Below are 72,089 nucleotides of genomic sequence, written 5' to 3' on the forward strand. Positions count from 1 at the left end.
GGTACCCCTGTGGCTGACTTCGTATACTTCTGTAAGAGACATGGACGGACCCCTTTGACCTGACTTTGTTCATGTCTGGAAGAGGTGTGGAGGTACCCCTGTGGCTGACTTCGTATACTTCTGTAAGAGACATGGACGGACCCCTTTGACCTGACTTTGTTCATGTCTGGAAAAGATGTGAAGGTACCCCTGTGGCTGACTTCGTATACTTCTGTAAGAGACATGGACGGACCCCTTTGACCTGACTTTGTTCACGTCTGGAAAAGATGTGAAGGTACCCCTGTGGCCTGACTTTGTTTGACCCATAATAGATAACAGTAATGTTGATTCTGTTGGCCTTGTCCAACCCACATTACTTAACCAGTGAGAACTCGAATATACTAGGCCAGTTCTGCCAACCACCTCACTTGATAGACAAGCAGCCCAAAACTGATGCAAGGGTTATTTATAATGTCCTGTTGGTGGCCATATAAAGGCTAATGGAGGTCATATACAGGTTATTGGAGACCATCTGCATGCTACTGGGCCGCCTCCGTAGGCCATTGGAAGCCCCTGAAAGTTACATACAAGCCGGCACAGTAAGTTATGGCAACTTGAGGCTATGATTCTTAAAGATCTACACGTTTTTACTGTTTTCTCAGTGATTGTTAATAATTATTGCCTGGGAAAATATGCGAGGTGTTTACTTTAAATTTTATTAATGCGATTATGGAAGTATTTGCTGCCCACCCTTTCTGACTGTATCCCACACACACTCTCTTTCTCTTTCTCTCTCCCTTCAGTGCCTTTGGAATTAGAGGTGGGGTTTGTTAGATACAAATGTCTCCCATGAAATACAAGGCTTCTGCAGTCTGAACAATGGCGGCTCCCCTTTCAGCAGCCATCGCCTCTCGCCCATTCTCGGGTCCCTCAGTCGATTCCATTTCCAGAGTAGAGCTGCGCAGGCGATGCCCTCCTCTGGCCCTCAATTTGGTCCGGCCTGGTTCAGGTTTTCCTTCTGCTGCTGGAGGTAGGTTTCCAGGCGGCACACGTGAAGTGGGAGTGGCCTGAGGAGGGAGAAATGAACACTTGTAAATATAGTGACTCTCCAATGGGGTGATTTATTGTATAGGTAATGACAGTAGCAATACCCAGGCAAAACAACACTTGGAAGACGCGCCTTTGTGGTGAATACATAAAAGAAACAGAAACCAATAACATACAAAGCCGTAACAAATTGCGAAAAACATTGACAAAATATCTGATTACATAAAACGGGTTTAGGGAAAAATTTAAACAATAAAAGCGCAGTTCTGTCCTCTTTGTTCCTTTCTTCTCCTACCCACAACACCTCCACCACCGATGTACAGTCCTTTGTTCCTGCACTGACAATTGAAAAAAATATATATATACATGTGTGTGTGTGCGCGTGTGTGTGTGTGTGTATATACAAATATATATACACCCACACGCATGCACACACACACATATACATATATATTTGTGTGTGTGTGTGTGTGTTTGTGTACAAACATACACACATATTGTAATGTATTCTTAATTTGCTACACAAATCCTGCTATGAGCTAATCCTTTATTCTGAATCTGGAGATTTTAAGTTTCAGAAATTCTTCAGTTTGCAGGCCAGAAAATCTCCTAAATTACCCAAAACTCAGAGATGTTTTACTTAGGGAATGCTTAATATTGTCACCTAGTGTGCAGTATCCGACAAGATCGTTTGAAGAATAAAAGAATACATGTATTTCTCATTCAACTGGTGTGAGGGATTTCGTTTAACCGTTGAGGGAACATCTGCGAATACAACAAACTGAAATAATGGTGTCCTAAAATTGAGTAGCATAGGGCTATAAATCGAACAAGTTGTTAACTTATTCTACTTCACCGTATTGTTTCTGACTTCACGTACTGGTTAGGAAGCCTTGGTTGGTGACATCCAAAGCAGATGGATGAAGATTTTGTGTGATGGTCTAAGCTTCCTATAAAACATATATAACAAAACTTGCATTCATAGGAATGACTCTCTCAAAACGTTTTTTGAATGCTCTTGATTTACCCGTATTTCTGTGCACTGAGCAAGATTAGATGTGACAGGCTCATGCGGATACAGCTCTGTCGGAAAAAAGGAATCTTGCAGTAGGGAAGATTTACTGCAGGATGCCAGTTAATATTAGTTAGCTCCTGTGGCGTGGCCTTGGGGTCATGGGCCCTAGTATAAGCAATGAAGCTAGGCCCCTTAGCCTGTATTAAAATACTGCTGTAAATGAGGTGCAGTGCATCCATGTCACCTCTTGACCCCGGTGTCACTGGACCGGCTCCAGTAATGTAATTTGTCTCCAAGTTCCTCAGTCTACTTGTTTTTCCTTGTCGTTTCCCTATCTCCACCCCGCTTTTCGCTCATCTTCTTCCTCCATTTAATGCTCTTCTCTCAATTGCCTTCCACAGTCACTATCTTCCCCCTCTTCTGTTTCTCGCTCATCCTCTTCTTCCTCTCTCTCTTTTTTTACTTCTGGTTCTTTTTTCTTCCTTTTCCCTTGCCCACTTTGCTCATCCTTACCGCCTTTCTCTTTTTCGCTCCACCTTAGTTCCGTCTCCCACTCTGTCACCTTTTCTGGCCCTTCTCCCCATTTACCCACCCTCTCCATTTTTCCATACTTTTCCTCTCTCTTCTTTATTGTTCCCTTATCTTCTACTCACTCTGTACCCATGACCCTAAAACATAAACACAGCCAAGCCCTTGATCTGAACTGTATCTAAAAAAAAAAAAGAATACACATCCTCTGAAATAACATAAGCGGGTGCAGGGCAGGCTGGGTTCCCTCCCTCCGCTGGGCACCGGTGCATTGCACTGGTTGGACCAATGGTCACTACAGCCCTGGCTAACACCCTCTGTACCTGTATGTCTCCCTGTGGACAGTGGAGAAGTCCTGGTCCCCAAATAGCTCAATAGAATCATGTTCTGGCTTGCAGTTCTTCACCCTCTCCCCCTTCTTGGGTTGATAGGTGCTCTTCGTGGTGGTTTCTTGCTGAAGCTTCGGCTGTAAGAGGTGATTAGATTGTGTTAATAGGAGCAGGACTGATCCACACAGTGCCAAAAAGTAGCAGAAGAAGAGCCATGCATGTGCAATATCTACTAGGCTCACTCTACGGAGAGCCTAATCCAAGAGAAACCTTCAGTGCAACGCTACTATCTCACTGAGGCGCATAGGTGATGGCTGAAGTGGAACCATTCTAGTTGATGGAAATTGCGCTACCTGCTTGTACACCAAAAGGCAATTCTCAAGGGGACATGTCAGGAGAATCGCCAAGAGATACCCATAGAGATACTTCAACCACAGCAGTCACATTTTAAAAAGATAAGTGTAAAACAACGCATCCACTGTACTATAAGGATGAACTAGGGGGGGCATCAGGAATCTCCCTCAGAGCACAAACACATCACAGAGGGGAAGTATAAGATACCTGAACCAGACCACTCAGAGTATGAATATATAGAGAGGCGAAACAATGCAACCTGAGTGTCCACTTCAGGAACAGGGGAAGCCTGCAACAATAGCAACACAACATGATGATGGACGGAATGATGAACATTGTCAAACATTCACCCCAGTCACAGATCTGGGTTAAGTCTCACCATGCCACCCCAGTTTGAACCCAGCCGTATTCAAATCAGTCTTGACCCTGCTCCCCATGGGAACAGTCCAGCCTAAACTGTCAGCCCAGGTGCTCCCTGGACAGTAAAACAAGCAACCTGGTACCGGTTTTGGGGTGTCACCCCTCATTAGCCAGGCTAGCTTGAAACCAGTGGCATAGCGAGCACGGGACCCATGTCTAGGCATACCCTTCCCACGTAGGGCGACTATGGCAACACAAAGAGATGATGAATGAATGCTGTACATTGCCAAACATTCACACCCAGTCACCTGCAACAACTCAACCCACATCACTCACACAGCGAACAAGAAAAATATGAAACAAGCTAATCAGAGCAAGAACCAGTGGGTTTCAAAATGTCACAATGTCTAGGCATACCCTTCCCACGTAGGGCGACTATGGCAACACAAAGAGTTGATGAATGAATGCTGTACATTGCCAAACATTCACACCCAGTCACCTGCAACAACTCAACCCACATCACTCACACAGCGAACAAGAAAAGTATGAAACAAGCTAATCAGAGCAAGAACCAGTGGGTTTCAAAATGTCACAACGGCGAGTCCTCTGACTTTACAGAATCGAGCAGTCTGACCTGAAAGCAAATATATTATCACATCACTGAGATGGGTATTATTACATCACACAACAACTGTTTCTACTTTCTGTGTAAACCACTTCCTTGTAAATTTATTGAGGTCCCCAGAAAGCTTAATATTGAAGTTGAAATGTAAAATATCAAATCAGTTCTTTCCAATGACACATACGTTCACTTAGGCAACAATAACCACACGTTAGCACTAGTGCCCACAGGTCAGTGTGTTGGCTTCATTCTCTTTATCCTTTCCTTTGGACCCTGCCAGCTGCCATTGCAAGCATCCTCACCAGCGGGCGGAGAGATATTCCATCTTGGCCATCCCCATATCGGATCCGGGGCTGAGCCCCCCAGTCTTGGAAGAAGAACTTGCTGGCGGTGGCATCATCAAACTTAGCGTTGATAGTCTTGAGGGTGGTTGGTGGGCGCTTGATAGGCTCTAAGAACACCTTGTTTGGGGGTGGAGGGGGATAGGAGAGCTGAAGAGGAAGAGGCAGGCAAGAGTCATCAATGCAGGAAAAAATGCAGGATTTTAACCAACTCCAAGGTTATAAGAAACAGTGCCACCCACAGTATCTTTGCTTGGACACAACCTATAGCACAATGTGTTTGACTGTGTATTGCTAGTCATGCGCCATTGTGTTTGTATCACGTGTGTAGTGTTTTTGTCTGTAAATGTACATATTTGCCTATGTATGTGTGGGTGTGTATGAGAGAGCAAGAAAGAGAGCCTGCATATGTTTTAATTCTCAATATGCAGGGGCGGCTCTTCCGCTAAGGTCGAGAAGCACCGCCCCACTGCTCTCAAAGCAGAGCAGTAAAAATAAAATGATAATAACGTTGTTATTATCATTTTATTTTTTGTAGCAGGTGGGCTGGGTTAGGGAGGGGCAGATGGCACAGGGGGAGGAGTGGTTTGCACACTCCCTAAGTGCACATGACTGTTTGGCCAGCCCTCTTGAACCGACCAAACAGTCATGCGCACTTTGCATGTTCCCCACCAGGCTGTATTGCACAGCCTGGTGAGGAAAATGCAAAGCCTCCCTGTCCCCGTCTGAACGCCAAACCACGGCGCTCAGACCAATCACAACGCTGCATTGCAGTGATGTGATTGGCTCAGGGAAGCCCGGTAGGAGGGTACTTCCTTCTGCTGGGACTGCAGGAAGGAGGAAGCTGAAAAAGACGGAGGAGCGACAGAGGAGAGACAGAGGCCGCCGAAAATTTAAGTGGTATTTTTTAAAATGTTCTCCCTCCGCCCCTCCAAAGCCGTTTCCTGCGGGTCACTACAGTCTATATGTTCGTGCATGTGTGTGTATTTATCTGGGTGTTTGAATGTTTTGCATATTTGCATTTATTTATGTTCATTTCGGTGACGTGAAGGGAAATGGTGTTATCGTATAAGCTATTTGTGAGTTAGCATTATTGATGAGGCTTGCCATTTTGGGTGGTAGTGCTCTTGGTTGAGTTTGTTATGATTGCGAAGTAGCACAAGTAGCACACTTGGTCATGGTTTTTGTGGTTGTGGGACAGACTTATTGCTGAGTATCGTGGGGGTTGTGTCTGGAAGTATAGTGCTGTTGATGAAGTTGTGCTTGCTTAGAGTCTGTTTTGTTGGTGGCAGCTGCATAGTTGAAAAGGTAGTATTGCTTAGTTTAGTTATATTTTGAAGGTGCTTATTTATTTGTTGTGTTTGTGGTTGCAACATTGGTTATTAACATGGAAAGTGTTACTGTTGAGCAGTGAAATATTTGGGAGGCAGCATTATTGGTCGAGATTGTTGTGGTTGAGGATTTGTGCTACTGTTTAATTAAGTTATTAGATGATGGTTATCTTATTGAAAGTTGCTTGATGTTTGGTATGGCAGCATCACTGGAGGTGATTGAAACACATTGAATGGTACTTCCTTACCTTGGTCACTGTGTCCCCTTCAAACTTAACTCCCTTTTGGTTGTTCATGGTTGTCAGCTCCTCCTTCATACGGATAAGATCAGGACGAGGGTACTTGGTAGTGTCCCATCCATGGTACGTCTCATTCTGTACCGTCTGGTAATCATTGCTGAACATAACAAAGAAATAGAGTATATTCACTCTTCTTACCTAGTGTGAGGATGAGAATTTCCCAGAATCACACATGAGCACAACTAGCACAGGGGAGTCCCTTCCAAGTTTCCCATACTGTGGAGGCTTATTTCATTATCATTGCTATGGGTCTTCATTGACTACTCAGCAAGAGAACTATGCACAATACAGTAGCCTATTGATGGCGGTACAGCGTTATGCTTAGTTGTACATTCTCATCTGTTGGCTTGTCTATTAAAATGAGATACCGATTGCTCCCCACTACTGGAAAACCTACACAAACTATTCCTATGCCCCTGCCACCCTTTGGGTAACAGGAGCCAGCCTGGCTGTGAAATGGTCCTCTTCAAAGGCAGGCTCAGACCATATCTTGCTTTTACATAAACATAACAATTTCCAGGGTTCCTGACTGTTCTTTTTATGATCACTTGGCACCAGCTTCTTTAGCTTCACCTCACAGTTCTTTGATGAGTGTAGGTTGATGTTCCTGTATTTAACTTTTAATCTAGAAATCCTCCAGTGAGCGATCCCGCAGGGAGCCAGCTGCCCCAGAGGGCCTTCTGCTCTCTAGGAAGATGGTGCTCTGGTCTTTGAAAATTAAACTAGAATCACTGCAGGTTGCATGACCACTGCAAAGCCAGTTTTGGTGCCAACCATAGCTCAGACAGAGACACACAACCTTTCCAAAAGTACTCTTAACAGCATTTATATAAAAAGTCTGAGTTTGTCAACTATTTTTTAGTGTATTCTTCAGCAATTTTTACATATAAGGCTCACTTTTGCTAATAGTAAGCTGGTTTAGACTATGCAATAAAGACCACTTTTAATTTATTTTACTGCAGAGGCATGTGAACTATATGTTGACATGTGTCACATTTAAAGATTATGTACCTTGGCCTTGTTGACTCCAGGGTAAGCTTTGTGGATGACTTGATTATTGTTGGGAGTAGGCTTTTGAGCAAGTCCAACAAGTTTATTTTGAAATGTGCTTGCTGCTGATTTTTGTACAGCTGTGCTGGAAGTCCTGATGTCATGTTGTAACGTATAATTTGTGTGGCGGAAAGTCATACTAAGGTCCACATGTAACATTTCACTTTTGTCATTTGTGCAGTTTTTCTCGTTTTCGCTGTGGCTTAACCTAGAAGTAAAATAAGTCAGTTGGGGTTACCCAATTACTAGTCATGTTTTGGCTGTCAGACTAGATGCACTGGGTGCTGATGAGTTGTCTTCCAGTGCCCGAAGTCCAAATAATTCAGCAAATCTAATACAATTGAGCAGTTCTGGGAGACCACTTGAAAAAGTTACGTTTTATCCAACATTTATGCCACTCAACTCAAACAATTCTCCATCTTCTTAGTGAACCTTGAACAGAAAAGCTTTGTGAAAAGGAAATTTGCATTCTCAAGTTTGAAACAGATGAATAATATACACAAATGCATATTGCAAATCATCGGGAAAAAGTCCCTATGAACAAGGACCTCAGAAATGGAGCAGGTCTTTGATCCCCAAGAATAGTCTTACTTGTTCTGTGCCCTAGAAAATGGGTATTAGAGAAATATTGTCTATTTAAAGTGTTCTGCAGGTCCTTGCTGAAAAAGCCTAAACTAATTTGCGTAAAATGATAGCAAACCTGTGTTTTATGTAGGGGTGTGCAAAACTTTAAAGACAAAGCTGAGCCACTCAGAGTGACTGGCCCATGTCTGTAACTATTGTGATTTTCCTGCTCACACACCCTTCAGGAGCTCCCTTTTTTCATGGCCGAAGTAAAGAACAGTATTGTGAAGCCCGTCCCTATGTGCAGTGGTTCTGCTTGCCTATTCTGGGTGTATTGTTTGTATAGGAATCAGAGCTTCCTTTTCACAACCTAGGGCCTTATTACAGATGGTGCCCCGGGGGCACAACAGGCGATTGCGCCTGCTTGCGCGCCACCTTGGCACTTAGGTATTATAGAAGGGGATGCAGACGCTTGTGCGTCCCCTTCTATAATATCGATAGCGCTGGCGAGTGCGCTATCAACAGAGGGTGTTCCCTCATTTGCAAATGAGGGAATTCCCTTGACTCTGCGCCCACACCATATTAAAGACGCGTGCTCAGAGTCAAAGAAGCCCTCAGGAGGTGCACTGACAGTGCACCATTTAAGAGGTGGCACACTGTCAGTGCTCTTCCTGACAGCAGCCCTCTGCAGGGGTAAATGGGGTCTCATGGACCCCCCAGGCATCCCCTTGCAGGCAGGTGCAGTCACTGACTGCACCCGCCTGCAAGTGGATCTCTAAACCCCTCTGAAAGTACAGGCGGATGCCGCCTGCACTGTGAAAACATGAAGCAGCTGCCCACAGGGCAGCGCATACACCATAATGGGACGCATTATCACTGTTTGCGCCCGGCGCACCTTTTGAAAGGTGCGACGGGCGCAAACAGTGATAATGTGTAATATGGCCCTTGGTGTGAAGTGAAAGAGGAAGTCAATGCATGGTAGGAGTGGACGCAGAAAGCAGCTTCTTCTTTGAGATGGCCTACTAAGAGAAGATGATACTGTGTATGCTTGGTGTAGCAACTTTGTACGCAGGAACAGAGTAGGCTGTGGTGCAAAGAGGGAGCTAATTGTTGAAACTGGTGATGTTGTAGAGGAAAATGTATTGAGACTAGAGTTAGAGGAAGACATCTGTGTGATTAGGGCAGGAGATACTTTGGTAGCTTGGCACAAAACCAAGAAAAGTCCCAAACCAGAAAAATAGCTTATGATATAATAAACATTCTGACACCCAAATAACAATCAGTAGAACTGAAGATACTACATTTTAAAGATTTAGACAAAAGTAGCTCTAAAAGGCCCAAAGCACCATCTAAGTGAATCAGATTGCGTTGCACCATGACAAAGTTACAAATTTAGGCTGACTGCGATGCTGCACAGGCCACAAACAGAAGCAAATTTGGCCCTCTAAGAGTTGTACCTTATATCCTTAATGCACGGTCTGCACAGCATTGGCCTGCGCGTCGTTTAGCATTGGTTCCGATGAAGCTGTATGGCCAGGCTTTGTGGGACTTTGCGTCTGTTCCAATGAAACTGTCAGGTAGGCCAGGAGGAGTTCTCTTTGAAGCTAGCCAAGGGTCCAGGAACTGGACATGAGAAGGTACCTCTTGGGACCAGGAACTCCTGCTGAGCTCAGACAGGTCAGCTGGGCAGTTGCAAGGAGGCCTCTGGAGCTTGTTGTGTCCTTGTAGCTCAGAGGAGGTCAGCCACCTGTGCCTTGGAGTCGCTCTGTCTGGGATTAAGGAGGCATGTCCAGTCTTTCTTCTCAGAGAGCAGATCAGTCCTCAAGCAGCATTTCAGTCCTCTGACTATGGCAGCAGGGCAGTCATTCTTCTGTAGTATGTACCGGTCTAGGAGTGTACCAAGGAGTTGGTCTGAAGGTCCTATTTTTGTATCTGGTGCTAGTTTTTGGAAGAAACTTCTGGAGTTTTCCCCTCACAGACAGTTGTGGAATTTCATTCCTCAATGCCCTGGTCCCAGGATGTATGGGGTGACAAAAGCTAGTGTGAAGTTCTTTGTGAGTGCAAGAGGCAGCCCCTGTTGAAGTGCAAGTGTGATACGTAACAGCTCTGCCCTCATGAATCTTATCAGGGTGGCCCTTCCTGACAACATCCAGTCTCCATTGTGACACTGTCTGGAAATGAAACACAAAGGCCAACTACCAAGGACACATAGTTGTGTGACCCAGGAAACAGGCTGCAGGCACCAAATGAGAGGACATTAAAATGGCAACTTTCTAAAAGCGGCATTTCAGAATTGTGACTTAAAATCTGACTTTACTATTAAAGAGGGCTTTACATTGCAATTCATTTGAGAGTAAACATGACATTCCGACCTGCTCTCAATTAAAAATGATCACTTATTAAATGTAATATAGTAAAACAAATGTAAGTGCTTTTCACTATCATGACATGTAAAACCTAAAAAAACATGGCGTACTTTTTAAATACATTGCACCGTGTCCTATGCGCTGATTAGGGCCTACCTTAGAGGTGACTTATATATATTGAAAATGAAGGTTTAAGCCTGGCAAAAGGTTTATTTTACTAGGTCGAAATGGCACTTTAAAAGTGCACTAGAGGCTGAACTGGGGCATGTTTAAAGGGCTACTTTAGTGGATGGCACAATAAGTGCTGCAGGTTGACTAGTAGCGCTTCATTTACAGCCTTTGTGTACACGTGGTACCACTTCACTAGAGACTTATAAGTAAATTAAATATACCAATTGGGTATAAGACAATTTTACCATCCTTAAAGGAACGAGCACATGCACTTCAGCCTGGTTAGCAGTGGTAATTTGCCCAGTGTCCTAAAAGCGAAGAAAAATTAATTCAGAAAACAGATGGGATGAAGGAAAATAAAAGTTTGGGAGGTGACTCTACAGAGAGGGCCGAGTTCAACACCAAGTAATTAAGAAGCATTGCGCTAGGAGCCTTCCCAGGCAGTGGTGTTTAAGTGCCAATCGATACAATTCACTTGTAATGCTGCGAACTGGATATCTGTCATATTTGTGACTGAGTAACCTGTTGGTCGAACTGTAAACCTTGCCCTAAAATCTTATTAATAGAAATCTATGGTTAGTTTTCATCCCGCCCCTGTGACACAGATCCATAGTACATCTGTGCGTGAGCAACAGACATTTTGCGTGCATTAGAGGGCAGCCGCGGTCGGTAGTAGGAGTAACTGCAGGGCGGTGACGTGGGGAGGGGCAGGGTGGGGGGTAGTAAACTATGGATTACGGAGGTTTACAGGTAAGTTAACATATAAATTAATAAAAACTACCCCCCACCCTGCCCCTCCCCACGTCACCGCCCTGCAGTTACTCCTACTACCGACCGCAGCTGTTAGAGGGCAATAAAAGGTACGTAATTACCTAATTTATGGACTTCCAATTTATTACTGCATCTGTCCTGTAAGCTCTCACATTTTCATCTCTGATAAACCCACACTTCAAGTTGTACACTAAATACTGGAAATGTGACCCTTACATAGATCCTTTCTGTACACTGCTGCTCATTTTAGCTACACCACTTGCAGATAATGAAGACCAAGCAGGATACAATAGCTACATTGTTTAGCTGATTTAAGGTTGGTTTAAGTTCTTAGTCTTAGAATGAAGAATTCAGTTTAGTGCCAGCATCGAGTGTAGCATAGAGCAAAATACTGAGATGCCACAGAGGTGGAGGAAAGTGAATAAGTTATTCTGTACGTATTAGTGGAAAGTGGGGCAATTCAGAGTGGGTTAGCTTGTGAGATGCAGTTCTGTGCTTTGTGAACATCCCTACCAGCTACTCACCTGAAACTCTGATCTATGGCTAGGTTGTCCAGCGGTGGGTAGGCAGGATGAGTCCGCATGGGCAGTGACCTGTATCCTGTGAAGTCGCTCTGGTACTTGGTCACAATCTCCACATGAGGACGCTTCAGAGCGGCATTGTCTGGTTGGGGTTGTGGCGGTCGGCGGCCTGGTGGTTTTCCCAGTGGCTGAAGGTGGTATGTGCTCTGATTGGTTGTTGTCATGTCATGGTGACCTGGCAAGAAATAGACAACTTTGTAAGGCTGACCAAATGCAAGCTTTCTTGTGTGGTAGGTCTGTCTCAATGTAACTAGAGCTTTGGTCAGCCAGCATCAAAGCTTACATGCTACAACAGCTCCATTAGATGCATCTGTGCCTTGTGCAATGCTTTTCTTTATACTTGATATCAAGCTCTGTCTTTGCTCTAACACAAGGAGTATTTGTCTACATCTGCCCCGGGCTTCATTAGGATATGACTTAGATAACAGGAATAACTGATGTTGAACTAACTGCCAATTGCTGTTAAACCAATCTATATCAGACAGTGTTGATGCTAAGGATGGGTGTGAGAATTTTAGATAGATCTGGCTTGGGAACACATCTAATTTGAAAACATCTTTGTCACACCACTGGATTTTGCCTGTGTTTTTTTCATCTTTTTTTCTAATGCATTGTCCTTTTTTTAACCATTTGGGTGGGCCCAGATTCACTAGGTCATGCAAAGTGATGCAGAAGAACCCATGGTATTTACTTTCAGAGCAAAACGTTTTTTGTCCATGAAGGGTGCCTGTGCATCAAGGGGGGGTAAAGAGGGCGTTACTTGGGTACATCGTTGGTAACACCTATAGATTTTGTTGCAGAGCCCAATCTATCAAACAGCCAGTTCAGACTTTGCATCAAAAGAAATGCATCCTTGAAGCAGGTGTTAACTAGAGTACATTTTTCATATCTCACAAAAAGTCATGGATTGAATGTGTGCTGAAGTGCACAGCACACACCCAGTGCGTGGGATCGTTCTGAAATGTGTCTAGGCATAGGGACCTGCACTGGAACGGTATGCTTCCAATACAAATCCTATGGTAGACAGCACAATCTCGCCTCTGCACCATGGTGCACAAGGCAGGCTAGTAAGAGTGCCTTGGCAGGGGTGACAGCAGCAGCAGGCCAGTCTTAGTATTTATGGCTCGGCTGTGTTTTCACCAGAGGTTAATTTGTAAAAAACATAAGTGCTGGGGCTCTCCTCAGGAGGCAGCATCCACCAGACCATTTCTCCAGTTAGCGCCGCCTAAAACAGAACCAACTACTAACCATGAAAGTGGGGAGAGGATGTGGCATAATGGCCAGAGCTGCCGATTTCGGAGCTGGGGAACCAGGCTCGAGTCTTGACATCAGCTCAACATCCTGTGATTCTGGGCAAATGAATGTGTTCTGAACTGGTGCTCATGAAAAGCGCCCGTGTTGATGATTAAGTGCTAGTTCTGAGCACTGGAAACCAACGGCTCAAACTAAGCACTGGTTTCCACCCTTGAGTAATGGATTGCAGCAAATTTGGTTGCTGCACTGCATTACAGGAAATCTGCCCATGGTGCTGGATGTCAGTAAAAGATTTATGTTGCACTGTGATCTGAGCACTGAATTATTGGTTGTTGAAATTTCTAATTTCACATTACATATTTGTTCTTTTCAAAACTGTGAGTACTCTTTATTTTATACATTTTTTTTAATAGTGTAGGGAAGAGAGATAAATAATTGAAACTAAAAGTATTCCAAGACAAGAGAGAGAATGAAAAAAGATGGAAAGGAGGTTTGAAGTGACTAGGAGCAAAAACACACATTCCCTCTAGTACCTTCAATGGTGATATTTGACTGGACGTTCTTTATCAGTTCCGGTTTGGACAGGTTTTTCTCCACAAAGTGCTCTTGTGTAATTGTTTTCATCTCGCGACCTTGGCCTGGGAACAGAATGGACCCTGTTGGGAAAAGACATAAAAGTGTGTGGCTATTATTTCCATAGGAGGATATTATTGTCCAGTGGAGACATCATTCCTGCATGCAAAGGATCACAAGCAATGCCTGCCTTAGGTTCTACCACTTTCTCTAGGTCTCACACCGTCACATGCATGACATGAGCACTAAAGCATACCTGCAACAGTTGGCAGCTCTCCATACCGGGCCTGGCGCCCCCCTTTCCAGTCCTTGAAGAAGTCCTTGCTGGTTGTGTGGTCATCGAATCGGTCTTGACTGGGGTGCAGATTACTGGGTGGCCGTCGGACGGTGGTCACTACCGGCTCCTTGGGCGGGAAGTGCATATTGTAGACAGTCTTGTTCTGTAGTGGTTCTTGTGGAGACTCATAGTATTCTTTCTTCGAAGAAAAAAAGTATGCCAAGTGGCTATTAGCTTGGGATGTATGACGTTACAACGCATGCTTTTACACCGCATGCCGTTACAACGCATTTTTTACACCGCAAGATCTGTTACAACGCCAGCCTTTACAACGCATGCTTTTACAACGACGTACACTAGATGGAGTGCTGACATTAGAAATGTATAATTTACTATTCTAACTCCAGTCCACGTTGCAGTAGGGAAGGTGTTTGGATAGTAAAACTACACTATTTCTAATGTTAGCACGCCATCTAGTGCATTTCGTTGTAATAGCATGCGTTGTAATGGCATGCGTTGTAACAGATTTCGCGTTGTAATAGTTTCGTTGTAATGGTAGTGCGGTGTAAAAGTTGCGTTGTAAAGGTTGTTCACCATTAGCTTGGCATAAGCATTTCATCAAGGTGGTATGTCCCTGTTTAAAAGCCAAAGGGACGCTAAAATGTACAAGACCTCCCAACTCCTGTTTAGAAGACTACTTCCCAGTTACTCCCCAATAATTGGGTTGGAATAGAAAGATACAGGAAAGGCTGTTTTTGACGAGGAACTTAACATTAGACAAAGCTGTGAAGATTATGTGACAAATAGTAGAAACATCACCGGGCATTGAGGAATTATCAGTTGGAGGGAATGGTGGCACTGGAATCACCACAGTTAAAAAGAAAGTAAATGTACACATCAGAGAGAGTACAATAAAAAAATAGTGAGTATAGTGTCAAAGATATCACATGTTTTACTTGTGGTCTTAGAGGACATATCACTATGGAATGGAACGGTCCAGGAATATGTCATACACGTGGACATTGCAAGGATGTGCAAAGAGAAGAATGGGAAAGCAAACATCAGAGGAATTAATTCAGTAGAAAAGGAAGTTAATAATGAAAACGATGTGTTCCTGGTACAAGTATGTGGAGTAGAAAAAGAAACAGATGCCCTATTTTGTGACATGTTGGTGGGAGGAAGAAATATAAGAATGATGGTGTATTCTGGTTCAAGACACTAAAAGGTGAATACATGAAACATATATAAAGATAAAGAGTTACAAAAACCTGACATAAGTCTACTGGCGTACGAAATGAAACATATTGAAGTTGTGGTTGTTATATTGCTATCCTTGAGTTTAAGGGAAGATCTGTGTAAGCAAGTGTGTATGGATTTAAGGATGGAGGTTGCCTCTTGGGATAGCCACAACAAAGAGCTCTGAACATCACATGAGTTCCCAACTGTCCAGATTATGTGTTATGCAGGGGCCGAAAGAGTCAACAAGTTAGGAAAAATAGAAAAGGGTTGGGTAAAGAAGGAAAAAGGAAAAACAATATTATCTTTCGTATGTGAAAAGAAAGGTTTTCCAATGTATTTGGAGATAAGTGTTTAAAATCAGGGTTTGAACGTATTGTAATTTCGAAGTAAGCGGCAACGCCGAAGGTGTACAAAGTGCAGTTAGTGCCAACGATGTTCAAGGAAGAACTGATACTTGAATTAAGCAGAACGTATGATGAAGTAATAAATAAAAGAACAAAAGTATCAGAGGTTTAGCCCAGAAGGCCAATGTAAAAATGCATGTGCGCACATTTATACAATCTTGGGCCGTATTGCGCATTGTCATTGTTTGCACCGGGTGCACCGTTCAAACGGTGCGCCCAGTGCAAACAATGACAATGCGCCCTATTACGATGTATGCGCTGCCCCCAGGGCAGCCGCGAACCCGTGCTGCCCCGGGGACAGCGCAATCATGTGAAAGCACAGAGCGACTGCTGGCAGCCGCTCCGTGTTTTCACAGTGCAGACGGCAACCCGTCTGCACTTTTAAAGGGGATTACAGGCGGGTGCAGTCAGTGACTGTACCCGGCTTGCAAGGGGATGTCTGGGGGGTCCATAGGACCCCCTTTCTCCCCTCCAGCGGGCTGCTGTCAGGGGGTACTCTCACACTGCGCCACCTAGAAGATGGTGCACTGTGAGTGCGCCCCCAGAGAGCTTCTTTGCCTCTGCGCCCACGTCTGTAATATGGCCCGGGCACAGAGGCAAAGGAATCCCATCATTTGCATAGGGTACGCTGCTATGCAAAAGAGGGAACACCTCCTGAAGGTAGCGCTGGTGCATTTAGTGCGCTAGTGCTATTGGTATTACTGAAGGGGACACACAAGCGTCTGCACCCCCTTCAGTAATACCAAACTGCCCCAGGGGTGCGAAATGCGGGTGCAACTGTCCGTTGAGCCCCCCAGGCACTTCTTGTAATACGGCCCCTGAATGGCAGCATTTAGGTTGATAGGCACCCACTGCTTAACATAAATGAGATTCTAGACACGCTGAAGGGAGCTTCCATTTATTCCACCATCAATGTGTATTCACTGTATCACCAGATTGTGCTCCATACAGATTCAAAGCCGTTAAAAATAATTCATAACCTTGCATGGCATATTTATATTCTGTTACTTGCCCTTTAGACTAGTGTCAGCACTGGCAGTATTCTACAGTGCAAAGCATCAGCCTCTTAAGGGGATTGAAAATATAGAATATGTTCAAGATGACATAATGGTGTATGGTTAGAACTGGGAAGATCACTATGAAGTTGTGGAAAACGTTTAAAGATTATTTGAAAAATGTGGGATGACCATAAGAGGAGAAAAGTTCAGTGTGGGAACTCAACGTGTAGACTATGTGGAGCTTTACATTGACGGTAAGGGTGTGAAGCCTGAATATGTAGAAAAAAGGATGCACATTTCGCCTGGATATCTTTTGCGGCAAAGAGGTTATGAAGACATAAGCACAAACTGATCAAATATCAAAAAGGGCTCAACATTTAAGCAGATACCCCCAGCACTTAAGGTGTTAAATATTTTCTCAAAGCATGTCAAAGCCAATTTTGAAAAAAGAAATCTGTGATGATATTCGTCTTGAAAACATCAATTAAACAGTTTAAGAGGAACAGGTATTCTACCAACGTGTTTTTCAATTAAATCAAATAAAACAGTAAAAGTTTGGGTAAGTGGGGGGTTTAGGGTTGAGGTTCCTTGCACTCCTGCCCAGAATCTCAGGTTATTTTGAGAAAAGAAAGTCTTAGATGATAGTTGTATTCTATAGCTGGTCTGCGTGTTCCAACAACTCCACCTTACCGGAACATATGGCTGAGTCCTCTCCCCCAGTTCCCTGGGGACAAACTCTGCCCGCTGAGTGGTGTTGAACATCATCTCTGGGCGCTTAGGATGAGGAGGGGTACGAAGAGGCCTCTTACTGCTTCGGGGCTGAGCATCTGTGAAAAGAGAAGTAAAGTTGGAAAGGTAGTACCCACTGAAAGGGATGAGCTTAGTGAGACCCAACTGGGACTCTTGAACATGTCATGTGCCTGAGGTACCAATCTGTCTAAATTTTAAAGAGGAATAAAAAGAAATAGAGGGGGTGGGATAATTTTCCCTGAACTCTAACATCAATGTAGAGTCCTCTTTAACACTAAGGGCCTCATTACGAGTTTGGCGGATGGGTTACTCCATCACAAACGTGACAGAGATCCGGTCTGCTGTATTACAAGTCCCATTATATTCTATGGAACTCCTAATAAAACGTGACGTAGTAGCACATCCCACAAACTCCTAATCAGGCCCTGACTCTTTATCCAAGCAGCTACAATTTGCTCTGTGCGGCAGAGGCATCAGGTGACACCTGGCAAGGGATGGCCTTGGCCCAAGCTATTAGGCACTAAAATGTCTCTACGAAGTAATAAATGTTTCTTCAGCTGATAATTCTTGACCACATAGCAAGGTCACAGGTATAGGTACCAAAGTGATATGTGTAGAAATGTCACATAGATTTGCAAAGCATGGTAAATTATGTGGTATTTCGACTGTAGATAACAAATATATATAATAATGGACACAAAACTGTGTTTTAATGCAGGAGATATACCCTGACAATAGTGAAACTGACTGCATTGGTGGCAAAACCACCCAACCCCCACGCTGTGATTTACTCACTTGGCGGGTTAATGAAAGTAGACTTGTAGTGAGAGATCCGGCACTCCTCTGGCCCGGTGCGCCTCTGCACTGTTGTTTGCTTTGTGCAGTTCTTGTGGTGCTTGTGACGCCTGAAAGAAACAAAAGACAAAGCTAAATCATACTAACTACAAACATATAAATCTCACTCACCACATTCCCACAAAACAACCCCCAATGTCTAGTGTGAGACACAAATATGCTCAGCGTTTATTGTGGGTTACTCGCCATGAAAGATGGCTTCTGCCTGCCCAGGGAGCGTTGAGAGAATACCACAATCATGCTGTTAGCCATTTTGTTTCCTAGAATGTGATACCTTAAACAAGGAATACTGGTGCAAGTTTTCTGTGAAGACTTTGGCCTTATTTAGAGTATGGAGAACCGGGTACTCTGCCACAAACGTAGAGGAGTAGTCAGTCTGCCAAATTGCTGGTCTACTCACACCATTTCGAGTCAGGCGAACCACCATGTGTCTGCTTGCGGAACCCCTGCTTGGTACATCGGTGAAACACCGTAACTCAATACCAACACTCACATTTGGCCTACATTTTAAGTACCTCAGACCATCCACCTTATTTAGGTGTGACATCCTGACTTACTTTTGTTCCTGTTTCACCTTTGAAACACTCCCAGGGTCTTTACTTTTTTGTTTTTCAAAAACCAACTCCTGACTTAGGAGTTTGTTTTTGTAAAACAAAGTTTGTAGGGAGACTATATGAAACATGGTAGCCACTCAACAAAGCTAGAGTGCCTCCAGGAGAGATACCATGAAGCAGCTCCTGTGAAGGTGCAGAGACCTCTGCAAGGGAAGCAGAGATTTCTAAATATAGAGGGTGGCCATCTGCCAGGGTGGGGGAGGTTATGATCTCTACCACCCTGGTGGAATAGCAGACCACCCATCTAACTTTAAATAAGCCACTTTCTACTCTCCTAACCTACTCCTCTGTTCTCATGTTTTGATTTTAAATAGTACGTTCTACTATTGAAGTCGTGTAGCTGTAACTGGTTGGCTAATATTAACTTTAGACTAAGAACTACAAATTGCACTTGGCACTCTGAGGTGGAGCTTACGGAATCAACAACAAATATATGTATTTATATAAATATATATACACACACACACACATTTGGTGACCTCCATATTAAGCAAACAGATGAAGAAAATGTTATTTCACTTGTTAAGCCAAGATCCCATTTTAGGATGTTAATTACTGGGTACTTCAACACACTTCACCTAAAAGACGAACTTCATATGTTGTGAGAAACTGAGCACACAGGAACGTGAAGTTGGATTACTTGTGACATCTCCCAACTAAGCACGGGAAACCTTTGAGGTCAACATGACGCAAGCAGGAGCAGCACAATAAAAATACTTGGCCTCACATGCCTCTAGCCCTCACCCACACCACTGAGTTCGCCCATTACTCCAGACTGCCATCATTTCCTGTCCCACATACAACAGTAAACATCTTAGCAGACATCATGACACCTGCGCAGCACAGTCCAGATAAGCCAGCATTTGGGTCTCAGGGATCTGCTGCCACACCCAATACCTTCAGTTAATCCACATAAGCACACAATTCTGCCAGGCAATGCACAATCCAAATAACCCAGTTAACACGTAATCATCTCAGCTAGTCATCTGGCCACACTCAACAAACTTATAATGCATCTAATTTTCAATAACAACATACCAACTACCTGTAAATATGTATAACCCATAACACAACAAAAAATAACAGAAGATCCGATCTTTTTTGCTCTTTTGTCATCCAGCTATCAACAACCAACAGTGAAGTATCAAGGATCTTCAAAACTCTACAATCACTCACTTTGGTTGGGCATTTCCCATCAATCTAAAGTGGTCATATCACTCAACCGTAAACTAACAGCAGACCTTTTTCCATCACATACTCATTGCATTTCCTACCATCCCTTCTTCTTTAAGACACTTTTACATTAAGACCCATTCAATTTTCATTCCTCTGTTGTCCAGTTTCCAGCAACACCACCCTCACACAAGAATCTTCCTCGCCTCATCTCAATCTCCATTCCCCTACGCCACATAGCATCATTCACACCAGTCGGCCTCCCCTCCATACATTCATCTTCTAACTCCAGGGGCCTCACCAGCGCTGGACTGCTTCTTTTCATAAGTTTCAATTCGCTCATTCACCGTCTCCTGGGCACTTTGCCCTCCTCCACCCTACACACGCCTACTAGAGGGAACCCCGCCATGCTCATCCTATGCTGTACACTACCTATCTCTGAGGCATAACCTCTTCCTTCAGCTCCTTCAAACTCCTGCACACCAATTGCACACAGATCTTGCCCCCCTTCCCATCCGTAACCCTCCTCTTTCTGACAAGAGCGATATTCTGTCTCTCAAGCTACCCTCTTCAGAGGCTGACATTATTTACTTTCCCACACGCTCCGTCCCTGTCACCCTAACCACCCCTGACTCCTTCCCTAGCACAGTAAAAACCTCTTTATCTGCATCCGATTCAGCATATCACTGCTAAAGTAGAGGCTCTGGGTCCAGGAGTCTACCAATCAGAAACGTTGACCCCGCCCTCTTGCTTACCAGTGAATCCTTGATTGACACCTGGTTATGAGCAATCAGGTTCCTTGACCATTGAAGGATCATCCAAGCTGCCTGCAGCTGCTCCTACAGTAAAGCTGTTCTCTCTTGCAGGAAATCATGAATTTACCACACACTGCAACTTCTGTGGTTGTGGGGGTGAGAGGACTGATTTGAGGGCCCATTTGGTGTCTGGGGTGACTGTCAAGTGTGGGTGTATAGCGCTGGTGTCCTCGTACAATTATTACCCCAAATTGTAAACCAGGCACCCGACTCTCAACTTAGCGTTAACAGAGCAGTCAGGCTCCTCAGGGAGGTGATGTCAGTTGGAAACTTATAACTCAGTAACACACATAACAATCACCAAACCACTGTCCGGTCTGAGCTTTGTCTTTCAAAAAGGAAACAAAGTTAAATACTGCACATAAAGTTACCAATATGCACACTGTATACATTTGGCAAAACAGTATACGAAAGTGTAATCAATTTCTTGGTGGGAATAACAGTTACAAACCACTTCTCCAGGGGGAACTTGCAGATAACCAGAGTGTAAATTACGTATCTTCAAGAAATGTCCTATCTGTTCTGGCAGTTTAAATGGCACCATGTGACAGTTTCCTTGCCTACTGTCCCCAACGTATACAACTAGCAATACCCCTAATTGGGACTAGAGCAATAACATGAAGTGTTCAACACAGTTAGGCCTACAGACTTCAACTGTAATCAAAATCAGTATGAAAGAACTGTGCACTCACATTCGCTAAACCAGACATACAACTTTAACCTGAGCACTCTGCCTACAAAGACCTTAGCGAAGGTTTAGGCAGTGGCGCAGCGTGTGTGTGTATGGGGGGTCCACAGGGGCAAAATTCTAAGGGGCGCAACATTTTAAAAGAAAGTATTGCGCCCCCTAACCCGTGGATGGACCATTAGCACTTCCTGAGCTAACAGTCCACGGGTTGGGGGGCACAATACTTACTTTTAAAGTTGTACCCCGGGCGCTGGCAACCCACGCAAGCCGCTGGCTCCAGGTACACTTAATGCATTTAAACATTAACAATGAGTCCCTCACCTGACAGACGTAGCAAACAGTACTAGTACACAATTGTGTTGACTGGTTGCCTAGCAGCTCCCTTGTCCTGAAACACAGAAGATCAGATGCTCCCAGGGACTTCACTGAATCCCAGTCCCAGCAAGTGATGTAAAACAGGTGCCCTCCTTCTCCTGGGCGTCTGTGTTGTCCCTTCTGGGAGACTTAGGGTTTGAAAATGTCTGCATGCTTTGTGGGCAATGTGAGATGCGCCTATGTATCTTTGTGCCCACCCCAGCAGTTTCCAGTGGGTGCCCTGGTCCCTCAAATGAAAACGTTTTTTTTTTTTTTTTAAACTGCTGGATATAGTTACAAATTTCCCAAATCGCCCACTTCAGAGGTCCTTATTTTCTGTTCCGATAATCATGACCAACTGTTTCCTGCTCCTCCAGATCGTAGACAAAGACACTTTCAGCAGTTCCAAAGGGCCATATTCCAGTCCTAGTTGGTCAGTTTCCCATTGGATGATTTTCTGCATCCTCCTCCTAGTGGTGACCTCCAGCCACCAGCACCAACTTCCTATCCCTCAGACTTGGTCGATCTTAGTTCTTTGCCCTACTTGCACAGCTGCGTTTTTCTTTCCTAGAGATTGTCCTCCTGCGTGGGGGCACTTCCAGCACCCCTCTAATAGCGAGTGGGGCCCTAACTTCAAGTCAGATGCTGTTTCCCCAGAAGAGTTAGAACACAAGTTCCTTGCTGAGCTCCCTCATTATTAGGGAGCAGAGGTGAAGGAGTCTTAAAGCAGGCTCTCCTCTGACGAAGCCAGACAAGCAGCTCCCTTTTCTCCAGCAGGCTGCTTCTCCCTCTCAAACCAGGACACAGCTCTCCTTGCAATGGTGTTGCTCAGGATTTCCCCACATGGTAAGGACGTTGGCAATCAGGAATTCTGTCTCTGGAACTCAGGAATGTCTTGTCCACGCTGCTGTGTGGGTCTTGGCACTGGTGATTCGGAAACCTGGCACACTGACACGAGCTTCGACCCAGAGATCATCCTACATGAGCAGACGTGGAGGCAGATTTCAGAAATGCATATTTAGAGGGGGTTTCAGATCGCTCCAGGTAGTCCCTAATATTTTGTTTATTAGACTGGTCTTTGTCTCTCAAGCTTGGCGGCAAGAGAGGCCAGGCTAGGCGGACCTTGATAGGGAAATCTGAGACAAAGGCACAAAAACCACATAGGCCGCCTCACTCAGCTATTACATAAAAGAGTTTACAGTGAGACTCCCTCTGGGAAAGATTGAAGCAGAAAGGGGATGGGAACTGTTTTTTACACTTCAAAGGAGCCTTAGACTCCCTTCTTCCTTTCATTGTAGATTGGTCCGCTTTAAATGGCCTCAGAATTGGTGTTACAATGTTCATTCCGATCTGAAACTCCATCTTTGTCCTCCATCTTGTGTACCACACACAGGAGATACAAAATGGATTCCTGTCACTATATAGTAGAGCACAAAAAGCACTTTCTCACTCATCCTTAATTTCACGCAGCATGACAGTACTCACACACTCTGGGCCTCATTTATAACAAAATGACGCCAAGCGGCGCTGCAAGCCATTTTGCTGCTACGAGCTGCGTCATTTTAAAAGCGGGGGAATGCATCATATTTACAACAATATGACGCATCCCTGTGCTTTCCACTGCGCTGGAGCACACTTAACTGCCATGCACCAACGCATGCACCCTTGCACCATGGTGCAAGGGTGCCTGCATTGTGGGGGTGATTGATTTTGTGCAGAAAGGGACATCTTCCTGCACAAAAACAATCATGGATGGGGTTTTCCTCTTTCTATGTGTGCTGCAAAATGCACCATGAATAGAAAGAGGCAAAAACAAGGAGAGATAAAAAGTATTTCTCCACTTTTTTACTCCTTACGCCTTCCCTGGGGAGGCATAGGATTCTGATGCATTCCCATGTTTATGAAATGTTGTAAATCTGGGAATGCGGCAGAATCCATGTGTTGCATGGGAACACCCACAGCAACACCCATGGCACATTCCTTTCACGCCAAGTAATGCATATAAAGAGGCCGTGTTTTCAAGGCCATGAAAAGCCATGCAGGGTGGCTTTGCGTGGCCTTGTAATTAAGGGCCAACACACTGCACCGCCGGTGCATTAAAAAAAAGTGCTGCACCGGCGGCACAAGGGGCTTGTAAAGAAGCCCCTCTGTATCCAAGTCCCTTCCAACCATCCACCAGCATCCTGCCCTAGCTGCTGACAGGAAGTGGGCTGTATAATACAGACAGGTACCATAGGGTGCAGCTAATGATCCAAATTAAAGGCAGTGGGCTGTATACTCAAGACAGTTACCATAGGTTGCAGCTCATAATCCAATTTTAAGTCCCTGTGAGTTCGATGTTTGGGACAGGTAAACAGCAACACACTAAGAAGGATGCTATCGTGACGATGTGGCTCAGACAAGGAATAGACCACTTTTTCACATGATTGTGCCCTGAGGAAGTCTAATTTAGGTGAAACGCGTTGGCTGAGTTTATTGAAAAGAAATGGAATACAGAAAGAGAAAACTACAAGCAGTGACTGACTCATCTTGCTTGCTCTGCTCTTGTGTCCAAATTGTTGTCTACTACATTTTTATTTCTGTTGCTTCACGATCTATGTTTTAAAGTGTCAAATGTATGGCCAATCTGTGGCTGGTCATTTTGGGGTGGGCAACTTGGCTTAATAATTGATGTTTGTTACAGGTCGTTGGGCTATATGCCCCCTGGCTGCCAATATTTGTTTCAGATTGCATTAGTTCATTTCATTCTACATTACCCATTTCTTTCTCTTCAGTAGTCCCTGCACTTCTAGCTTTCTCTGTAAATGTATTATTTCCACCTTACCATTTCCTGCACTTTCTGCTCTCTCAATAAGCCCCTTTTTTGTCTGCAGTTCCTGCACTCTCTGCTTCCTCATGTAGAATTAGTCCTTGCATTTGCCCAGTTCTCATTTATCCTCTTCTTTCTTGTCCGCAGTTTGCCCTGCATTGCTCATAACCCACTTGTCTGTACCTGGCAGTTTCTTCACTCCATGGTGACCACGTATTTCTTGTCTTAGGTTCCTACACTTTTAGTAAGTCATTCTTCTCACCACATCGTGCACTCCTTCTTCCTCCTCTGTCTTTTCTGCGTTCCCTTGTGCCTCCTTCGTACTTCCTTCGCTACCTGCCTGCTCTATTGACTCCTCTCCCACGTACGTCCCCTGCTCAGCTGCTCCTGCACTCCCTGCTTCCCCTGATTGGTTGTTCCTGCGCATTGTACTTTCTCTGTTCTGGTGTCCAGTGCTTCTGCGGCATCCTCTACACTTTCTGCATGCACCACGCTGGCGCACGAGCTACTTTAGGGTGTTTAAACCCCCCTTTCTCCATGGTTACTCTTCGTCCATTTGCTGAACAATGCGGCTTTCCGAGGCCCCCTCAGGGGGCCACTGAAGAGGGCAGCCCTCTATTGCCAACGGGGCACCCCACACCCCCCTTATGGGCAGGGACGGTGAGTGCGAACACCCCCCCTCTCCCCCAGCAGGCACCAACGGGTGTTGCATGCCTGGCAGCCACCTTAGGTGCCACTGTGAGAGGGGGGGTTTAGCACAGATCCGGGGGGGGGGTACGGTCCGTGCTTTCTGGCCCAGCACCTGGCATGCCATGCAGCCTGCTCCAGACCGGGGTTGCCCAGAGGGGTTCCCTGGTAGGCCAGGGGCGTGCACCACAGCAGTGCTACACACTCCAAGCCAATCCTCGTACTAGGCAGGCCACCGCCCGGCATTAGCTGGTGGCAGCTGGAGCACTCTTCGCTGTGCCCAGTCTGGGCTCCAAACTGGGGCCGGGTGGGCTCCAAACTGGGGCCGGGTGGAGGAGGCCAGCAGCTGCTGCTACCCCTGGCTGGTCCGATGCAGGCTTGTTTCGGGGCCGGTCAAAAGAAAGCTTTTGGCCTCTCTGTGGCAGCAATACGCTTCGGGAGGAGGCTAGTGATCACGCCCTAGGAGTGGTGGCTAGGTGATCCTTGCATGGCAGCAATACAATATGCAGGAGAGTTTAACTTGCTTCGGGAAGTGGCTAGTGATCACGCCCTTGGAGTGGTGGCTAGGTGATCCTTGCATGCCTGGCGGATGTCCCGGGCATCACGCCGCCTGGTCGGACCCAGGAGCTCTTCGTTGGTGTGAGTCCCTGCAGATAGACCACCCCTCCGTCGGTGTGTGGTGCCTGGGAGGGAGGGGCAAGGCTCCAGTTGTAGGCACACCCCCTTTGGGGCATGTATCGCGGTCATGGGGGGGAGGCGCAAATGGCATAGGGGGCTCACTGTTCCGGACCACATTGTTCCCCGCGACACGCTTTTCTGCACGCCAAGCCCGCTGGCGTGGAGCACGGGCAGTGGATGTGGGTGCGTTGAGTGCAGGCTGGGCCTTATGACTGGGACAAACTGGTAGTCAGGCATTTGGTAAAATAGTCATGGCTAAGGGGTCAGTGAGTGCCGCTCGCCCCGAGCGGTGTGCATGAGCTGGCGCGTACCTGAATTTAAACCACAAGATGCTGCGGTCCGCAGCGTGTGAGCATGTGTGGGGACTTTCGTCCATTTACACAGGATACAGGTAGTGTGCCCGTACCAATGAAAGGGGGCACATTTCAGTAGGGTTTTCCCCAGTCTGGGGGTTGAGATTGCTCGGGTCCCGATTTGAGTGGCAGCAGTTGAGGGCTGGGAGATGCGGCCGCCGGAGTGTGTCTTTCTCCTGGTTGCAGGGGCAAGAGAGCTGCATGTCTGGGCCCACGGCCTGGTTATGCACGGGCCCGACTGGTTTTGTTCAATGCCTTGTGCGACTGCTAGCGGGTAACCTGATACTTAGTAAAGGGATGCTGGAAAGCAGTGGTAAATTATCACAGAGTATCATGTAAGATATTCCTAGACATCAATTGACTTCTTCTTTCACAAACACTGTTCAGAGGGATAGAGATGATGAGGCCCGTGCTACGGCCATACCACCCTGAATGTGCCCGATCACGGAAGCTAAGCAGGGTCGCGCCTGGTTAGTACTTGGATGGGAGACCACATGGGAATACCAGGTGCTGTAGGCATTTCCAAAGGGGTTTTTTCCTTGCTATTCATTTTGCCCTGTTAATTGTAAACTTTGTAGTATCTGGTTGGCATAACAGGTGGCTGTTCATAGCCTTTGAATGATCAGGATAACAACTGGAGGCTCACGTACTAACACACATATTGGCTGTCCAGGTATTCCACAGAGTGCAATGAGGTGCTTACGCCATCGGGATGCACTGTCCCGCTGTTTTGTTGTTTCTCCTTTCTCGATAGAGTAATCTGAGCCCTTGCCCCGCTGCGTTGAACCCCTTCTCACATGCTAATTTGTGTAGCGCAGAAATGCAGGATGGCTTCTTGGCACTGTGCTGGTGACTCACAAGCTCTTCGAGGGTTCAAGTATCAGCACAGATTGTGTGGCTTGACGGGCCACTAGGCTATCTCATGTAGCTGCTCTCGGGCGGCGGGTGACGCGGTGAGTGATACCCTCCTCCAGTGAGGCAGCAGAACAGCAGCACTATAGGCTGGCAATCCAGGCAGGTTGGCTGAGACGTCAGGTGTGCTAACTGAGCAGTGTCTCCCGTGCTTGATTGGGGCGCCCTTTACTGGGAGTAGTGGGATCTCTGACCACTCAGCTATCCGCGCTGGGGATACGCTGCACAGCACCAGCGAGTGAGTGGTTTACCAGATGGGGTGAGGAGCGAGGGACACAGTGTCTATGGGCGCTCCTGTCTCGAATCACTTGGGAGAATTAGAAGATATGGAAGTCTTTTCAAGAACCGATTGTGTGTTTTCAAAAAGGAAGAACATTTTCACAGCTTAAAGTAGAGATGCAAGAGTTTTCTCAGGTTTGTTGCATGTCTTAATTAAGTGACATGAGCACACTCTTCTCACAGGGCTAAACCTGTTCACGGATGCACCAGACCTTTCTACTCGAACATCAGACCAGAGCATGCCATGCCCCTTGCCTAGTGCTCTGCACCACAAGCGTTATAGTGCTTTCGGAGCCTATTCATTAGTGGATTCCCCTCCCCCCCCCGCCACCCTGATCTTCTGCATAGGGGGCGCCGGCATCTCTGTGAAGGCCTGGGCTCAGACACCTGCATCAAGGTACAGCTGTCGGAACTGACGGGCCAGTGTCCTAACTCCCATAAAGGCATGAAGATGGTTTTAGTGTGGGCTAAAACACAAAACGTGATAGAGGCCTCCCACCTCTTTAAACCGGGCGCTGAAAGGGCCATTCTCTGGAAACCATGTAGAGGCCTGTGCAAAGGTGGTACATACGTTGTTTATAATATTTGTGTTTGCTTGACTGGAGAGGGTTGGGATATTAAACAGGCAATTATATGTATAATCAAGGGTATAATATAAAATATGCCAGTGATTCCGTGATCCGATAATGAAAGAGTTATGCTTTGCTAGTTCGGATCCCTTAAGTCTTCTCACATGATAGAAACGTTGAAGCGGTCGCGCGAATGTTTTGTCAATCAAAAGCCGGGCAAATATTTGGTCTGGTTTGCACTAAACTGATCGAATGGAAAACGCCTTTCAAAAGGGTAAGACCGGGGATGTAGATGCATCTTGTGGTACCTTGGAGCTGGGTGACAATAACCATCCATAGGTGTATGTCTGTTGGAAATAATGTGCCGGTGCCTTGCCAGTTTCTCCATGGCTTGCTTTACTTTCAACCATGCAGAGGATCACCAGCGAAAGGGCAATTAGGGGCTTGAGTAGGTGCACCCTAGTGCCTGCATGAGGACAAGTCAGGAAGAAGATTGTTTAAGCGTGTGTTACACACAGCAAGGGACAGGGGCCTCATAGTCTTTTGAATGTTGAACTGTGACACAGACCCATTTTCCTTGATGCCTACTCACGACGGCCCGATGGGTCTTGGCTAAAATAATCCCTACGGTGGGCCGCTGTAGTTTAAGGTCTATTACACCTGCCTCTGGCTGTAAGTTCATGTCAGGAGGAGTTAAAAGATGTGTCTTTGACAAAGGGTGTCCCAACGGTGATGGGTTTAGGTGTCAACGCCTGAATTTATCTTACAAAGCATTTAACACTTTGGACTTCAGAGGCTAGATCAGTTAGAAGCGGCTGAGCGTGAGGATAGCCGAATTTTGAAGTGTATGCTTGAGAATGTCTGTTATATGCAGGCCCGATAAGTTTTGTTTTGAATATACATTTAGGCCAGCATTGGGCTGAGTTTACTACCACTTGCATTGGGCGTCGCAAACGGAAACTAATTAACAGCGTTTTATAGTCAAGAATTTATTAAGCCTATTCGGTGTTGCAGCCAGCATTTTTTGTGCGCGTGTTTTGGACCACAGACTGCTGTTTTGGGCGGGGCGGACAGTTTACACCGCTGTAGGCACCAGCTGCAACATGGTATTATGACGAGGTCAAGTAGGATCAATGTTTTAATCCTTCCATCTGCTTAACATGAGCACAAGAATCATCCCAAGTTTAGCCGGTGTTTTCTTGGCAAGTCAAGTTGGGCATCGTCCTTTTCATGGAAGTGAATATTGCGAGGCTGATTGATTAAGCGACTGCGTGCTTGGGTGTACGGAAGCTCCAAATCTGACCACCCCTTCCTGGTCCCGGGGGTACTATTTACCCCTGGGACTTTGGTATCGCTCAGATACGTGCAACAAGGGCCCGGTAATGCGCCAGCTTCCCCTAGCATATCAGCGCAAACAGTTTTCAGTGTGTTGCCTCTGTAAGTTATTATCAGTCACAATTCCAATGCTTGCCCCGGTAGTGAGAATTCCACACCTACACCATCCACAGCATTAGAGTACCTCCCCTTCACCAGGCATAGGTGCACGGCCTTGGGTGCCTTTCCTTTTGTGTAGGGATGTTCGGTGTAAACCTCGGTGTTGTGTTTGGTGCCTGGGTGGCGTGCGCTGTAAGAAGTCTGTTTTGTATTATGGCATTGAGCGAAGATTCCACTGCTTGGCCAACAAGGTCCATTGGCTACCAGGAGTTATGCATGTGGCCCTTCTCAATGTCTTATTGATGAATGTGCTACTGATGACAAATGGCAAAATGTTTGTCGGTTCTGGCCGGGGCTCGGCAAGTATGGTTTCATCTTCCTCACCTAATACTTGTGCATTATCGGCCATGAAGCCAAGTATACTTCACGGGGCTCTGCTCACACCAAAGTGGGCCAAGATCACACAAAGCACAGGAGGAGAGTGCGGTGTCAGTCACATATGGCAAATTATGAGAAATATGCCAGAGGTAGCGAATATGACATCACAGACTTGATCAGTGATAATATCATGGTTCATCTTTTGTCCCAATATAGACAAAAGTTTCGGACAGGCTCTGTTTTGCAAACAATAGTTATTTTGTCTCCGCATGTGCCTCTTTCGCAGTACAACAAGGTAAATTTTGTCTCCAACGTGGGGATTGTGTGCCGCTATTCCGTTTCCAAAGGGCTCCCTCTTTCTGGTTTCGGCACCTGGCTTATGTGCAGGTGACCAGTCTGGCTGTTGCGGAAGTTGATTAGTGTAATGGTCCCAATCGTGGTTGAGCTTGCCACTCATTGAAGGAAGACACTTAATGCAATGTTCAACACGTTAAGGTGACAGTCCCACCAGTTCAGAATGGATGCATTTTCAATATGCTATGCAGCGAAGCCAGAATTGTGGCTTCAGTTATCTTATGCAACTAACTAGCATTGTTAAAGCCTATGGTACTGGCGTGTTGTGGGTGTACGGTGGTTTTGTAGTATATATCGAGAGGCAATGTCAGAAGCCACAAAATACCAGTCTGCCTTTGCCACCGGTTACCAGCCCAATGGTGGGAAAGTATAATTTTACACTTACTCAGGAAATTTCAACGCAAAGAGAGGCACTGCGAAATGCTGAGACTGCATTGTGCAATTGGCTACAAAAGCCTTCATGGGGAACACCTGCGGGCACCATATAGAATCAGGTACCATGTACACTGGGTGGGCATTCCTCTGCAGCCAAGGGAGGTATCAGGTCGCTTCAGTTAAGACATATTCACCTGCGCTTTAGCCAGGGAAGCAGGCGGGTGGTGGTAGTTGTCATCTAACAAGTGTGCAGTGGTACAGAAAAGTTTGGTAAACAATGTGTTAGAGCCATATTGCGACAGGGTATTATAGATCTTTTGGCATCCCAATATTCAGGAAAGGGCAGGTTTTTGCACAGAATGTTCCCCCTGGTTCCCACAGACTTGTCTGCTCCCTGGTTATCCTTCTATGGGCTACAACCTGAGACTGGATGGGGCATCTTCTGTTACCGGCGTCCCAAATACGTTGATAGTCAATGCTGGGGTAGATGTACCTTGAAGGGCATGATTACTTCTTGGCCTGTCCCAGATTTTGGGGTCAAACTGGGTTGGAGTATTAAGTCCACAGTCCTTAGGAATCATCCAGCATTCCTTCAATCCAAGTAAGGGCAGTTAGCGATACATCAGCGAGTGGGTAACATACACCGGTTATCAGCGCCATCATGCCCCGGGGGGCACGCACGCTTCACAAAAACACAGAGCTGCAACCAGTAGGGTACCAAGTGGCAAAAACCAGTAACTAGGTTGAATTTATGTGTGTCTCTGGCCTTACAGCTGTGTGGAGCCGGTCTCACTGAGAGGTACGCCCAGGTGAAAATTGTGTGCATCTTAAGGTCCTCATGACCAATGCGGTTTGTGGTATCCCACCAAGCTGATTGTTTAAGGTCATCCTGGGCTGCATTTAAACAGCCCAGTACGAGGCCCTTGTGGGTCAGTGGCATGAATGACTAAATCCCAGGTGGCAGCAAGGGAAGGCAAGGCATATTAAATTGAAATTTAACGGAGCAGGTAATTTCCCACCGCTGGGGCTGTGCAGGGTGGGGTGAACCCCCCCACCCCGCCCACCACCTGTGAGTATTCTAGGAGGGGGGTAAAATAGGACTTAGTCTATCCTTAATGTTAGACACCACATTATAGACTGTGGGCACTGCTGCCCATAAGGGATACATGGCAAGGGCAGGAGGGCACCCTTGCTCATTTTCACATACTTCTAGTTATGAACACTCCTGTGCGTCATGATTTAGCAAGCATAGGGACTGTTCAAAGGTTAAGTATAATCCTTCTCGCCATAATAGCCAAAGTAGGCAGGCGGGTTGGGAGAGCGGTCACCTAGCAAGTGGGCGGCTGTCCCATAGATGGAGCACGCAGAGGTTCAGGCACACACGGAGCTTGAAGGACGGCAGCTAGGTGAGATCAGCAAATAGATGGGGCAATGTGAGCCATGGTGTATGCAATCGTCCCGCCCAGATTTGGCACGGGGCTGAGTCATGTGATGCAGTGGAACTTTCCCGCACGGGGTGAATAGTTCTTGGCACAACTTCACGAGCCAAAAGGGCCTTTTGTTTCATCAGACACTAGCTGATCCAGGCTAACGTCTAGGGCTATTGGGATATAGATGGGGCATCTATAACCAGTAGGGATGTTCTCTTTCATCTAGATTTGCAGGAGGTTCTAGGCAGGAGAGTTTGCGGGTGAGACGATAGCTGTTTTGGTGGGGGGCTCTGGCGGCGAAGGTGGCCACCTTCAGAGTTGTGGCAGAGTTACAGGGCGATCTGGAAGCAAATGGGTACAGAAGGGTACCCCTGCGTGGCACCATAGGGGGTGCCAGAGCCAAAACCCAGGAGCCTCATGGGAGGTTCCTGGAAAACCGTGTCGGTGCCTCGTTAGTCCTTTGGGCGGTTGTGGGCCTGAACAACCGGGGGCTTGCCTTGCTACGCTCCACCCTGAAAGGGGCGTGAGTAATAAGGGACCATGTGGCATGTGATCCGGGAAGAGGATCACCAGAAGGGGCAGCACAGATGGGGTTCGCCCCAGTGCTGCTTGGCTCATCAGGCGGGCAGGCGGCCCAGATGTTTGCCTGCCCTTGGATCGCCCGTAAGATAACCCACCATATTACATAACGGTGTCTGTAATACACCTGCAGCATTTTTACCCAAACAAAAAATGTGTGGTGCGTTTATTTATTAGCATGCATGCTATGTGTGGTGGGGTGGGTAGTGTTGCCACTGGTGGTGCTATGCGGCTGCCCGGGGCCCCCGCAGGGGGCCACTGAAGAGGGCAGCCCTCTAGTGCCACCGGGGCACCCCACGCCCCCCTTATGGGCAGGGACTCAGGGAGGAGTCCTCCCCCCCCAGCCTTGTTGTGGCGCACAAGGCGAGCATCACTTCCGGGGCGCGTGGACAGGGGGAGGTGTATATATGCCTCCCTCACCATCTGGACGTCCTCTTTGCGCGCCCGACACGCCGTCTCCCACCCTACCGCTTACCCGGCGTGGTTTGTGGCAGGCAGGAGGCAGAGAATGTTGTAATGTTGTCCTTTTTCATTGCAGGCGGAGTTACAGGGTGATCTGGAAGCAAATCGGTACAGAAGGGTACCCCTGCGTGGCACCATAGGGGGTGCCAGAGGCAAAGCCCAGGAGCCTCATGGGAGGTTCCTGGAAAACCGTGTTGGCGTCCCGTTAGTCCTTCGGGCGGTTGTGGGCCTGAACAACCGGGGGCTTGCCTTGCTACACTCCGCCCTGAAAGGGGCTTGAGTAATAAGGGACCATGTGTCACATGATCCAGGAAGAGGATCACCAGAAGGGGCAGCACAGATGGGGTTCGCCCCAGTGCTGCTTGGATCATCAGGCGGGCAGGCGGCCCAGATGTTTGCCTGCCCTTGGATCGCCCGTAAGATAACCCACCATATTACATAACGGTGTCTTTAATAAACCTGCAGCAGTTTTACCCAAACAAAAAATGTGTGGTGCATTTATTTATTAGCATGGATGCTATGTGAGGTGGGGTGGGTAGTGTTGCCACTGGTGGTGCTATGCGGCTGCCCGAGGCCCCCGCAGGGGGCCACTGAAGAGGGCAGCCCTCTAGTGCCTCCGGGGCACCCCACGCCCCACTTATGGGCAGGGACTCAGGGAGGAGTCCTCCCCCCCCAGCCTTGTTGTGGCGCGCAAGGCGAGCGTCACTTCCGGGGCGCGAGGACAGGGGGAGGTGTATATATGCCTCCCTCACCATATGGACGTCCTCTTTGCGTGCCCGACACGCCGTCTCCCACCCTACCGCTTACCTGGCGTGGTTTGTGGCAGGCAGGAGGCAGAGAATGTTGGAATGTTGTCCTTTTTCGTTGCAGGCGGAGTTACAGGGCGATCTGGAAGCAAATGGGTACAGAAGGGTACCCCTGCGTGGCACCATAGGGGGTGCCAGAGCCAAAGCCCAGGAGCCTCATGGGAGGTTCCTGGAAAACCGTGTTGGTGCCCGTTAGTCCTTCGGGCGGTTGTGGGCCTGAACAACCGGGGGCTTGCCTTGCTACACTCCGCCCTGAAAGGGGCGTGAGTAATAAGGGACCATGTGTCATGTGATCCGGGAAGAGGATCACCAGAAGGGGCAGCACAGATGGGGTTCGCCCCAGTGCTGCTTGGATCATCAGGAGGACAGGCGGCCCAGATGTTTGCCTGCCCTTGGATCGCCCGTAAGATAACCCACCATATTACATAACGGTGTCTGTAATAAACCTGCAGCAGTTTTACCCAAACAAAAAATGTGTGGTGCGTTTATTTATTAGCATGCATGCTATGTGTGGTGGGGTGAGTAGTGTTGCCACTGGTGGTGCTATGCGGCTACCCGAGGCCCCCGCAGGGGGCCACTGAAGAGGGCAGCCCTCTAGTGCCACCGGGGCACCCCACGCCCCCCTTATGGGCAGGGACTCAGGGAGGAGTCCTCCCCCCCCAGCCTTGTTGTGGCGCGCAAGGTGAGCGTCACTTCCGGGGCGCGAGGACAGGGGGAGGTGTATATATGCCTCCCTCACCATCTGGACGTCCTCTTTGGGCGCCCGACACGCCGTCTCCCACCCTACCGCTTACCCGGCGTGGTTTGTGGCAGGCAGGAGGCAGAGAATGTTGTAATGTTGTCCTTTTTCGTTGCAGGCGGAGTTACAGGGTGATCTCGAAGTAAATCGGTACAAAAGGGTACCCCTGCGTGGCACCATACGGGGTGCCAGAGGCAAAGCCCAGGAGCCTCATGGGAGGTTCCTGAAAAACCGTGTTGGCGTCCCGTTAGTCCTTTGGGCGGTTGTGGGCCTGAACAACCGGGGGCTTGCCTTGCTACACTCCGCCCTGAAAGGGGCTTGAGTAATAAGGGACCATGTGTCACGTGATCCAGGAAGAGGATCACCAGAAGGGGTCGCCCCAGTGCTGCTTGGATCATCAGGCGGACAGGCGGCCCAGATGTTTTCCAGCCCTTAGATCGCCTGTAAGATAACCCACCATATTACATAACGGTGTCTGTAAAAAACCTGCAGCAGTTTTACCCAAACAAAAAATGTGTGGTGCGTTTATTTATTAGCATGCATGCTATGTGTGGTGGGGTGGGTAGTGTTGCCACTGGTGGTGCTATGCGGCTGCCCGAGGCCCCCGCAGGGGGCCACTGAAGAGGGCAGCCCTCTAGTGCCACCGGGGCACCCCACGCCCCCCTTATGGGCAGGGACTCAGGGAGGAGTCCTCCCCCCCCAGCCTTGTTGTGGCGCACAAGGCGAGCGTCACTTCCGGGGCGCGTGGACAGGGGGAGGTGTATATATGCCTCCCTCACTATCTGGACGTCCTCTTTGCGCGCCCGACACGCCGTCTCCCACCCTACCGCTTACCCGGCGTGGTTTGTGGCAGGCAGGAGGCAGAGAATGTTGTAATGTTGTCCTTCTTCATTGCAGGCGGAGTTACAGAGTGATCTGGAAGCAAATGGGTACAGAAGGGTACCCCTGCGTGGCACCATAGGGGGTGCCAGAGGCAAAGCCCAGGAGCCTCATGGGAGGTTCCTGGAAAACCGTGTTGGTGCCCCGTTAGTCCTTCGGGCGGTTGTGGGCCTGAACAACCGGGAGCTTGCCTTGCTACACTCCGCCCTGAAAGGGGCGTGAGTAATAAGGGACAATGTGTCATGTGATCTGGGAAGAGGATCACCAGAAGGGGCAGCACAGATGGGGTTCGCCCCAGTGCTGCTTGGATCATCAGGCGGGCAGGCGGCCCAGATGTTTGCCTGCCCTTGGATCGCCCGTAAGATAACCCACCATATTACATAACGGTGTCTGTAATACACCTGCAGCAGTTTTACCCAAACAAAAAATGTGTGGTGCGTTTATTTATTAGCATGCATGCTATGTGTGGTGGGGTGAGTAGTGTTGCCACTGGTGGTGCTATGACTGCTGCAGCCAAAGAGGTTAGGCAGTGAAGCAGCGACACGGCGAGGAGAGAGGTGGGAAAGGAGGAAAGGGCAACTGACGAGAAGAGGACATCGAAGTTGGGAAGAGTAGTCACACCGGAGGGAAGGGAATGAAAACCAATGAGCTAGCCCCTGAGTAAGAAGGAGATGGGCTTGAGGGGATGGGGCTGCTCTAGAGAGAGCACGGGTGACGGGGAGAGATAAAAGAGCAGAGAGGGACTAAATGGAAACAGACGGAAATAGAGTGAGAGACCCACTGAGACCGATAGGCAGAAGGAAGGAGTGAAAAAACACAAGAGAGAGCGGGGAGACAGAAAATAAAAGAATGAGGCAGAGAGAGACGCGAATGGAGCTGGTACGACCCCTCCCAACCTTACTACTCAAACACCGCAGTGTGATAAACTCATGCACCAGCTCTCAAACTCTCTTTTACAACCCCATTAAACAGCTTCTGAAGGATGAAACTGTTTGCGCTTAAGTGAGGAAGTGAAAACACAATCTTAGCGAGAAAGGATGGGAGAGCAGCACACAAGACTGAGGGGGGACAGTGCACAGGCAGGGAGAGCCTTCACTTCCGTGAGAAGTGAGTGCGCAGTTTCAAGGTGGAAAGATGGAAATGCATGTGGCGAGTACTCACCCACAGTCGCAGAGTTCACAGATACAGGTGAACTCGGTCATCTCCCCTGTGCCCGCCATGATACCTCCAGTCGAGCTCGAAGAGAGAGGGGGGCTTGCCCCGAGGCTGACGTCAGGGCGCTGCTCGCTCTTTAAGTTTCAAGCAAAAACCTCGTAATTCTTGTGGGAAATGGACTAAGAAATTGTAGTGACGCCTGTACTGCCAGGCATCCTTGTCTCTCCCACTCTGGGTTTACCCCCTCTCTATACACCGCTTCTTTAGTGCACCTAAATAGACTTCGGTACTTCCCTCGCCCTTTCTCTCCTCTTCGCTCTCTATGTGGTCCCTTCCGTGCACCACTGCCTCCTCTTTTTACAAACACTCCCGCGCCTATCTGCACACCTGCCCTCCCTCCATGCACATTGCTTTCTAGCAACCGCTCGCCTCACGGTATGCTCCGCCAAGCTATCACCCCTCTCTATGCACCTCCCTTCCCTGTTTATGCCCTTTCACCACCTCCGAAGCCCCTCCACTGCCTCGGTGCACTCTTCCCTCAGTGCACCTATCTGCCCCCTCTCCCGTCTTTAAGCCCCGCCCAATTCCACATGCCCCCTTGCCCCTCTCTATGCCCGCGCACCTCACTTGTTCCTCCCTCCATGCACCTCTCTCCCCCTCAGCACCCCTTCCACCTATGCCTCCTCCCCTCTCTCGGACACTTCTCTCTTCTGTTTTTGAGGACCCGTCCCGGCGCTCTACCCTGCCTCGCTCCCCGTCTCCCCTGGCTCCAAACGGACCCAGACTGGCCTCTGCCAGCCCTGTCGCAGTGTGTAGAGTTGCCATGGCTCTGCGCCTACTTGGGCTCGGCCCTCCCCAAGTGGAGCATGTTGAAGTATTTGAATCTGAAAGGCTGCACCCCTCCCCACAACCCTCCCCCAAGTGACAGCCTAACAACCCCTGGCCTGTGCTAGGCAGCTGGCATTGGACAGGGCCCCAGGCACGCGCTAATAACAGGGCCAGGCTGCGGGGCGCCCTTGGCACTGCACACTGTGTACGCGGCAACCCTGTGCTCAGCAAACACTCACCTGTCGCTATGTCATTACGGCACAGGTGAGGCAAGTCGAGCCAGCCTCGTCCGGGGCTTACCTTTTCCGGACCCGGGTTTACGTTAAAAACTGATTTTCACGTCTTCTTCCCTGGCAGGTCGCAATCTAGTTACAAGTGTCTAAAAGGCAGCGTTTACTTTTCAGCCATATGAACACATCTCATGAATTTGGCGAAACACACGAATGCAAAGTGAACCGGGACATGTCCGGGCTTTTTATGTTGCCAAGAGAATATTTGGAATCTACACTTTGAAGCATGGTGTTGGAAACCACGCCTGAGAATTTCAAAACTTTCCCCCAACAAAATGCTGTATATTTCTATCATGAGGACAAATACAAAAACTGTATTTTTCCCAACTATGAAGCAGGAACAACATTGACATATACACATAATAAACATGAAATATTGCCACCACTTAATAACAATACAAACGTTAAAACATTTAAATATTTTATTAATCCGTACTCTGCATCACGATTGACATACATATTATTAGCTCAAACTCAAGATCCTGTAAATGAATTCTATAATTCTGTACTGTTTTACTTTATACTTCTCGAAAAGAGGCACCAGCCACCTTATGCGAATCTACATTGTTTTAGAACAGACAATCATAAAATGCTTAATAATATCTTTGCCCCCAAAAGTAGTCACAAAGACCATTCTGGACTGGAAACTGCTGGGTAACATTCAGAAAAATAATTACGTGTAGGTAGGTTTCCCAAAGGAAGTGTGGGATATAGAGTGCGGTGGTGGGCTTCCAGGTAAATTGTGCTTAAGTAGGGCTGGCAATTGGCAACCCACATTTTTTTATGCATTAAGTAGCAAGCCATCATGGGCCCATGCTCAATTACATTTAGAAGCTTCCTATCCTTACTGTGCCAATATTTCTCCTTAAGCAATTCAGGCAAATATGATTTTGCTCTGGTGGGTCAAAGTTCTCCAGACTCATTCCCTTCAAGCCAGATTTCAAATGCATAAACCACGGTTTTCTAATAGTGATTTGAAGCTCAGCGACCACAAGCATTTCTTACTATAATCCTCCCCATGCGGATTCTTATGCAGGCTCAGCCAGTAGCGAATAGGATGCAATGCAATTTCGTCAGCAACCGAGTCCATGCTGACCTCGAGGGGAAGTGGAGTTAGGATGGTACGATGACGTAACCTAAGCAGTGTTCTTAGAAAATTCGAGGCATATTTCTGCTTGGAGTAGCGTCACGCTTGCACGATGCAATGTGGTGCAAGCATGACGCAAGTCTTAAATGCGATATATGTTTCCACGCAAGGCCACCTTGGGTAGCCCTGAGTGACTTAAAAAACCTGGAGTAATGCAACACAGTGCAGATCACTGTGTTGCGTTACTCTGCCCTGGGAAGGTGTTCCATGGGTGTTGCGTGGATGTTCCTACGCAACTCCCATGGATTTTGACGCATTCCCAGATTTATCAAAAGTGGTAGACCTGGGAATGTGCCAAAAAGATATGCCTTCTGAGGCGTAACGAGGAGACATTTATTTGTTTTTCCATGTTACTTCCTCTTTCTATGTGTGCTGCATTCTGCAGCACACATAGATAGGGAAAAAACCTTTCAATTGTTTTTGTGCAGGAAGGTGCTCCTTCCTGCACAAAAACAATCCTGCATGCAACCCTGGCACCTTGGATGCCTGCGTCGGCACTAGGGAGCCAAAACAGTGCCAATGCAGGGACAAAGGCAGGAATGCGCTGTGTTATTTTAAATAAAGTGCATTCCTGCCCTTTCGCTGTCACGCAGTGCAGCACAGTGCAGCAATGTAACTTGCTGCGCTGCATGATTTGCCCAGAAATATGCCCCTTACTCTCCACTCTGTCTAGGGAGTTTGTGCTCAGATAGTGCTAAATCTCTGCTCCACTAGTGCAGCCTTCATTTGATACATCTGCAAGAAGGCGGTCATAGGTGAGTCTCCAAGCCTAGCCTTGCATCTTAATCAGGACCACTGGAAATATGCGATTGTGCTGCCGCAGCGTTTTTGCATGATTATGGATTTGCCACATAATCCATCATCTGCTGCATAATTTGCAGATTTTAACAAAAAAAATTGTTTCTAGCTCAAACGGTTCGAAAGTTACTAAAAACAGCAACATGTGTTGTCGCTCAGTGCAAGGCCATTTGCAAAGTTTGACTGGTAAGCTTTCTGTTGCTTATTGCTATGGTGCAACTGAAGCCCAGACAAGTGTAAACGTGTACAAATGATAAAGTAATGAAATAATTCTATCATAAAACGGTCCACATTAAACTTCTACATAATTTGTCCCTGCCCGCCTCATAACTCCAGTGGACCTGATCTTAACACTGCAGCAGCCGCCTGTCTCAGTAGGATGGTGGCTTTCACTCATTGTTTTACCAATTTCTACCTTGAATCCAAATGAATTAATAAATAATCAAAATAGCCCACTCTTTCAGTAGATAAGTATGTTGTGCTCCTGCAGACTCATATAATTGACACTACTGGCCAGGAATGTCAAAAGTTTTCAACCAATGAGCCTTTGGACTCAGAATCATGAATTTTGTTTTAGCAACTTTTATATTTAGATGTTTCATGGTGCAGTAATTAACATACCCCATCAACAGATAATGCATTGACTTTTTTGTTTGGAACAAAAACACCGCATCATCACCAAAAAGTAGGAGGTTGCAACTTTTCATAACAAATTTTTGAGGCATCAATGTTTATGGAAGTAAGAAAAGTGTTTGCATCATTTAAGAAAAATTGTGGTTTTAAGCACAAAACCTTGCCGTATCCCTGTCATGATACAAAATGCCTCTGTGCATTCTCCTTGTTGTTCATAACACAGCCCTGCCGTGGTACCACTGAGTATGCCTTTTAACAGCTGCTAGCCAATACCTTGTGATTTTAGGGTAGGCCACAATTCCTCCCTATCAACTAGACCTATTGCGAATTTGAGATCTATAAAGGTCACATATGATAGAACCTTTTTTCAGTGGAGTGCGTTTTACACAAAAAGCTGAAGTCTCACCTCTGAGGTCTGATCAACAGCGCCGAGACCGCTCCTCCCAAAACTAGTTTGAAGATCGGAGAGAGCATCGTCTGTCTCCAGCCAGTACTGGATATAAACTAATAAAACACGACCCTAGATGTTCCCCGCATCTTTCAATGATGAGGCAAACTTGAATTTATTGGGAACCAATCTAGTACTTTTGTGTACAGAGGAACATTTGTGAAGTTACACTATGGAGCAACTTTACATCCTTCAGCCCTAAAAACTCTTATGAGAACTGGGTGCTGCTGCCTTATTGGCTTCCTGGCACGTTAGAGCTACTTCCGCTTCTGGTACCATGAACACAAGTTTTAGATACCTTACAAAGACTATGGGGTGGCTAGATTATGACCTTTCGTCTACGGCAGTGGTCTTCAAACTTTTTAATGCAGCAACCCCCCAGTGGGGAGAAAAAAATCATCGGGCCCCACTCAGAATTTTTCACAATTATTTTATAAAATTGTCGTTGTTTTAATATGTTTATGCATATTTAAACACTGCGGTTCCATTCCGTTACTGTTTTAAGAATGCAATCAAATACATGATTGCCAAACATACTATTCTGGTCAGGCAGGCCTTACTAACGCGCACAAGTATCCATAGTGAAACTATTACAAGTAGGGGCGGGGGGTTTAGAAGAATATTTGGAGTCCCTTCCCTTTTGACACCTACTCCCAGCTGGGATATAAATAGCAAAAGATGGTAGTGATGGCCCATTACAGAGCCGATTGGCGGCGCTATTTTTTTCATCTTAAAACAAAGCACTGTTATCTGTACAAGGCTTCTTTTTGCCAAACCCTGGTGCCCCCCTTGGGATCCCTTGAGGCCCCCCTAGGGCGGCCCACCTCCAGTTTGAAGACCCCTGGTCTACGGCATTTGCACATTCATGCACTAGTGTGACCCCAGGAGTGCAGCTTGGTCAGTAAGATTGGGGGAGGGGGTGTGAGCTTCAGATTTCCCAACAACCACACTGGCACATCTTGTTAACGTACATTATCTGAGAAGCTGGACACGAGGACGGCTTAAGGAGCAGTGGAAAGGGATATCAGAGCAGATTGTTAGGCTAATTTAAACAAAATATTTTGTAAAATATCCACATTTTTAGAACTTCACAATAGAGAGGAAAGAGAGAGTGTGTGTGTTTTAGTCTATGCGTGCATGTAAAAAAAGAAATCCTCTGTGAAATCCGACAGACACCTCACCATACCCGACTGAAAGCACCTGTTCCCAACAATTCACTACAGCACACAATTTTTAGGGGGATGTAACGCCCCAAACACCCCCCCTGAAGCTACACCCCTTTGTGCCCCAATATGAGCTTCTATCCCATTTTACAATTTATACAATTTTTTTAGAATCTTTCTGCTGCATGGCATACTTCAAATCGCTCATATTCTATACCGCAGTTGGTGTTTATTATTCAATGTTAATTTTATATAATCATTCCTCAGTTTTTTTAATTACCATGTATCATCTGCAGTACGATGCCTCTTTTTCAAGGCTTATGTATATTCCTTCTTCCTTGATGTTGGGACATAAAAGTCCATAGCATGGTGATGCACGAGTAACCGTGCCCTGAATACCTCGCTGCAACAATGTCTGGAACCCTGGTGCTGATTTTATTGTCATGAGTGAACACGGGTCATGAGTGTGCGCACTGACAAAGGCCTGTCTCCTGATTGCAGTCTTGTTGGACCTGGAGGGGCGCCCAAAGGGCTACCCTCATTGTGGTGAAAGGCTGCTGGCTTTTACCAAGAGTTAATTAGCACAAACGTGGTGGTGGCAGCATACTGTGTAGTGATCAGTAGAAGTGAACAGCCCTTTTTACCTGTGTCACTGGAGTGAGGCTCACTCACTCATGTAAAGTTCCTCTGCTGTGTGTTAACTCACCCTTAGCCTACATCAAGTTAGTATGTAGTGCTCCACAGCGCATGTGTGTTTTATTCATTTGCTGGACGTATGTGTGTCTGTGAATGGTACAATACATGGCAGACTCTGGGTTCCATTTTGGGAGAGCCAGGGCTAACTGAAGATGCATGAGGAGGTAAATGAATCCACCCTAGGTGATTTGTGGATTGCTGCATTCCCTGAGCTGCGAGGGACACACTGGAGGAAGAAGAAGATGAAGAGCCAGGCTCTTCAGTACACTTCAAAGGGGGCTCTTTAATTCAGGGACAGTTCACCGGCAAGGGGCCTGGGCACTTCTCTGGAAGGAGATAGGGCTGATAAGAGAATCATAAACGAGTAGGCCTTGAGCCTTGTGTTAACCTTTTGATGCACACATCACTGTACCTGACATTCAGGTGTGAACCTCTAGTCGTTCTTATGACCTGTGTTGTGGGGCTATCAGATGTGGAGTCTCTCTTGCTGTAACAGGCTGCTTTCTGGAGCAATGGCAAGGCAGAGGAGTGGGCACTTCAAAAGGAAGCAGACTCCCAACACAAACTTCAAAGACTCAAACCCTAAATCACATTTGGTGTCTGGAAATGGTCTATAAGAAGAGGAGGTAAAGCCCCCCAAAATTATCAAGCGTGCAGGAGAAGCTCTGCAAGACTACTGCCTGTGACTAGGGCTGGGGCCTTAGGCCTGCCAGACTCCGAGGTGGGTGAGGGGACATCAGCCAGGGATATCCAAGACCACCTGACGCTGCAGCCTGGAGCACCAGTCGCTGCCTACTTGCCAAGACCAGTGTGCCCTGTGAGGTGTGGAGAGGAAAGTGCTGGAGGGAGTGAAGTCCAGTGGGAGATCCTGGGGAGTGGATTCCTGTGGTGAGTTGTGAGGAGAAGGCTACTGTACTGTGGGAAAAGTTAGGTGCATCCAAGAGGAAAAATGACCGAAAAGAATCAGAGGGTACAAGGAGAGTTTAATCCATCTTCACAAGTCTGTCTCCGTTACAAAATGCCCCATTAACCACAATCAGATTAACTGCTCTCTAGAATCATGTATACTAATCCATAACATAATCTTTGAATCTCTCAGGACAGTGATGTTCACGTTTCCTCCTGGAAGAATCACTGTCCCAATTGGAGCAACCAGGATCCTGTTTAGAGGAGACATCATTATGTACATCATCCAAACATATATTTTTGCAAGAATTCTTAGGTGAATGGGAAACGCCGTTCAACAAAAAAATCCTGTTCAAATTCCAAACACTTCCTCCCTCTATTCTAACCGCATTGTTAAACACTTCTATAATTCTCTTTGGGTCTGACCAACATTGAGAACCTTTTGGAATATTTTCTTTTCTTCTCAAATGAACAAGGTCACCAATAACAATTTTTTGTTTGCTTCCAGAACCTCTCTTCTTATCCATGACCTGTTTCATTTTTTTTTGTACACGTTGACCCTTCGTTTAACTACATCATAGTCGATAGCGGTCAATTTATTATCATTCAAATCTTTTTTTAACCACCATGGGACTAAACTAGTACTTGGTTTGCGTCTTCTCAAAAGTTCAAATGGACTAGCCAAGGTGGCTGAATTGGGAGAGGTCCTATATGCTAGTAACATGGATTGCAAAACATTACTCCAATTAAGACCCCCTTTAATGGACAGTTGGATCGCTTCCTTTACGACGCGGTTAAAACGTTCCACTTGACCATTGGCCTCTGGATGGAACACATCTATTCTCCTATGGGTTATGCTACATTTTACAAAGAATGACTCCATCTCCTTACTAATGAATTGAGGTCCATTATCCATAACAATTTCTTGTGGAATTCCTTCTCTGCAAAAGATATTGTCTAGGAACTCAATCACACTTTGTGAGGTGACCTCTTTGACCATCTTCACCTCAGGCCACTTTGAGAAATATCTAACAAAAAAAGGACTGTGAGTCTGAAAAATCAAGTGACCTTAAGAAGAGCTGTACCCCAAATACTATAACAGAATGTTCGTGCCAAAATATCACACTGGATACATATGCATTAAGGATCTATATATGCATAAAAAGGTTCCCATCACCCACTAAAGAGTGGCTCGCTTCATCATTTGGGAAACCAGGGACTTCTCAAAGAACCATCCATCACCAGATGAACATTGGTAGAAGTTCAGAGATTGTCCCAGATGCAACTATAGATGTGTTGCTCCAATGAAAGGAACCGATCTGCAAAATGGTATGGGGTGATGTGTGCAGTGCGAGTGTACTAAATGTGATAGGTAAAATTGGAAAACAAGGCACAAAAAGGTTTTTATTTAAGTGCTGCCTTGATCCCAAATTAAAACAGTGCTGTGACAGTTTTAAACAAATAACTGTGTTGGATCTGGTCTACATGTTTCATCTCATAGGTATTTTGTACCCCAGCTTTCGTCAGGACCACGACAAGCTACTGCATATTAAACGTGAGAAAAAGGTAAATCATACAACCTGAACCTTTACTAGGTCTAGGAGAAATTACCTGTTAAAGTGAAAACAAACACAATGAAAAGTAAGCGGGAAGGTACAGCAATATATTATAGGTCACGAGACGCACAAGAAATATTATTCAATTATGCAAAACACATATTAGTATATGCATCGTATCAAATAATTAAGATGCTCATTGTTTAACACTTACCCGAACAATTCTGGGTATGCGCCTCGCCTCACCTGGCAACTGCTCAGGTTAAAGGAGGCACCGCTCTGAGGAAAATAAGAGGTATAGTCCAGAGTTATAAATTAAACAATACCTCAATGTGAAATACGCTTATCTTAAAAACCAAGGCTAGGAAAACAACGGGGGTCAGCCCACGAGTGGAAGCTATGCCCTATGTGAGCGTAGTGTCCAGGCCGTCATGATGGTGACTTTATGACAATCGCGCTCGCATGGGCAATCATGGACCGTGCTATCAATGGTATCTATGGAAGTAGAAGCACGTAGTTTCTGAACTCAATTGCACATATATAGAGAATTGTCTCTCATAAAATGAAAAGCCAGCTGAGTATTAGAGCAAGTTGGTAATATTAATACAGGGAACCGACATATGTCGAATAAATCAATTGAATGACCAAACCACAGAACTTCGTCAGTGGTAGTGCCCCGTAACCAACTCACACAATAACAACTAAACAGACGAACAAGCATGTTGACTTTGAACTTTTAAAGTTTGGACAGAGGTCGTGAAGGAAATCCCAAGGTGTCCCTCATGACCAATCTCCATGATGGTGTTTCTCAGAGCAAAAGGTGGGATTATTTTGTCCTCTCTCATGACTAACCCATTCTCAATAGCTAATTCATCATGAATCTTAGAGAAACTCATCATATCACCTGACAATTTCCTTAATTCCGGTCACCCTTGCACAATGTATTTCTTAACCGTATTTAATTCAACATCCTTTTCCATTTCAGAAATCCAGATATCCTCACACAAGCTTGGTTTCCCACTGTGTATTAAGTTCACATCATGTGTAGTGAAAGCTACTTCACAATGATCATCCTGTTAATTTTTGTCACTAGCAATAGGTAACCTAGACATACAGTCAGCGTGCATATTCGCCTTCCCTTGAGCATACTCAATACAAAAACAGAAAGATTGTAATCTCGAGGATAATCTGGCTAACCGTGCAGACATAGATCTACCACCTCCAGGAGACATCAAAAATACAAGTGGTTTATGGTCGGTTTTGATAATAAACTCAGTACCCCACAGGAAACTTCTAAAGTGTTCTGCACCCCATATACAAGCAAGTAACTATCTTTGAATAACAGAATAGTTTTTCTCTGCATCTCTTAAGGCTCTAGAAGCGTAAGCTACAATCCATTCATTGCAATTGTCTTTTTGTAGTAAGACACCACCAAGGCCCAAATTGCTGGCATCTACCATAACTATACATGTTTTTCCAGGGACAAATGGTTTTAAACATGGTGCATTAACGATAAATTTCTTCAATTTTTCGAATGCTTCAGTCATATAATTCGACCATATGAACTTAGCATTTTTCTTAAGCAAACACCTGAAAGGGTCAACTTTAGCTGAGTTATTTGGGATAAACTTTGAGTAAAATTCAGTTAACCCAAGGAACGCAACTAACTGTTCTCATGAAGAAGGTAAAGGAGCATTAACAATACTTTCAATGTGTTTTTGTTTTGGTTTAATGCCCTTCCCACTGATTGTGTATCCTAAGTATTCCACTTCCCTTGCTTTTATTTTGCATTTATCCAAGCGAAGGGTGAGGCCCTTCTCAGCTAAAGCTGCAATGACATTATATAAATTGCGGTCATGCTCCTCATCATTCTTTCCGTAAACCAGAATGTCGTCCTGGAACGCAATGGCACCAGATAATCTCTCCAGAGTCTCTTTCATCAATCTCTGGAAAACTGATGCGGCACTGGCCAGGCCAAACGGCATGCGGCAATATCTGAAAAGACCCTCAGGTGTAATGAACGCTGTAAAATTTTTAGAATTTTCGGAAAGAACTACTTGGTGATACGCGCTTGCTAAATCAATGCAAGATAATACTTGAGCATCGGCTAAAGTAGAAACCATTTCATGCAAATTGGGAAGAGGGTGTGCATCAACCCAAATGGCACGATTTAAGCTGCGTAAATCCACACACAGCCTGAGTTCGCCTGAAGATTTTACCGAAATAACTATGGGAGAAACCCACAGGGAGGGCTCTATAGGTTCTATGATGCCCTCTTTGCAAAGATTCTTTAGCATATCTTTTAACTTGTCCCCGTAAGAAAGTGGAACATTCCTTACTTTGTGACGAATGGGAGTGGCATTTTCGTGAAGTTTAATAACGTGCTCAAATCCTTCATATTTCCCTAGATTTCCACTGAAAAACCCTGGAAATTCTCTGATTAATTTGTCAACTGAAATAGGTTTATAATGAGCAAACGACTCAATTGCAAAAACCGGTGGATTGGCTCTGGGATCAAGTCTAATGCCCAATTCATGTTGGTGTGGCCAACCAAGAAGGGATTTCCCTGACTTTGCAACATAAATCTTGCTGAAGGTATGGCGGCCAGAGAATTTTAAATCTGCAGAAAAATAACCTATTAAGTCAATCTTGTACCCAGTGTAGCCCCCAGGAGATACATCAGGGTGAATAAGGGGTCTGTTTGGCCAATTCTCATAGAAAACGTTTGAAGAAATGATGGAATACCAAGCACAAGAGTCTACTAAAAATTTCAAACTGATACCATCAACGTTGATGAAACAGGAAAGAAATTTTGAAACCCCATCATCACTGCAAACATTAATCACAGTGTTGATTTCACTTTCATCATTATCATAGGGAGTGCTATCATCATCTGAACATTGTATATAATAGACCTTCCTCGGAGTAGTTTTACAGCGCTTACTAAAATGGCCTTTCTTATTGCATTTAGAACAAACTCTATCAATAGCAGGACAACCCTTAAAGTTTGCTAAATGACTATTACTTTCACATCTAAAACAGAGTAGAGGTGGATTGCGTCTTTCAATTTTTGTGTTCGAATTCTTGTATTTGCTCTCAGTTTTGTTGGAGTTGTCAATCCTTGGATTAAAAGTATTTTTGTGTTTATAAAGGTCTTTGGACTCTTTGTTGACACTAAACACACCTCATTTTTCATTGCCTCTAATTTTTTTTCCGAATTCCTCAGAATGTTCGTTGGGTTTGGCGATATCGATGGCCGCCTTTAATGATAAATCAGAGGTGGACCACAATTTATCCTGAACTTTTTTGCTATTGGCTCGCATTAGAATTTTGTCTCTCAGTACCTGTTCATATGAGATACGTTCGAAATCACAAGAGGCTTGAAGGGACCTGAGTGCTGAAACATAATCTTCAATCGATTCATCAGGACAGTGTTTGCGTGAGTAAAAAATGAATCTTTCCATGACAACATTTTTTTTTTTCCAAAACGTAGGTTGAGTTGTGAAGAAGCGTACTGGTATACGTTAATTCTCCCAGGATTAACTAAAGCAGGTAATGTTTTAAACTCTTTTAATCCAAATCCTCCTAGACAATGTTTTAACAAAGATAATTTCCTTTCAGCTTCACAATCCTCTCCTTCCAAAACCTCAACATAAGCCAGAAACACAGGTTCCCACACCTCCCATGGCATAGGAGGGTCACCTGATGATGTGAGGAAGGAAGGAGGTGGAACGATACCCGACATGTCACGTAACAAATAAAACTATTAGCAGGTAATGTTACAAATTATTAAAGTATGCTTAAAGGCACACGCACAAAAAGGAAAGAAAAAGAAAAAAAAATGTATTTAGTTCAGTAGTAGTAGTTCAGTAGTTTTTATGTCCTTGTAGGCCTATTGGGACGTAAGGTAAAGTTGAGGAAGGAAGAAAAGAAAAAAAAAAAACAATAAAACAAAATAATAAGTGACAATCAATAAAGTACCTCACAACACGCGGTATGCGTGTTTTTGAAAATTTCCTTCCTCTGTAGTAAGTGCCTCACCACACACGACGATCGTGCGGCATCAGGTATTTAATTTCATAAAGAAAACGTAAGTGCTGCACTTTTAAATCAGCTGTTCGTCGATCTCTGTGATGAAATAACATTAATTCAATATGGAGGCACGTAGGGTCAGAGTGCAGCGTAACGTAGTGATGTTTTGTCTTCCTTTTATGACGTGCGTGTGTGCTCAAAAACTCAGGAGAATGAGATGGGAGGCAAACAGGTTAGAGGATTCTATTTCAAGGTGGTGAGCGAACCGTGATGGAATTTAAAAAATGCACAACAGCGTTCAATACTCACTTATTTAAGAGAAAATATATTATCCTCTGCCATTTCCAATTCCTTATACTCACTGTGTTCTGTAGGAAATATTCATGCGAAGGAGTTCCTTTCTAACCTCGGTAATTTCGCATGAGGTAAGATGCGGTACTCTCGTGGGTAAACGAAGAAGCAAGAAAATTAAAAATCAAACATGTTGGAAATCACTCTGTAGCGTAATTGCTTAGTAGCACAAGAAAAATGTATCCAATCAGTTAAGGTAGTAATAGCCAAAATGCGATAATTCTTTTTCCTGAATTTTCCCCCCAAAAAATCACAAATCTTAAATATGCATGGGCAAATCCGTGCCCGCTCGTCGCCAATGTGGGAAAAGGTAGGTGCATCCAAGAGGAAAAATGACGGAAAAGAATCAGAGGGTACAAGGAGAGTTTAATCCGTCTTCACAAGTCTGACTCTATTACAAAATGCCCCATTAACCGCAATCACATTAACCGCTCTCTAGAATCATACCTTGAAACATAACACTCGGCGTGATCTCCAAGCGCTCGTGGAAACCACGCTCACACAAGTAAAGTATATGCAACATGTACCAATCGGGTCATTGCCTACGTGCAGGTTCAATTTGATGTTCCCGGATGCCAGAACGGGCAGCCTTGTTGGTATCACTGCCATGCCTAGCCCGTGTGTGGAAAGAGATTGGCAATCCTGTATGCCAGAAGGGACTGCCGTGAAGATTACTGCCATGGAGATCTGGCCGTGGCTTGGGTGCGGAATGAAGTCAGTTACTTCATATGCCAGAGGGGGTGCAGTGAAGGTTGCTGCTGTGCAGGATCAGGCCATAGTTCCTGTGTGAAGGGAAGCAAGCGACCTCATATGCCACAGTGGGGCATCGTGAAGATTGCTGCCATGCCGATTGGGCCAGTGCCCATTGCCTATGTGTGAAGTGAGGTCAGTGACCGTGTGTGCCAGGTGGGGTTATTGTAAAGGACAATAATCATACCTGGTACAAACCGTCGCTGAGAAGAGAGGCCCCTGTGGTGACCCATGCAGGCACAAGCCACGACCGAGGATTAGAACTGGAGTGGCAAACTCCCTACCTGTGGGAAAGATCAGAGGAACTTACCAGAGGAAGTGGAGTAGATACTCAGTCACCACCCCTGCAAAGCCATGAGTGCTACACACCAACATCAGCTGCTGCCACTGCCCGCAGAAACTCTGGTTGCACGGTCCTTGCAGGAGCAGGTTAGACTGATCGCTGGGCCGGAAAGCTTGGAGGGGAACCTGTTCTGCCCTATACACTGGAACAATTTCGACTTTGAACGAGAGTTGCAGTGGGACTCCTGAGAGTCTGACTAATACTGCGGCCTAACCTGAATTTCATCTATAGTGAATGGGGAATAATTACTACCGTAGTGAGAAACAAGTGGGACTCAGGGATCTATCTATTGAACACTAGAGCCCGACCCCAGGGGACTGTGTGTATTGTTTGTGTTTGCCTTATTTCATTTTGTCTTTCCATATAAATACTCTTTTTTCATACAAGCAAGTATTTGACTAGTCAATTATTTATTACTGCTGCTGAATGCTCTTTAAGTTGTTAGCCTATGTTCACCCACCTGCATATACCTCCCCCCGAGAAGCCTTGGACTGCTCAACTCCTGCTACTACTGAGAGAAGTGTTGAAGGAGTACTTGGCCCAGTTGCTCCGGACCCATGGTAAGTCAGGCCTGGGGACATCAGGAGTAAAAGGCCTCAAACCCCACACTTAGGCCCAGTAACTCCTGATTGCTCCATGGCCCTCTGAAAACGGGTTCTGCCACTTGACCATCAATTGTCATCAAACCAAATGTATTGCCCTCTATTCATGCTTAATGTGCTGGAATGGACTACATTAAAGTCCTCCAAACTCACCAGCAATGTTTGACAGATTTCTTCAGTTATTCCATGCCTGTTCATTTAGCAATGCACGGGTTTTTGACCGCACAGTGCTGGTGATGCACAACCCTCCTAGCAGATATGCCTTATGTGAAGTTAAGAGGTGTGTGTTCCAATTAGGTGCTGACCGATGTACAATATTAGCTCAGTATTATTGTGGGCCATAACTGTTATATATTCAATTACAAAACTATATACTGCCATGGCGAAACATAGGCCAGCCTCTTAGACATGGGGTGTCTAGTTGGCAGTGGTTTGTACCCTGTCCAAGTAGGGAGCCTCACTCTAGTCAGGGTAAGTGAGTTACACCCTCAGAATAACCCATGCTCACCTCCTTGGTAGCTTGGCAAGAGCAGTTAGGCTTCTGTCGGAGGCAATGTGTAAAGTATTTGTACACACACAGTAGCACAGTAAAGACACTACAACAAGACTCCACACCAGTTAAGAAAAATAGACAATATTTATCTGATTAACATAATACCAAAATGACAAAAATCCTACAAACACAACTCAAGATATGAATTTTCAAGGTTAGATAAAGTTAAAGTTCTTAGAAATCAGTGGTTCCGCTTTACCAGGACAAAGTTCCTCAAATGTGTTAAAAATCAAAGACAATCCGTGGAGCAGGGAAGGTGAGGCGTCAGAAAAGCCGGTGATGTGACAGTTCCTTACTGCTATGCAGGTCGTTGGCCCAGTGACACTCGGGGACAGAGTGTTGCGCAGAGGAGGTGATGTGTCGCTGTAGACAGGGACGCGTCGGTTCCTTAGGGCGGTGCAGAGTCGTTGAGCCGTCTACGTCCGGGAACGACGCATGGCATAGGGGAGGTGATGCATTGTTTGCAGGCATGATACCTTAGTTCCATACTGCGGTGTGGTGTCCATGATGAAATAGGCACCCAGAGATGATGTGTTGATGGTGCGTCGAAAGTCAAGTTGCGCCGCGTTGATTCCACAGCACTAAAGCGGGAACTGTGTCGGAGTCGGAACGGTGTGTCACAGACTTCAGTGATGCATTGCTTGACACTCATACAGTGGCGGTTTGTTGGAGGCACTGCGGCGAAAAGTCAGGGCCTGCGCTGAAAGCCGTGGTCATTGCGTCGAGCGGGGACCACGCTTCAGTGCAGGCAGCAGTAATGCATTCGTTTTATGATGATGTGTCGGGTTGAAATGACTTGGAGTTGATGCATTGATTTTTCTTCTTGTTGCACCAGAATCCCCTTCCAAGGGCCCCGAAGTGTAATTGGCACCACTTGGCAGAGAATGGCTTCCTGCAGAGGAGCCCAGGTGCTGGCAGATGAAGTCTTTGATGGCCCTGAGACTTCCAACAGGATGCAAGCTCAACTCAAGCCCTTGGAGAAACTTGGAAATCAGGATGTAGAAGGAAAAGTCCACACAGTAAAGCAAACAGCAAAGTGTCTGTCCCTCCTGACAACAACACAGCTCTTCTTCCAGGCTGAGTGTCCTCAATCCAGAAGTGTTCTCAGTATATGGTGTCAGAGGTCCAGTACTTATTCCTAACTCTGCCTTTGAAGTTGGCAAACTTCAAAGAAAGGTCTTTGTAGTGCACAAGACCATGCACTTCCCTACCCTGGCTCCAGACACAGTACAGGGGGTGGAGACTTATTTGTGTGGGGATAGGCACAGCCCTATTCAGGTGTCAATGTCAACTCCCCCCACCACTGTGGCTCAGGAACGCTCATCAGCCTGCTGATGGCCCATCAGGATATGCAGGGCACATCGCAGCTCCCTTTGTGTGACAGTCTAGAGTGAATGCACAAGGGCCCAACTGTCACCCTGACCCAGACGTGTATTCAGAAACAGGTAGAGACATGGAATGGTTAATATAGAAAAAAGGTAACTTTCGAAAAGTTGCATTTCACTATCTGCAATTCAAAAACCAAATTCACTAAAAGATGTGTTTTTAAATTGTGAGTCCAGAGACACCAAACTCCAATTTTCTATCAGCTCTCAATTGGAAGATACACTTGCAAGATATTACAAGACAGCTGCAATGCTAACCTTTGGGAGAGACAGGCCTTGCTGTAGTGAAAACGAAATTAGCAGTATTTCACTATCAGGACTTATAAAAAATAACAGTAGACTGTACCCTGTCCATGGGGCTAACTTGGGCCTATAGTAGAGGTGCCGTATATGTAATAAAAAGGAAGGTTTGCGCCTGGCAAGTGGGTGCACTTGCTAGGTCGAAATGGCAGCTTAAACTGCACACAAAGACTGCAGCGGCAGATCTGCGACATGTTTGCAGGGCTATTCATTTTTGTGGCACAATCAGTGCTGCAGGCCCACAAGCCGCATTTGACTTACCTGCCCTAGGCACACCTGGTGAACTGTACTAGGGACTTACTAGTAAATCAAATAGGCCAATTATGGAGAAACCAAACACCACTACATTTTAGACAGTGAGCACTTGCACTTTAGCACTGGCCAGCAGTGATAAAGTACCCAGAAAACAAAACTCTGCACACAGTAAAAAACAGGTCAGATGCAAAAAGACAGGGTAAACCACACCAAAAGATGACAGGTCTAACACATCCCATCTTAGCTCACCTGCATATCAAAAGCAATTTGCTGGTTGAATTGTTCCAATTCATGGGTTGTAATCTGAGGATTGTGCTTGAAGGTGCAACTGTTTTCTGGACACTGTTGCCAGGATGTGTGTGGTGCAGTTATCTAGGATATAGCCAACCATACCACCCATTCCATATGAATGAGCCAGTCACCAAGTATTTAAGTTGTTTGCAGGAAGGGTAATGGTGTCATCATGTTTTAGAAGGAACAAAATACCTTTTACCGTACATTTTACGGATACTTCAAGTCACCTTAGAGTTCCATAACCTCATAAAGGAACTCAGACTTGTTCCTCTATATAACCACAGAACGTCTTGGTGACTTGGAATATCTTTTTAATGTACTGCATTGGGTACCTTATCCCATATCTAATGTAAGGCAAAGGGTTCTGGATTGTACATTTATATAATTTTCGTACATTGTTGTGACAATAATTTAAAAAAAGGTCGAGCTTCTGCTTATTCTGAAACATGGTTGTTTTGGATTCTGTTTGCTGTTTCCATATCAGCTAGAAACCTCACATCACATTATTATTCCTGAAAAGGACTACTTTCAGACTACTTTTATCTGCCAAACTTTGGCCCTGGACATTTTGAAGTTTACTCGTGGCTCTGTTATACAGAAAGTAAAGTGACATATATCATTTTTGTTTTTTCAGCCTGAACAAAAATTCATTTCCTCTGGAATGTAATTAATTTTTGATTTTTAAAATGGAATCCATTGAAAAAAACCTTCTCATTATGGTAATAAAACGAATGATATGTAACTTAATTAAATTCTTCTTCTTTATTCTGAGAGACGTGAAGGGCGAATTGTAGCATGGTGCATCCCTGCTTGGCCACTCACAACTAGTAAACACAATTTCACTTAGTGCTGTTACTCATTATCTACATGGATAACAGACTCCTCCCTTAGGAGCCCCTGCGATGGTATCTCATGAAATCAAAGGCCAAGACAATACGAAAAGCTAAACTACACTATGTAAAGGAAAATCAGAATGGAAACCATGGAGATAATTCATTTTTCATTATTTTGTATCTCACATATTAAGAAATTGCCCAAATGTGTTTTCTTGTTATCCATTCTGAAGGATTTTGGACCATGACAAACGTGGAGCAAGCTTCATGTGAACTACGATTCCTAATGACAAAAAGACTTGAAGCAGAGGCATTTTATGTATTGTCAATAAAACCAAAACGTTGATTTTCTTGGAAAAATCTACTAAATTCCAGTGGTATTTAAATAATGAACCTCTGGATTAGCTCCAGGGTTATGAATATTTGGGATGAAAATTTCACTCCAAAGTGAATTGGTTAACAAATTTCTCTTACTTGAAGTGCTCCCTATTGGGGACAGTCAATGCCATGTGATGGTTCAAAGCCATATATGGGTTTTACTCTCTTGAACCGCTTTCAAGACTAGTTTGTGATATTTTATTGGCCAAACCATGGGCATATTTACAAGCCCCTTGAGCCGCCGGTGTGTCAATATGGTAAAAAGTGACGCGCCAGGGGCTTGTAAATAAGCCCCCATATATGTAGCAGAATAGTTTGCAGTTGACAAAAGATATCTGTGGGGCACTCCTAAAGCCCTGTGTAGAAAAAGATTGTTGGAACTCCCCGTAAATATGATTATTGAAGCTAATCGCTTAAAATGTCATCTTGATGCATGGAACTTGCTCGCTAGTGCTTGAGTAGTCCACTATTTCTAATTGAGCATAATACAAACAAGGGTAAACTGTTGTTTTTAACTAAGGAGGCCCTTTTAGACAGAAAGTGGTTAAGTTACCTGCAATTTTGCATGCACTGATTTCTAGCCACGACACGGATTCCCATTTTCACAAATGTTTTGGCCCTTACGTTTATGTAAACTGAAATGGCTACTAAGAGAAAAGGTGCAAGTCGTAAGTTCTAACCTTGATTTCTCCTATTTAACCACTAATAGCTCTGTTAAACCTTTTCCCAGTGGATAGGTTCAAAGGGCATTAATCCCTATTTCGTTGTGGTCCCTGATATACAGAAAAGAGATGTAATCTTTAGATTACAGAGTGGAATGGATTTTCATGGCTTGTTGAGAACTATCTCTTCAATACTGCATTAAAAAGGCTTTTGTCCACGCAATTCAAACGCCAAACATTCCATGATCCATATTTTGCTTAAATGTCTCTTTTTTAGGTTGAGCATAGGCAGCGCATGTGCTGTCTCTTCGAGACATGCTGTATTCCCTCTGTGGGTTTACAGCCTGCCAATTACCTTATTTATTTGTCCCTTCGATTGCAGTTTAAAAATGATTGCTTGCTAGTGGTTGCTTCCTCTTTGTCCCTCCTTTTTGTGTTTGGTTTACTCCAACAGAGCACCACTCAATTACTGTTAACATTACGCTTCTGCATTTATGTGTTGATTTGGGAGACTCTTTTTTCATTGATTCCTGCTCGTGTCACTGTTTACTCTTTTTCGGTGGTTCAGCTTTGGCGCCCATCACTTAATCTCCCCATCCCCTCCCCATACCGAGATGAAATGTCAGACGCTCACACAAGTAAAGTATATGCAACATGTACCAATCGGGTCATTGCCTACGTGCAGGTTCAATTTGATGTTCCCGGATGCCAGAACGGGCAGCCTTGTTGGTATCACTGCCATGCCATGCCTAGCCCGTGTGTGGAAAGAGATTGGCAATCCTGTATGCCAGAAGGGACTGCCGTGAAGATTACTGCCATGGAGATCTGGCCGTGGCTTGGGTGCGGAGTGAAGTCAGTTACTTCATATGCCAGAGGGGGTGCAGTGAAGGTTGCTGCTGTGCAGGATCAGGCCATAGTTCCTGTGTGAAGGGAAGCAAGCGACCTCATATGCCACAGTGGGGCATCGTGAAGATTGCTGCCATGCCGATTGGGCCAGTGCCCATTGCCTATGTGTGAAGTGAGGTCAGTGACCGTGTGTGCCAGGTGGGGTTATTGTAAAGGACAATAATCATACCTGGTACAAACCGTCGCTGAGAAGAGAGGCCCCTGTGGTGACCCATGCAGGCACAAGCCACGACCGAGGATTAGAACTGGAGTGGCAAACTCCCTACCTGTGGGAAAGATCAGAGGAACTTACCAGAGGAAGTGGCGTAGATACTCAGTCACCACCCCTGCAAAGCCATGAGTGCTACACACCAACATCAGCTGCTGCCACTGCCCGCAGAAACTCTGGTTGCACGGTCCTTGCAGGAGCAGGTTAGACTGATCGCTGGGCCGGAAAGCTTGGAGGGGAACCTGTTCTGCCCTATACACTGGAACAATTTCGACTTTGAACGAGAGTTGCAGTGGGACTCCTGAGAGTCTGACTAATACTGCGGCCTAACCTGAATTTCATCTATAGTGAATGGGGAATAATTACTACCGTAGTGAGAAACAAGTGGGACTCAGGGATCTATCTATTGAACACTAGAGCCCGACCCCAGGGGACTGTGTGTATTGTTTGTGTTTGCCTTATTTCATTTTGTCTTTCCATATAAATACTCTTTTTTCATACAAGCAAGTATTTGACTAGTCAATTATTTATTACTGCTGCTGAATGCTCTTTAAGTTGTTAGCCTATGTTCACCCACCTGCATACACCTCCCCCCGAGAAGCCTTGGACTGCTCAACTCCTGCTACTACTGAGAGAAGTGTTGAAGGAGTACTTGGCCCAGTTGCTCCGGACCCATGGTAAGTCAGGCCTGGGGACATCAGGAGTAAAAGGCCTCAAACCCCACACTTAGGCCCAGTAACTCCTGATTGCTCCATGGCCCTCTGAAAACGGGTTCTGCCACTTGACCATCAATTGTCATCAAACCAAATGTATTGCCCTCTATTCATGCTTAATGTGCTGGAATGGACTACATTAAAGTCCTCCAAACTCACCAGCAATGTTTGACAGATTTCTTCAGTTATTCCATGCCTGTTCATTTAGCAATGCACAGGTTTTTGACCGCACAGTGCTGGTGATGCACAACCCTCCTAGCAGATATGCCTTATGTGAAGTTAAGAGGTGTGTGTTCCAATTAGGTGCTGACCGATGTACAATATTAGCTCAGTATTATTGTGGGCCATAACTGTTATATATTCAATTACAAAACTATATACTGCCATGGCGAAACATAGGCCAGCCTCTTAGACATGGGGTGTGTAGTTGGCAGTGGTTTGTACCCTGTCCAAGTAGGGAGCCTCACTCTAGTCAGGGTAAGTGAGTTACACCCTCAGAATAACCCATGCTCACCTCCTTGGTAGCTTGGCAAGAGCAGTTAGGCTTCTGTCGGAGGCAATGTGTAAAGTATTTGTACACACACAGTAGCACAGTAAAGACACTACAACAAGACTCCACACCAGTTAAGAAAAATAGACAATATTTATCTGATTAACATAATACCAAAATGACAAAAATCCTACAAACACAACTCAAGATATGAATTTTCAAGGTTAGATAAAGTTAAAGTTCTTAGAAATCAGTGGTTCCGCTTTACCAGGACAAAGTTCCTCAAATGTGTTAAAAATCAAAGACAATCCGTGGAGCAGGGAAGGTGAGGCGTCAGAAAAGCCGGTGATGTGACAGTTCCTTACTGCTATGCAGGTCGTTGGCCCAGTGACACTCGGGGACAGAGTGTTGCGCAGAGGAGGTGATGTGTCGCTGTAGACAGGGACGCGTCGGTTCCTTAAGGCGGTGCAGAGTCGTTGAGCCGTCTACGTCCGGGAACGACGCATGGCATAGGGGAGGTGATGCATTGTTTGCAGGCATGATACCTTAGTTCCATACTGCGGTGTGGTGTCCATGATGAAATAGGCACCCAGAGATGATGTGTTGATGGTGCGTCGAAAGTCAAGTTGCGCCGCGTTGATTCCACAGCACTAAAGCGGGAACTGTGTCGGAGTCGGAACGGTGTGTTACAGACTTCAGTGATGCATTGCTTGACACTCATACAGTGGCGGTTTGTTGGAGGCACTGCGGCGAAAAGTCAGGGCCTGCGCTGAAAGCCGTGGTCATTGCGTCGAGCGGGGACCACGCTTCAGTGCAGGCAGCAGTAATGCATTCGTTTTATGATGATGTGTCGGGTTGAAATGACTTGGAGTTGATGCATTGATTTTTCTTCTTGTTGCACCAGAATCCCCTTCCAAGGGCCCCGAAGTGTAATTGGCACCACTTGGCAGAGAATGGCTTCCTGCAGAGGAGCCCAGGTGCTGGCAGATGAAGTCTTTGATGGCCCTGAGACTTCCAACAGGATGCAAGCTCAACTCAAGCCCTTGGAGAAACTTGGAAATCAGGATGTAGAAGGAAAAGTCCACACAGTAAAGCAAACAGCAAAGTGTCTGTCCCTCCTGACAACAACACAGCTCTTCTTCCAGGCTGAGTGTCCTCAATCCAGAAGTGTTCTCAGTATATGGTGTCAGAGGTCCAGTACTTATTCCTAACTCTGCCTTTGAAGCTGGCAAACTTCAAAGAAAGGTCTTTGTAGTGCACAAGACCATGCACTTCCCTACCCTGGCTCCAGACACAGTACAGGGGGTGGAGACTTATTTGTGTGGGGATAGGCACAGCCCTATTCAGGTGTCAATGTCAACTCCCCCCACCACTGTGGCTCAGGAACGCTCATCAGCCTGCTGATGGCCCATCAGGATATGCAGGGCACATCGCAGCTCCCTTTGTGTGACAGTCTAGAGTGAATGCACAAGGGCCCAACTGTCACCCTGACCCAGACGTGTATTCAGAAACAGGTAGAGACATGGAATGGTTAATATAGAAAAAAGGTAACTTTCGAAAAGTTGCATTTCACTATCTGCAATTCAAAAACCAAATTCACTAAAAGATGTGTTTTTAAATTGTGAGTCCAGAGACACCAAACTCCAATTTTCTATCAGCTCTCAATTGGAAGATACACTTGCAAGATATTACAAGACAGCTGCAATGCTAACCTTTGGGAGAGACAGGCCTTGCTGTAGTGAAAACGAAATTAGCAGTATTTCACTATCAGGACTTATAAAAAATAACAGTAGACTGTACCCTGTCCATGGGGCTAACTTGGGCCTATAGTAGAGGTGCCGTATATGTAATAAAAAGGAAGGTTTGCGCCTGGCAAGTGGGTGCACTTGCTAGGTCGAAATGGCAGCTTAAACTGCACACAAAGACTGCAGCGGCAGATCTGCGACATGTTTGCAGGGCTATTCATTTGTGTGGCACAATCAGTGCTGCAGGCCCACAAGCCGCATTTGACTTACCTGCCCTAGGCACACCTGGTGAACTGTACTAGGGACTTACTAGTAAATCAAATAGGCCAATTATGGAGAAACCAAACACCACTACATTTTAGACAGTGAGCACTTGCACTTTAGCACTGGCCAGCAGTGATAAAGTACCCAGAAAACAAAACTCTGCACACAGTAAAAAACAGGTCAGATGCAAAAAGACAGGGTAAACCACACCAAAAGATGACAGGTCTAACACATCCCATCTTAGCTCACCTGCATATCAAAAGCAATTTGCTGGTTGAATTGTTCCAATTCATGGGTTGTAATCTGAGGATTGTGCTTGAAGGTGCAACTGTTTTCTGGACACTGTTGCCAGGATGTGTGTGGTGCAGTTATCTAGGATATAGCCAACCATACCACCCATTCCATATGAAAGAGCCAGTCACCAAGTATTTAAGTTGTTTGCAGGAAGGGTAATGGTGTCATCATGTTTTAGAAGGAACAAAATACCTTTTACCGTACATTTTACGGATACTTCAAGTCACCTTAGAGTTCCATAACCTCATAAAGGAACTCAGACTTGTTCCTCTATATAACCACAGAACGTCTTGGTGACTTGGAATATCTTTTTAATGTACTGCATTGGGTACCTTATCCCATATCTAATGTAAGGCAAAGGGTTCTGGATTGTACATTTATATAATTTTCGTACATTGTTGTGACAATAATTTAAAAAAGGTCGAGCTTCTGCTTATTCTGAAACATGGTTGTTTTGGATTCTGTTTGCTGTTTCCATATCAGCTAGAAACCTCACATCACATTATTATTCCTGAAAAGGACTACTTTCAGACTACTTTTATCTGCCAAACTTTGGCCCTGGACATTTTGAAGTTTACTCGTGGCTCTGTTATACAGAAAGTAAAGTGACATATATCATTTTTGTTTTTTCAGCCTGAACAAAAATTCATTTCCTCTGGAATGTAATTAATTTTTGATTTTTAAAATGGAATCCATTGAAAAAAACCTTCTCATTATGGTAATAAAACTAATGATATGTAACTTAATTAAATTCTTCTTCTTTATTCTGAGAGACGTGAAGGGCGAATTGTAGCATGGTGCATCCCTGCTTGGCCACTCACAACTAGTAAACACAATTTCACTTAGTGCTGTTACTCATTATCTACATGGATAACAGACTCCTCCCTTAGGAGCCCCTGCGATGGTATCTCATGAAATCAAAGGCCAAGACAATACGAAAAGCTAAACTACACTATGTAAAGGAAAATCAGAATGGAAACCATGGAGATAATTCATTTTTCATTATTTTGTATCTCACATATTAAGAAATTGCCCAAATGTGTTTTCTTGTTATCCATTCTGAAGGATTTTGGACCATGACAAACGTGGAGCAAGCTTCATGTGAACTACGATTCCTAATGACAAAAAGACTTGAAGCAGAGGCATTTTATGTATTGTCAATAAAACCAAAACGTTGATTTTCTTGGAAAAATCTACTAAATTCCAGTGGTATTTAAATAATGAACCTCTGGATTAGCTCCAGGGTTATGAATATTTGGGATGAAAATTTCACTCCAAAGTGAATTGGTTAACAAATTTCTCTTACTTGAAGTGCTCCCTATTGGGGACAGTCAATGCCATGTGATGGTTCAAAGCCATATATGGGATTTACTCTCTTGAACCGCTTTCAAGACTAGTTTGTGATATTTTATTGGCCAAACCATGGGCATATTTACAAGCCCCTTGAGCCGCCGGTGTGTCAATATGGTAAAAAGTGACGCGCCAGGGGCTTGTAAATAAGCCCCCATATATGTAGCAGAATAGTTTGCAGTTGACAAAAGATATCTGTGGGGCACTCCTAAAGCCCTGTGTAGAAAAAGATTGTTGGAACTCCCCGTAAATATGATTATTGAAGCTAATCGCTTAAAATGTCATCTTGATGCATGGAACTTGCTCGCTAGTGCTTGAGTAGTCCACTATTTCTAATTGAGCATAATACAAACAAGGGTAAACTGTTGTTTTTAACTAAGGAGGCCCTTTTAGACAGAAAGTGGTTAAGTTACCTGCAATTTTGCATGCACTGATTTCTAGCCACGACACGGATTCCCATTTTCACAAATGTTTTGGCCCTTACGTTTATGTAAACTGAAATGGCTACTAAGAGAAACGGTGCAAGTCGTAAGTTCTAACCTTGATTTCTCCTATTTAACCACTAATAGCTCTGTTAAACCTTTTCCCAGTGGATAGGTTCAAAGGGCATTAATCCCTATTTCGTTGTGGTCCCTGATATACAGAAAAGAGATGTAATCTTTAGATTACAGAGTGGAATGGATTTTTCATGGCTTGTTGAGAACTATCTCTTCAATATTGCATTAAAAAGGCTTATGTCCACGCAATTCATACGCCAAACATTCCATGATCCATATTTTGCTTAAATGTCTCTTTTTTAGGTTGAGCATAGGCAGCGCATGTGCTGTCTCTTCGAGACATGCTGTATTCCCTCTGTGGGTTTACAGCCTGCCAATTACCTTATTTATTTGTCCCTTGATTGCAGTTTAAAGTTTAAAAAATGATTGCTTGCTAGTGGTTGCTTCCTCTTTGTCCCTCCTTTTTGTGTTTGGTTTATTCCAACAGAGCACCACTCAATTACTGTTAACATTACGCTTCTGCATTTATGTGTTGATTTGGGAGACTCTTTTTTTTCATTGATTCCTGCTCGTGTCACTGTTTACTCTTTTTCGGTGGTTCAGCTTTGGCGCCCATCACTTAATCTCCCCATCCCCTCCCCATACCGAGATGAAATGTCAGACGCTGTTTTCTAAATCGCCTTTAAATTTTCCCTGACTTCAAAGTGCGAGGATTTCTCATAAATCACTCCTGCTTCGCTGCATGTTGCTTTAGCGAGCTTCGGTCACTGGACCTTCAGCAGCCCAACCTTGCAGCGCAGTTTAAGGGCAAGACTTGAGCAACTTCAGTCACATTTTCTCTGAAGCTTGATTATTTTATGTGAACTCAAGTGACCCGAAGGTGTTCAAGTGCTTAACATGAGCGCTAGTTACATTACACAATGTCAGATTCATTTTTAGGGGCATTTTATCGAGTGCAAACTCGACTGACCCAAAGGTATTGAAGCGTTCTACAAAAGTGCCAATTACATTACACCAGGTCAGGTTAATTTGTTTGTTTTTAGGTGCGGTGAGATTAAGTGATGCTGATGCCACCCCTGTTTATTCATTATTTACCCTCTACCTGAAAAATGGGATCAGCATTCGTCCCTCCCACGTCGCAAGATGCCCGCCCCGCTGCCTCTTCCAGTCGTCCTCGTCCTCTCAGAGCTCTAATTTCAAATCACATTCATGGCAGCTCTCCAGAGACTATGAGACATTTTATAATGTATAATGTGAACTCGAGTGACCAGAAAATGTTGGAGCGCGCTAAATACATTACACAAGGTCAGATTCATTTTTGGGGTGATTTTTATAGAGCGCAAACTCAACTGACCCAAATGTATTGGATCACTTTACAAAAACATCAGTTACGTTACACAAGGTCAGGTTAATTTTTTTGTTTTTAGCTGCACAGAGATTAACTGATGCAGTCGCCATCCCTGTTTATTTATTATTTCCCCTCTACCTGACAAATGGGAGCATTTTTTTTTGTTGCCATGTCCAGTGCTCCTATACCCAGGGGGCAGGTTCTGAGGGTGGGGCTGTGGGAGCTTACTGGTAAACGGATGGTGTGAGCAGTGTTTTCAATGGAAAATTCTGGAGAAGGATGCCTGGTAAATAGAGGCGTGGTTGAGGAGGGATGTGGCATCTCCTCCGTTGGAAAGTACTTCATTGCTTTTTTCATAGGCAGTTCAATACTCTAATGATGCGGAAACCTGGGTTTGGATCAAGGTCACGCAATCCCATGCCACCGCAGGAGGGCAGACAAATAAAGGTCTGAAGCAGGGCTGCGTTATTGCACCTACCTTGTTTAACCTATATACGGTGAATTTAGGTGCGGAGCTGTTAATATTACACATCTTTGCCCCCCAAGCTAGGACACACCAAATTACCTATCATTCAGAATGCGGATTAGTTGTTGTTATTAGATCATACTAAGATCAGGATGAAGAGGCCCTTGACCATATTACATTCATATTACACCAAGAACGCCATGTTTGCAAACACCACAAAAACAAAAGTTCTCATTTTTGGCCGAGGACCCGAGAAACATCAGCTGGAATGGTAGTTGGGCCCTTTAAGCATTAGTACAACGTACAAATACAACTATCTTGGTGTCTGGTTGTCAGACACTAGAAAATCCTTCTTGTACATTAAGGCCCTGGAAGAAAAAGCAGCCAAAATCATGTTTGCCCAAGCCCGAGAGGATCTGAACAGCAACATGGGCGAAACTACTTCCCACCGTAAGCTATGGTCGTCTTGCGTTTCCTGGCATGCTCACAGAGGCCTTAGAGTCACACAGCCAAATACAGAAAAATATTAGACCTCCACCAAAATGACTAGACGTACACTGATTTGTTTAGAGTTTGGTGTAGTGAAAATGGACATTGAATGTTAAAAGGACTTTATTAAATACTATCATCAAGTGGCCAGTGCTGACCCTGATTCAATGAAAGGTGCCTTGCGACTGATATTTCGGGATAAAAAGAGCTACTGGACTAGTTACCTTGACAGTGCTATAGACACACTGAACTTGATTAAAGAGCAGATAAATGACCCAGTTGTAACATCACAGCACTTAAAGAGGACCTTAAAGGAACAGGGCAAGCTCATATCAAAGGAACAAGATATTGATGATATCAGAAGGATCTCAGGAGCAGTGGGGCTTAACAAATCACACAAAGCAACTTCTTACCAGCCATATTTGAAAGCAGTCTTGGGAAGACAAGCTATATAGGACATTTCGTTGACCGGGCTATTGACACTGCCAGTATGGGAATACAGGGCACACTGGAAGGCTAACTCACCTGGACACAGGCAGTGCAGGTCGTGCTCATATTCACCACAATCCGTTCTTGCAGCACGGTGCAAAAACATGCAAAGAGGCAATGGCCCACAGTCTCAATGGAACTTGCCTGGTTTGAAAAGTTATTTGCTATAGCTGGAAGGCTACTGCGAGATGCTTGTCCACTCCCAGGGACACTCCTCTGAGAGCATCAAGTACGATCCTTAGCATGGAGCTGATACAAACTGATACATTTGGACAACCTGGTGCCTTGCACTTAAAATGTTTTGCCTGTGCATAATCATTGCTGGCTCATACGTTTTGCTTTTTCACATGGTTCCACTGTCCTGAGCCATTTCTTTACGGTTTGGCAATTTAGCACCTTGCACTTTGCCTTTTTATAAATATTGTCGAACATGCACGGGTCACTTTAGTGTGCTCGCACTTTGTTTCTCATGCTGATGCCTTCTGACCGGAAACTCCACTGTTTTGAGACACTTGATAAGTCTTGATTACTTTGCACCTTGCATGTTGAAAGTTATGCCCAATTGTACCATCAATTGTTGAATCTGCATGTGGCACTTTAGAGTACTTCCACCTTTTCTTCCAACACTGCTGACTTCAAATTAATTTTGATTTGTTTCAAGTATATGAAATTAATTATACTGAACTTAAACAATTCTTGTTGCTTTTCGTGTTATACATTGACTGTACGTTTTGAACAATGCTATCTTCGACAGCAGGGTATTTTGTTGCTTTCATTTTTGGTATTCTTTACCAGTGTTTGACTTCTTAACCAACACACACATGATAAACTACAATTTATTCTTCTCTAAAGCAGTAACAGACCACTTGTTTCATTACCGACTTCATAACTTGGCATCCTGCATTTTGCAAGTTACTAACTGCCAGCTCTAGCTGTTTTTAAAACTTCTTCTAATATAATGTTGTCTACATGATGTATTGTTTTTATTAAGCTGTCAGTGAGGATAGGTTAATTATTTTGTACCTTATTGGTTCTATCTCTTCATAAGATCTTGTTTTTACCTCATTATCGTTGGTTATCGACATTTTAGAATTGTTCATGCTATCGCCTTTTGCCACCCCGTGCTTCACATCAACAGTAATGTTGCAATATTGTAACCTGTGCTGGAATTTAGAGGCTTTGTTGAGATTTTATGTAATCATACAATACTTTGATTGGCTTACTCTAGTGATGTAGTTGCACACAGAATATTATAGTGCTGTTCATCTGCATCACAGCACTTGTCTTTCTTTCTGTGCATTAAAAAGCCTTGGAATGTTTCCATAAATGATTCCTGAGGCAAGCATGTATTCCTGAATCACCCAGTAGCTAATAATCGTATCCCTGGCAGCACAGCACTCAGGATAATGTGCTGCATGGATAAACACTTATAAGGTCCCAAAGGCTAGACCTATTGATTACGCCAATGCTTGTTTCCAGAAGAGAGGAAGATCATCCTTCACACCGTCTTCCTGAAAAACAGATGCCAGGACTGGACCACTGCACTAAATTCAATTTTTTTCCCTTCCTTCAGCCGAAATACCCTTTGCTATCGGCCAGTTTTTAAAGGTGTCTTTTAGGAAATTATCATTGTTGAACGCTAATTTGCTGTAGGCTGATTATTACCCATTTGATTTAATTTCAACTTACTGATTGTAAACTGTCTTTATGACTGATTGTAAACTGTCTTTATGACTGATTGTAAACTGTCTTTATTACTATTGCCACAAGATAAATGGGGATGTAAGCAGAAAGAACAGTTAGGGCAAATAGGTCATGATTTTCTGTTTCTGTTTTTCTTATACTGCTGTTGAGTGGCTTGGAAATTTACCCTTGTAGTTATATTTTAGTGTTCTCTTTTGAATTTTGGGACTGCTGGAAGAAAGCTGATTCATTTTAAGTTTACAACTAACTCACTTTATTGCCCTTTTTAATGTTGATACACTTTATTGTCTGGGAGGTATTTCTATGAGGAACCAAGGTTGTGTAGCTTATCACTATTATTATGAGACAGAAGTGCATGTAAAATAACCAGGTGTTTTCAATATTTATTACTAAAGCACTTTACTGGTAATATTGTCAATCCATAATTACTGGTGTACTCCACAGTTCAGGTATTTTTAAAATATTCAGTTAACTTGGTAGTTATCACCATGTCCCTCAGCCGCTTAGTGCGGCATCACACACTCTGTTGTGAGATGCCGCAAAATACAAATCGTCAAAGCTTCCCAACATAAGAAAGCAGCAGTCTCCACACTTTAAAGAAAATGAAATATTCTAAATATAAAAATGTATGTTAAAATGTATTTCTATGAGGTTTTATCCAGGAGATTAATTCAATTAATTTCACTACTCATTTTTGTCTCAAAGGTGTGGCATGATTTAGAGGCAGGTGGTCATAAAAATGCATGACAAAACTATAGATTCTGTTTCCTTTTCTCAGGTAATCTGGCTTGAAGTTCCCTAAATAGCAGACTCCACAGTAACTTCATCACAAACATTGGTGTAAGAGCCACCTGGGATCGCACCAGGTTTAGAGTTAGGTTGACAGGGTTAATTTGCGATGGAGTTCTCTGTCCAACAGACTCTTGGTCTGTCTGCCTCTTTTCGAGATGGGCTTACCATAAGCTTTCAGTCAATGACGCCTCCATTGGCTCTGTTGACAGAAAGTTTTGTCCATCAAAGTAAAACCATCATACCGCTCACTATATTTAGAGCAGACGGTGTGCTGTTTTTTTCTGTCTCTCGCCTCTAGGATTTTGGTTAGAAAAAACAATGATCCCTATACCCTACGAGAAAGCTCACACCTTGGGAGTTTGTATCTGAAAAGCAAAAACAGTTAAACGTTTGATAAATGTATATCAATACTGACAGTGGTCTTCAACCACATTTTTTGTAACTTTTGAGTGACCTGCCATGATGACGGTTCCCTTCAAGGTACAGAGATGTCCACTGGGCAGGTGCCCATCTCTAAATTTGACAGATGTAGTACCCTTGGGATGGTAAACTTAATGTCCTCCCCCATCCTGATGGATGCTGCTCCACCCATCAAAATATAAATCATTCCAATAGAGAGTTTCTTGCGTCCGTGAGAAACCACACTAAAATGGTGGTGGCTTACAGTGAAAAGCATATGTGGCAAAAAGTGACAAAAATCCTGCCACTTAACAGGAGCTTTGGTGACAGCTTTGCAGCCATGGCTGAGTATCTTAAATGCGGCGAATTGTCCATCACCAATGTGGTGGAGCTGCACACTTATAGGTCCAACAATTTCAATTGCAATTTTTCCCATAGTTGATTAGGAAGTTTGCTGGAAACCATGGGTAACTGCCAGAGTGATAAAAGGTTGTCACTGTTCCTACATTCTAAACATTCCATGACAGACCGCTCTACTTCAATGTCCATTCCAGGCCACCAGAAATTAGCACAAAGTCTCTCCTTGGGCTTGAGCTTGAGATATCATTTTATCATGTAGACCAACCAGATGCCAAAGCCTAGTTCCCCTTAAGAATTTGCCTTCATGCCTTATCAATAGATAGCTCCTCTTTAAGTAAGAACCACAGTTTACCTAGCACACCACTTTTACCTTGCTGAAAATCTCTCATCACCTCCACCAACACCAGATTCTTTCCCAACTCTTCTTTCCAAAAATATTCTGTTATTACTCCTAATGTAACTTCACACACATTTACATCCTCTTCTTAAAAAACATATTTAACATTATATTTCTCACAACTGTCAACTAACTGAGGTAAACAGTCAGCTGATTCCTAACACTTAGGCCCAAATTATGAGAATTGGTGGAGCAGTGGTGCTATGGTGCAGACGGCGGCGCCACTGCTCCGCCGAAGGTTGCGCTGCCCACCTGCCAGATTACGTCTTATTCGTACTCTGGCGGGCAGGCGGAGTGGCGGTTCCCATTGGGGTGCCTTTTAAAAAGGCACCACAATGGGAATGCCTCACAAGGTTCCTGCACGGCATGGACTCGTAAGCCCATGCCATACAGGAACCTATGTGCATGCACACAGGGGGGCACACGTTATGCCCCCCTGTAAGCATCCACATATGTCTGAGGCCTTTATTTCCTCTCTACCAGGCTTTTCATGGCAATGGAACTGCCATGAAAGAGAGGAAACTTGTAATATGCTTGGCTGGACTGTGGCGGTCCCGCCAATCATATTGCGGCCTCTGACCGCTGTTCCTATGCCAGGGAATGGTGGTTCCCTGTTGGAGCCGGCAGTCCTAGCACGGTCCCACTGCCCGAGTCGTAATAGGGTGTCGGGCTGCGGGTGTGGCAGGGGCTGGATCCGCCACGCCACCACGAGTCTGGCGGTCCGAGAACCACTAGATTCATAATTGGCCCTTAGTATATATTCCACCTGAAAACTGAATTCTTGCAAAGCAATAACCCATCTCTTTCCTCTTGAAGAAATTGAATCATGGCATTTTTTCATAAATACTTCCTTCAGGGCAAACTCCTCCCTCTCAATTATAGAGTAATGTGAAGGACATCTAACATGGGCTTTAATTGGAATTCCATAGAGCATATTATCAAGCCCATTATCGCCGTTTTAGCGTCAGTTTTCTGCTGCTAAAGCGGCGATAATTTTATCGCCTGGCTTGATAATATGCCCCTTAGTTCCTGAGAATATGTATCCAACTCCACCTTAAGATATGCTACTGGCCAATCGAGAGTCGTAAAATACCATGCTTCAGCCAAAGTTGAGATTAGCTGTCAATAATAGGCAGTGGAAACCTATACACTACAACATCTCTATTTAGTGCTCCTAGATCTACGCACAATGGGATGTCCCCATTAACCTTTTTTTGCAACAACTACCAGAGCAAACCGCGCTGTGGTATCGGCTGACTCTATTACTCCCATATCCAGCAATTTTTGTCATTCCAACTCAACACTGTCCTGGACACTGACTGGAATGGGCCTGACCTTAGCTGTTAGCAGTGCAGCATTTCTATTGAGTCTTATATGATGTTTATAGTTATTGAGACACCCAACTTATCAGAAAACAACGTCTGAAACTCAGCCACAAAATCTGTCATTCCGGAGTCAATTTCTTGAATCTGTACTTGTGGGTGAGGTTGCAATTGGGATTCAAATAACACCCAACAGTTTCTGATGCGGGCAACGAATAAGTTACCTTCACTGAAAAATACATCTAACCAACTTTTTATTTTTTTCCAAACCCCATACACATGTTAAAATAACCAAGCCTCCTAATAGGTTGACCACCATACCCTCAAAGTTTTATATCCATAGCAGCCAACTTTACATTTCTCGAAAAATACTGCTCAAATGTGATCTTGGAAATGGCAGTCAAATGGGAACATGAATCACACCATCTGTCATCATCCTGTCACTAGGATGATCATTGCCTTTACAGTCACTTTATTTGAAAAATGATCTCCTGAGAAACCTCTTTCTTATCTTATTTCTACAACATTTCATGTAGTGCCCCTTCTTCCCACATCCATTACAATATGCATTTATGCTGGACTGTCTATGGCATTGGCTCTGTGCTCACTCCTTCCACACTTGAAACATTCACCTCCAACTTTAAAACTATTTTCTTTGCTGTCATCTTTACACTTCATCTCACAGAGCACTTCACCAACTTTCTCCGCTTGTGTGTGATGTTTATTTTTGTCATTAGTCAGCTCACTAACACACTTGGACACATGTTTCACTCTTTTTGCTATTGTTATCATGTTCCCCCATGGTGGCTCATCTTTTGATCTCTTATTTTCTCATCATTTGCAACACCAAACTTATAAGTGGAAGCCAGTTTTGCTAGACTGGTAACATAATCTCCCACTGTTCCCTTTGTTCCTTGTTCCCTCAAACCAAAGTGATACTATTTGATAATGATACTCACTCTTGGAAGATAATGTCTGCCAAGTTGAAGAATGCATAATTAATATTCATTGAGATTCCTTTGTGCCTCAGCACTTAATTCCTGCAGGTTCTCCAATACCTCATGACCTTCACCCCCTAGTCAGTAATGAATATCTTTGAAACACACTTAGGTTGGTATCACAACCTCTAGCATAGTGACCAAACATCTTTTTACATTTTCCCCATTTTATAGGTAGTTCTCCAGGACTGCTTAAAAAGAACGATGGAAGTTTTGACATTCTGCATGCTTAATGCAGAGAGAGAGTGAAATATAAATAATACACAGCTGAATTCCTTAATAAAATAAAAAAAACCACTAAAATAACATGTCCACTGAATTTCTGCCCTTCAACAGAATGAACATCAAAATCAAAACACATTGTCAACAATTAAAAGCAGAAAACATCCGTTGGGTGATTGTGTCAGGTGTGCTTGTCACCGTACAGAACAAGCTGATGAACAGGACAGACTGGTCGAGAATATAACTCACCATAACGACACCAGTAGGAGGTAAAAGGGGTGGTTGTCACCGTGGAGGACAGACTGATCAGCAGAACACATTCATCAGTAGTGTAGCCCACAACAACTTTACACCAGATGACATAAAGTTCCCAATGCAATCCCGTGCTGATCAGTACTCACACAAACAACAAGCTTCCTATACTTGCAGGTGGGGCCTTCCCAACCTCTTAAAATTACCTCTAGGACACTGCTTCACATCCAATTTCTTTAGGCAGTGGTGCTTGTCGTACCAAACATCAGGCTTCCTAACCATGCTGGTAGGGCCTTTCCCAACCTCCCAAAATGGCCGCCAGGACACCTCTCAACAGAATTTGTACAGTTAGCTGGAGTTAATGCTTTAGTTTGGAAGAAAGAATAACAACGGAGAATCACTGCCTATGGCATGACTGTTCATTTGTGTAACACACCAAAAAGGCCCGAGGGGGTTTAATGACCTGCAGGGGGCACCTCCCCTCGTAATAAATATAGCAACACAAACAATCCACCCTGGGTCAAAATAGCAAGGGGGTCCCTTTTTAAAGTACAAATTCCCTCACCCACCCGCAGGTGGCATGCTTCATCATCGGGAATCT

The 72,089-nt window shown here is 45.0% G+C and overlaps 1 protein-coding gene and 1 pseudogene across 1 annotated transcript; one reads left to right on the forward strand and one right to left on the reverse strand.

Moving 5' to 3' along the window:
* Positions 1 to 674: 674 nt before the first annotated feature.
* LOC146861422 (uncharacterized) lies at positions 675 to 36,865 on the reverse strand. Its single transcript, XM_085645723.1, has 10 exons — positions 36,587 to 36,865; positions 17,999 to 18,108; positions 17,144 to 17,280; positions 13,792 to 14,011; positions 13,496 to 13,618; positions 11,652 to 11,883; positions 6,155 to 6,302; positions 4,537 to 4,725; positions 2,893 to 3,035; positions 675 to 1,046 (listed from the first exon to the last, which is right to left on the reverse strand). Exons 1-10 carry the CDS (start codon positions 36,643 to 36,645, stop codon positions 965 to 967), a joined length of 1,443 nt encoding a protein of 480 aa, XP_085501849.1. The 5' UTR covers positions 36,646 to 36,865; the 3' UTR covers positions 675 to 964.
* On the forward strand, positions 26,640 to 26,748 carry LOC146861423 (5S ribosomal RNA; annotated as a pseudogene).
* Positions 36,866 to 72,089: the final 35,224 nt, after the last annotated feature.

The sequence above is a fragment of the Triturus cristatus genome, chromosome 3_1, assembly GCF_964204655.1.
Source record: "Triturus cristatus chromosome 3_1, aTriCri1.1, whole genome shotgun sequence".
In the NCBI taxonomy this organism is placed as follows: Eukaryota; Metazoa; Chordata; class Amphibia; order Caudata; family Salamandridae; genus Triturus; species Triturus cristatus.

Bases quoted from the DNA above. Each gene is read 5' to 3' on its own strand.
- LOC146861422 (XM_085645723.1), bottom strand. From the start codon at position 36,645: ATGGCGGGCACAGGGGAGATGACCGAGTTCACCTGTATCTGTGAACTC. The intron at 18,109-36,586 runs GTGAGTACTCGC...TGTTTCTTTCAG, and splicing joins TGTGAACTCTGCGACTGTGG to GCGTCACAAGCACCACAAGA. The intron at 1,047-2,892 runs GTACAGAGGGTG...CTCCCTCCTCAG, and splicing joins GTCCACAGGGAGACATACAG to GCCACTCCCACTTCACGTGT.